The 72,089-nt window shown below is 41.8% G+C and overlaps 1 long non-coding RNA gene across 1 annotated transcript; it reads right to left on the bottom strand.

The window, feature by feature from the left end:
• Positions 1 to 34,707: 34,707 nt before the first annotated feature.
• Positions 34,708 to 57,221, bottom strand: LOC131925227 (uncharacterized). Its single transcript, XR_009383189.1, has 3 exons — positions 57,123 to 57,221; positions 56,574 to 56,901; positions 34,708 to 34,800 (listed from the first exon to the last, which is right to left on the bottom strand). It is a non-coding gene; the product is annotated as an uncharacterized LOC131925227 (long non-coding RNA).
• Positions 57,222 to 72,089: the final 14,868 nt, after the last annotated feature.

Genomic DNA, 72,089 nt, shown 5'->3' with positions numbered 1-72,089 from the left:
CAGGGTGGCATTGTAGGGCTGCCACTGTGGAGAACAGGATCCAGGCTTCCCAGGCAGATATCCAACTTAGATGAAGCTCTTTCTGATTCTTCAAGATCCAGACCCACCATCATGCTATGTGAAGCCCTTGGTGATCTGCAAGGTGAGTGAATCACACCTGTTCCTTTTATGCTATCTATTTTGGAATCCAAAGAAAAGATGTAATAGTCCCCAAATTTCTGAAGCCCTGAGTGTCCACTGGCTCCCAGGTTAGAATTAGGGCCTGGACTTTCCAGTGTGGAGTTAAGAAGAACATTTGTTTGAGGCTTCTGGAGGGAAAACAGACCTTGGAGAAAGAGGGAGGACATCTTCTGTAGGTCACCAGTACACAGAGAACCAGCTAACATCTAGATCCACCCTGGCACGGAAAACTCTAATGCTTAGCATATATTTCTGTCTTTCCTACCAGTGAGGGATGTCCCTGAGGGCAGCAGCTTTCTCCAAGTTTTACCCTGTCACGTATGTAGAGGCTAGAGCAGGGTGGATACAGTGAATGTTTTCTTAAAATAGCATGGCAGCCTGTACCAATCCATGGCACAAGAGGCTCCAGCCCATTATTTCTACTTTCCCTGAAGAGAAAGCAAAGTGGTTTGTTTGGCTCTTAAGCTATTCATAGATGTCACAACACTGTTGCTGATCGGAGCCCAGCTGGGAATGCACAACACTGGACAAAATACCCCCTCAGCCTCAGCCTGTCACTATCACACCTTGCTGGGAGTATGAAGACCCTCAAAATGTCATCCCTGCACGAAGATGATAGCTATGTATTAAATCGAGGCTACATTCTCCTCAAAGGCTCACAGACGAAAGCACTGGATCCACCGAGATGTTTGTACAATATGCTCCATCAGCCCACAGCCAGGCTGTGAGGCACCAGCAGTTAGCTGGGCCAGGAGCCAAGCCAGAGCTGAGTCTCTTGGGTGGCTGAGGTCCTTTGCGCCTCAGCTGTTTATCAATATCTTTTTTGTAGGAAAGGAAAAAGGAGCCAGAACTTGAATATTCAAGTATAATTCTCTTAAGGGCCCCCCTTCCTAATAAAGGTCTAATTGTTCTGCCCTTGCTCCTGCAGGGGAGCTTCATTTATTGTTTGTTTTGTAAATTCCAAACCTAAGAGGATGAGGAAGGAAGGAAGAGACCTCAGAACCCAGACAGTCTTGCTACTGCAAAACTGAGAGTGCATGTCAGTGAGGGCACCACGCAGTTGAGCCTGCTGCCTGTGGCCTGGTCCTGCGAACAATGTAAGGGATGTATCTGTGGGTTTCTCTCTCATCCTAACGGGCAAGGCCAGAAGCTATTTCAATATCAGCAGACTTCCTCTTACAGTAAGGTAATTGAAGCCTTTTATAGAGGTGGGGGAGTAGTGAAAAATCTGAAAGAAGCCAAAACATTGTGATACAGGGAGAAAGTACGCAGACTCTTTCAGCTGTTAAAAACAAAGAAACAAAAGGTTACTTTATTGCAGGAACATTCCCTTGTCCCCCAGTGCGCACGCACACACACAAACACACACACACACACACACACACACACACACACACACACACACACACACCAGCCCCAGCGTCCTCTAGAAGAGACAGTCCGTCTGAGAGTAAATGGAAGCCTAAGCCTGTCCTCTAAGGAGTCGGATGCATTTGAGACTGCCCGCCTTGTTGGGAATCATGGCTGTCTTCTCAGAGAAGGGTCTAAAGTGGTAAGGAGAAGGCAAGGGAGCCACCGCTGTCCCCTTCTCCCAGGCTGGGAAGGCAGTGGCCCTTCTGACGGTTCTGCCTTCACGGGACAATGTCAAATCCTTTTTAATGTCTACTCTGAGATGGCCTTCAGAACAAGCTCTTTCCTGCTTACAGAGCTTCTTCCTCTAGGACTATGGCGAATAATATATACAAAGTCAAATGCTCCTTGAATCATCCACAAGTGTTTTGTCATGTGTTATCACCAAACTCTGAGCAGGAAAAAAAAAAAAAAAGCATTGTTCATTGACATAACAAATGCTTCTGAGAACCTTAACTACACCCATGTACCAGCCTTCTGTGGCTGTGACAAATGCCCAAGTGAGCAGTTCATTTTAATACACAGTTTCAGGGTTCGTGCTGAAACTTGCATGCTTGCCTTCTTCATCACCGTGGGTCAGTGGAGTGGCGGAATATCACAGTGGGGAGGGCATGCAGAGAAAACCTATCCATCTCACCTCATGGGGCTGGGACACAAAGCAAGCCGGGGAGGAATCGGGGGTGACATACAGTCCCCAAGCAGTCCTCCAAGCAACTGAGACTCACCTCCTAAGTTTCCACCAGCTCCCAACAGCCCCCCAAAACTAAGAACCCATCAGTGGATTAATCCAGTGATGACATCAGAAAGCTCTCAGGATCCAACCTCTGTATAGTGCTGGATTGGGAAACAAAATTTCAGCATGGAAGCCTCTGGGGAATTCCAGATCCAAACTGCAATACCCAAGGAAATGCTAGAGTTTATAAACCAACACATACTGCCAGCTACAGATTTTAGTGTGGCTTTACTCCTGAGTGGAGGAAAAGAAGTTTTAGTGTGTATTAAGCACTCAGTCCCTGTAGTTGATCCCCCCCTCTCTCCTCTCTCTCTCTCTCTCTCTCTCTCTCTCTCTCTCTCTCTCTCTCTCTCTCTCTCTCTCTCTCTCTCTGGGGACCCACCATCCAGCTCCCACATAAATATACAGAGACTTATTATTACTTACAAATGCTCAGCCTTAGCTTGGCTGGTTTCTAGCCAGCTTTTCTAATTCAAATTATCCCATTTCTCTTTAGCTATATTTTGCCTCTGGGCTTTTTTTTTAAGCCTTTCTTTATTCTATATATATTTCTTTCCTTCTTACTTTGTGGCTGGCTGGGTGGCAGGGTGGCTGGCCCCTGGCGTCCTCCTCTCCTTCTTCTTTTCTTGCTCCTCACCTCTTACTCGCTTCCCTAGATTTCTCCTCCTATTTATTCTCTCTGCATGCCAGCCCCACCTATCCTTTCTCTTGCCTAGCTATTGACCATGCAGTTCTTTATTAAACCAATCAGGTGTTTTAGACAGGCAAAGTAACACAGCTTTACAAGTTAAACAAATGGAGCATAAAAGAATACAACACATCCTTGCATCACTAAACAAATATGCCACAGCATAAACGAGTGTAGCACATCTTAACCTAATAGTCCACAACAGATCCCACCAAGTTCACTCCTGAACTGTCAGCCTGCTTTGTTTGTTCATCCCAGTGTTCAGCGGCTCTCTGCCGTGTGCCAGCTGTGTGGAAAGTGATTGCATAGTTCTGACAGTCTAACTCTGTCTGGACTCCACTGAAGACTTCCTGGAGCTTGTCTGACTCCAGCACTTGCTGAGTGTAATTTAATCTTCTAACCTTTGGTTTCCCCACTTTTCAAGCAAGCATAAGACCAGTATCTAATTCATCAGGCTGTGTTTAGTAGTTAATGAGAAAATCACACATAATTTACACTAGATGAGCTGGGGCCAGTTAGCTAGATGTAATGGCGCAGATGGCCATTTGGAAGGATGACTCTGAGGTCAGACCTAGGGAAATATGCTGCAAAAAGAAGTGAAACCACAGAAGTCCATGATTGTAGAGAAGCAGAATTGGACTCCAGTGGATATTATAAGCTCTGCTCCATTTGTGTAATAAATATCGAGGGAAACTAAGCCATAGCAGCTGTATCCTTACATCTATGCATGCTCTGCTACCCTTATTGTCATCATCACCATGACTACCAATACCACCATGGCTGCATCTTCTGACTCCATCCAACACATTCACCACTAGTCCTACCATCACCATCAATGTCTTTATCATCATCAGTCATCACTATGTCCATTATCACCACACTTCCATCACTGTCACGGTCACCATCACCGTCACCATCACTGTCTCCATTATCATCACCATCATCATCACCACCAACATCTCCATCACCATCACTGCCTCTACCCCATCTCTGTCATCACCATGCCTCTCTCCCTTATCACCACCATTACCAGCAATATCTGTATTTCTTCTATTACCACCACCACCGCCACCATTAGCATCCCCACTACTATTTCTATTCCACTGATACTCTAAACTTTTCCAGCATCCGATGACAGCAGTAGTTACAACACTGAGCATATCAGTGTTTGTAAGATGGACAGTCACCATCTGTTTCAGAGTCTTCTAGGCTCTCATTCAAATTCTAGCAGTCTGTGCCTCACTCCAAATTTACTGAATCCTGAATTTGTTAAGTATTCTCCAGCAGTCTACTTTTAAACAAGATTCCAGTTGGTTCTCCAGCAGGTAAAACAGGAAATCACTGATCCGAGAACTTGTTTCTAGTGAGCAAAGATTCCTAATTCACATGCTGGGACTCCAGCTTGTGATGCTTCAACTGGGAAAATACTTGATTAGACTCCATTGGGTATCAAAGATGTCAATATTAAAAAATGAGAAAAAACTAATGGAATGCATAAAGACTACATTGCACACAGACATGCACATGTGCTCTCAAGGAAGCTTAATCCATCTCTCTGGCTATGGAATCATTCCCCCCATAAAATGAGGAAAGGCTTACAACTTACATGTCTGCAAATGGCAGAGCCAGGGCTGGAAACCATGTCTTCCAACTCTCCATCTGGTCTGGTTGGTTTACAGAGCAGCTGGTGCAGGGAAAAGAAGGCAAGGAAAACATCAGCAAATGCCCTGAACAGAAAAGCACAGGAGCAGAATAAGTAGACTTCAGACTTCTCATTTTCCTTCCTCATCCTCATTTACTAACCCCTGGCTGCACCAAAGCCCACCTCCCTGTGTGCATCTCCCAGGACAGTTCCTACCTATCTTTCCTGCGGCTACCCTCATCCCTCCACTGCTGTTCTCCAGCCTCCCAGGAACTCTTCATCACTGCCACATACCATGATCACATCAAGAGCTTCTGCCTCTGAGCCTCCATGCTCCCTGGGCATTCTACTCAGAAGGCTGCTATGGCTTTTCTTCATTTCCATTCAACCTCGTTAAAAAAAACTCTGTCCTGATAACTCTGCATAAAAGGGGTCAGCCCCTTTTCTCCCTTTCCCCTTACTATACCATGGTTTCTTTTACACCTCTGAGACATCCTCTTAATACGCATTAGGCGCCTTTGTATTCTCTCCTTTCAATAGAACGTAAATATTTTGAGAGCAAAAAATGCCCAACACATGATAGGTACTCAACAGATATGCCTGATATAAATGAATCACCCGTTTTGTTGGGCATCCAAGCAGTAGCAGCATGAGTGATGGTATTTTACCCTTTTCCAAACAATGCATTTGCATTTCAAAGTGTCTTTCAGGAGAATGTGTTCCAGTACAAAGACGTTATCCCAGTGGTGGTGGTGGATATTATAGCTTTCTCGCTGACCTGCATGAACATGCTCAATCATCATACAATTACCTTGCCATCACTGTGAGCCTAGCACCTTGTCCTAGACTTAGCACATGGTGGTTGTCCAATGGTGGCTTATTGAACTTGACTATGTGGGATGCTCTGTTTTGCCCACATGGACTGCTTCAAGCATCCTAATTCAATGCTCACATCCAGGAGGCTAATTGCTGGCTGCTAACCTCTTTTGCTTCAAAAACTCTCATCTCCCAGCCAGGCACAAATTCAGATCTTACTTTTGTTTCAATGATGACTTCCTGGTCTGCTCTCATGATTTCACAGTGTGTGACAAGCAGACAATATCAAACAGCCTTTTAAAAAAAGTCCAGAATTTTCTTCTAGAGAGCGAACAGTTGTATGAATTCATGGGCAATTAAGAAGTTTGGATCAAATTATATGTTTTACACCAGGCTTTCTTAGAAAGTCATTTCCCTATGAGGAAGCGAAAACAGTTGTGCTAAGCAATTGTGCCTCATCTTACAGCTTAAGGATTCAGTTTTTAATCAGTGCTAAATTTATCAGCTCTCACTTGGATTTGCAAGAGAATGAACAGCTACCAAGCAAACTGTGAGGGAACAGAACACATCAATGTTCTGCTGAACCTGCAAGGAAGCCCTTCCTAATTCAATCCCGCAGTCACTTTGCAATGGGCACACATCGAGTGATGGCCTCTGATGTGGGGAACACCCTAGGTCTGAGGCTCCTGCGGAGACCCTGAGCATGTGTCCACAAGTGAGTTTGCACACAAAGAAGAGTTTTCAGCCTCTGAGCAAAGATGTCAGTGCCAGGAGTCCTGTACTTAGTTATGTCTGTTTGTTTTGTGCGTGCACATTCTTGTGTGTGCATGTGTACATGTGAGCACATACATGTGGAGTCAAGAGCTTGAACCTCAGGTGTTATTAGTCAAGCCACACCATCTTCCTTGTTTTCAGAGACATAGTATCTTACTTGACAAGCAGGTTAAGCTAACTGGCCAGTGAGCCCAGCAATCCACCTCTTCCTGCTGTCTTGGCACTAAGATTATAAGCATGCTCTGTCATACTCAGCTCTTTTATGTGACTTGCAAGAATAAGACCCAGGTCCTCATGCTTGCACTGGCCAAATTGTCCCCCAGCCCAGAGGGAATCCACTAAACTCTTTTTTTTTTTACACGCACTTATTTATTTGGTATGTATTGGGGTGTGGGGGTGGTAGGCACACGTGTACAGGTCAGAAGACAACTTGTAAGAGTTCTCTACTTCCACATGTGGGTTCCAGGGATCAGACTCAGCTCCTCCAACTCAGCAGCAAGTACCTTTACCCACTGAGCCACCTTACCATCTCTGTATATCACTACCACTGTCATAATCCATCTCTTAATGCATCTCAGATCATATTAATAGTTCGCTACTACACACAAGTTCTATCCACTCTATGACTTATTTTCAAGATCGCATTTACCACTTTCCTAATTTAATCATTATCATCTCATGGTTTCTGATTTAACTATATCTTCCTTTATTTAAACTAAGGATATTTTACTCTTCAGATTTATTGGATGTATTACGGCTCACCTCTTCTCTATAAGACTTTTGCCAATGCTAATATATATGTTAACTCTCAATATCCTCTATTGCTCTTTCCATTTGATTACCCTTGAAGCACTTAACATCTAACACACTACTTCTTACTAATGCATCATTCCTGTCCTACCCACCCGCTCCTGCCCCGTTCACCACTAAGGGCTGACTTTTGCTGGCTCTGTTGACACAGACCATGTGTGATCTACAAAAGCTATTCAAATAATATTTGCTGAACGAATCAACAACAGTTAAGAATATTGGCTTCAGGATCAGACTGTGATTTCAATTCAGTCTCTGTCACCCAAAAGAGATGTTAAAAATGTAGAGCTCAGTTTCCTTCTCAGCAGAGTGGGGTGATAATGATGGCCACATTTAGGGCAACTTCTGTCCTTCTAGTGCCAGCCCCCAACCCTTATGCTGTCTTTGAAACTGACTCCCAGGATCATTGTCCATGCTACCTGGAGGATGAAAAGGACTTGACAAGTTGACTGAAGAGAATTGCAGAAGCCAAGTCATGTCATGTATTAGGAGCCATCCCTGGCACAAAGCTGGTACTCAGGAAAATGCAGTTCCTGCCTCTTTGCAGGAATGCAGAAGACAGACATAAATATACATCCAAAGAGGCAGAAAACTGTTACAAGTCCCAGCATCCCTGTGCCACTGATAGAGGCCAGCCCATCACTTTGGACTGTGCATAGAATAGCTCCATGAACAGCAAGGACTAGAAGTCCAGCATTGTAATATCTTGCAAAGCTTTTGTGACATCCAGCCTGATCATCATTTCTATTCGCTTATCTGCACACACCAAAGAACTAGGTGCCTGTGCTCGTCCCAGGAGGAACCCCTTCTTACCTTCTCGACCCTTATAGAGTTCAATTCACTGAAGAGAAGATGCCTGGGATTCTCTCCTAAAAAGTGTTCTGCCAAAAGTAAAGGCCACAAGCATAACAAGACATTACCGCAGGATTCCCTGGCCCTGGCTCAACCCACGGCAGTTCCCGCTTCTGGGTGACTAATGTGGCCACCCTGAGAAACCTTGGCAGGCTTCTGAACGGAATCCTTCCTGTTCGCCTCCTGACTGCCACATGCTGAGTCCCAGGGAAAGGTCTCTCTCAGCTGACCTTTCAGAGTGAGGGATGGGCACAAGGCCATTGTGGTACAGGAAGGCAGGTCTAAGAGACACAGAACTGGGGGAAGAGTGAACCGGGCTTGGAAATGGGCTGATGGGCAGAGTGAGACTGAAGAAATAAGCTAGGCCCCTTAGTGGGTAGCTCAGGAAGGACATGGCGGTAGAGGGGTGCTGGGGAATGGCAAGCGTTACTGTGTCAGTGAAAGGGGCTGGGGGAAGAGGTAGGAGTGAGATATCCTGGGCAAGGAGTGGTCGTAAGAGACGGCTGACCCTGCGTCCTGCAACTTAAATCACAGCGTTTCCCTTTGTCAAGGAAGAGTTGAATCTCTGACTCCAAACCTGCCTCACGTCCAACTTTGACTTCACCCTGAATGTTCACTTTAAACGCTACTCGGCCCAGCCGTAGCCACAGACCACCACAACGGATGCCACCAACATATCTTTTTATTCCTGGACTTGTCATGTTTTATGCCTACCAGGTCTGTTAGCCAGTGTCACGGACACCTGTGAGCAGCTTGCCTCCTCCCACGACCTCGAACCCACCAACGCCAGCCCTGCCCTTTTCAACATAAATGTCCTCGGAGCAGTGGTTCAGGAACTGTGTTAGGTCCTGTGGGTACAGCCACGAATGTGCCTTTCTTCAGTCTAGGGCAGCACCAGCCCTGAGTTGGTGGAGGAGGCCCACAAGGAATCAGAGTATTACAATGCAAAAATGGGAAGTTTTATTCAAAGGTCACAACCACAGAGGAGACATACTCAGTCCACTGAAGGCAAGTAACAGTAATAGGCGTCTGGCACTCCTGCAGAGCCTGGTTCTGATCTACCACCCACTGCCTCCAAGAGGACCCAGGAAGGGGACCGTAGGTGTGATCGGGGCTGGGACACTAAGTAAGAGGAAGGACTGAGAGAGCAAAGAGAGGATTCTCAGGCTACAGTGTCAGCCTGTAGAATGCCAAGAGACAGAGAGCTGGTCCTAAGTGGGAAGGTTCCAAATGGTGGTGGGTGGGGCAGACAGAGCTTCAGCCCTGGGCCACTGGGAAAAGCTGTAGAAGGGACTGAGTGGGTCAGAGGTCAGAAGAACATCCGGCACAGAAGAAAGCAAGACATGTTCCAGCGTTGGAAGTAGTCTGGGACAGATGCTGGTTTTAAAGCAGAGCGAGCACTGTATAATAGGCGAGAGGCTCTTGACAGTAAGGGAGAAAAGATGGAATTCAAAGACGAAGATGCTGCAAAGATTTTCCTCTTTCTGGCCTTCAGATTCCCCCTCAGCCTTCAGGCTCACGAGTGGGGTGGGTACCAGGTGAGTCTGCTGGAAAAGGCAAGGGCAGATGAAAATGACTGTGCCAAGGTCGTCCAGCTGAGTCACAGCAAGGAAGGGACAGAAGGCTGCTGTCCTATGTGTCCTTTGTATTGGTGCCGTTTAACTTGGTACCCACTAGATCTCTGACCATTTCAGTTACAATTTAATTTAGTGTGAATTAAGTTTTGTAAAATCAGCTTCTCAGTCATACTAGCCACAGTTCAAGAGGTCAGAAGAGGCCTGTGGCCAGCGGTCATCAGAGTGGGCATCTTGCCATCCCACTACATTCAGTCCTATTCTGTTACAGGCAGCCTCGTTCGGTCACATCCCAAGTCCTGTATCCATCACAGGTGAAATATCCATGATCTAAAGAGCTGGGGACCAGAAGTACTTCAGATTTCAGGCCTTTGTTTCCACATTCTGGAATATTTATTTCATTTGATGTTTATTTTGTTTAGGGGTGGGGATACAGGCACATAAATGTGCACCCATGTACACTCATACAGAGTCCAGAGCAAAGGGTTCGGTGTCTTTCTGTATCTCTCACCACCTTATTGTCTTGAAATAGGGTCTCTCACAGAACTGCAAGCTCACTGTTTGGGGTAGGCTGGGCAGTAACTCCTAAGCCGCCCCCAGCCCTCATTCCACCCCAATGCAGGGTTACAGTCATGCTTGGGCTTTTATCTGAGTGCTAGGGATCCAAACTTAGGTCTTTATCTGTGCAGAGCCAGCACTTTTACCCACCAAGTAATCTCAATAGGCCCCCCTTCTCCTCTTATTTAAAATATCTTCCAGAAAAAAATGTATGTACAGTGGACCCATTTGCATCCCAGGTACAGTCTAGGGGATATAGGCTTCTCTTTCCTTCTCCCACAGTTAATGAAAATTCAATGATCAACAAAACTCAGGTCACCTTGATTGACTGGGTTTTTAGAGAATAAATAGGCAGACACATTATGGAAGGGGCATTATGAAGCAAGAAACCAAGTCAAGAGCAATGCTGTCTCTGATTACGTGCTCTATGGCTATGGTTTACAACATTCGCTGAAGTTCACTTCAGAGTATGGCCTCACTTAGGTTAGCAAGGAAAGCCTGTGAGGGCTCAGACAGCCTCCTTAAGACGAGTTGCCTCTAGAAAGCTCCTGGGACCACTGGGGACCATGTTCTGACAGTGGGCTTGCCTTTCCATCAAGCCCTAGAGACACATACTGGGCCTGGCCAACAGATGCCACCTAATGAGTTCATTTTATTGGTAGGGAGCCACTGGGGAGAAATGGCTTGTTGAAAGTCACATGTTTGATAATAGCAAGGCAGGGCCCAGAGCTTGGGTCTCTGAAAAATACTTCCCATGGGACTTTCCTAGTCAATATTGCACATTTTTTGCAAAATTACACAAATTTGTAAAGGATATTTCTTTTCTTCATAGTCAGATGACAAAGGGATGAAGAAGAAGCTGGCCAGCTCAAGCAAAGTCCACTTTTCTTGAGTGAGCACCTCTCTGCTCCTGCCACCAACTGTAGACAGCGGACTTCAGCTTTTCCCTGACTCTCCAACATGGACTGATACCTGTGAATCTCCAGACAGCTTCCAGGCCTTCAGGCTTGGACTTGGCTGCATCACTGGTCCTCCTGGTTCTGGCGTTCCAGTGTCTGGGACTAAGCAACTGCCCAGTTGTCTGTCTTCAGCATGCAGGTGGCCATTGTTGGACTGTCCAGCTTCCAACTGTGCAAATCAATCCAATAAGCAATCTCCTTTCTAATTATACCCTCTCTGCAGCTGCACCCATCACTTGCTTTCTCCAGGAAAATGGCATGAGGGCCTTCTAACAAGGTTACATAAATTGCATGCTTACTCTAGAGAACCCTGACTAAGACAAAGTCCAAGCCTATTGATTTGCTAGCTGGGAGCCTTTGAACATAAGAGGTTTGAGAAGAATATGAACTGGTGTGAGAACCAGTAGACACGTGTGTGGTAGAAGGTAAGCAAATTAGATTAGTTGCTTTCTCCACTTTGACCCTTAGCCTTTTCTCGTCAGCATCTCCAGTGAGTGAGCAAATGTGAAGACATGCCTGCTCTGCCTTAAAAAGCTCTGTAAGAATATCGCTAATGCTCCAGGATAGGGCTAGCCTAAGCACCAAACTGAAATGTCCTCTTACCCGCTCCTATTCCTACCACCTGACTATGCTATACATTCATCAGGTGCACTGCCTTGCAGCCAGTATGGTTTGGCCAAGGATTTTGCTGTTTGTATAATAATTAGTACCAGCGTGCACTGGGAGAGTAAACCCTTAACAATTATAATGTGACTGCAACTCTAAACTACAGCAGTGTCTTATTATCTGTGGTTTCATTTTTCTATGTCTTACCAGCCATGATCAAGGAAAAAACTATGACTATGTAAGTAAAGATAGATGGATAGATAGATAGATAGATAGATAGATAGATAGATAGATAGATAGACAGACAAACAGACAGACAGATAGATAGACAGACAGATACACAGTGGTGCCAGTCCTAGGGCTTTGCATGTGTCAGACAAGTGCTCTTGCACTGAGCCCCATCCCAGCTCTTGAAAATATTACTGTTTGCTCTGATGTGTTAAGAATGACCATTCGTGTGTTTTCTCCATATGTCATAACTGTTCTGTTGGATGACCAGCTATTGTTCCTTTCTTACTATGTCTAATCTGTAGGTGATACTTAGTCATAGAACCATAATACAAGAAGCAGCATGGCATATGTAGGGTTCTGTACCACTCAAGGTAGTAGAAGGTCTCCATACCTATCCTGTGGGCATATGTGGTGTATGTGGCTGTGTTCACACAACCGGACCTCTTGTGTCTCTTTGATTGGGATCATAGTGTCACCTGTTTCTAGAAACTGCTTGGCATCCAGGAAGTAGAGCCTGGTAGACCTGTGGTCCTCCCCAGAGGAAGAGGTATGGGTGAAATGCAGTGATGAGTGGCTTTGCTGCTGGGAAGCACTTCTTGTGCCCCAAACCATGCTCCTAACTTCTTTTCTCCCAGAAAATGCCATGAGGACCACCTAAGGAAATTACAAAAGTGCATGTGGATGGCCCCAAGTGCTTCATCATCTTCTGCACAGTGGAAAACCTATCTCTGTCAGCCTTGATAACAGCACCAGATTGCCATGGCTCCTAAAATAAAGAAAATGAAATGAAACACAATCATCTGGTCTCAACAGGCGGGGCACAAAGGAAGATAAGCAGCTTGGGTTCTCCCAGCACATCTGTGCAGTGACTGTGACCACATTACTGCTTATCACTTCCGACTGGGACTCTACTGGTTTATTCTCGAGTGTTCCGTCCAGGTCCCTACCCTGGCTCCAGTGCCTCCATTTATTGCCCAGAGTTTTCTTTCCAACCCATATAGAGTTTCCTGTCATTTTTGAGACATGAAAATGACTTTGGCTTTTTTCCCTCTGCAGTTATTACATGAAGACATGAATAACATTAATGCATTATTTATTTCTGGGGGCTGGTGCCTGTGGCTTCAGCTGAGCCCTGAGAGAGGATGGAGGTGGGGGAGGGAATGCAAAGCTTTTTCCATCCCTGTTTGCCCTAAGGCCCAGATCTAACTGCAGCCAGCCCCCAGTTTCCAGAGACTCCTGTCCTCTGGTCTTCCCTTGGACATGGGAACTTTAACCAACAAAACCAAAGGAGTTTAATGCATTTTTCCAGAATATTCAGGCTCACTGCTGTCTGTGTGACAGTGGAGTCAATGCTTGGCACTCATTGAAACCTTTGGGAGGATCAGCATGCTGTTAAAGGAGGCAATGTTTTGACCTAAGAGTCTATAGACCCATCTACGTATGATCACAATGTAAGCAACTCTCATTTCTTTAGGCTCAAGCTTTCTCCTTGACTCCTTAGGATCTAAAGGCTTACACAGCATCCACTTTAGCAGGGGGTGATTTCCCATCCTAACTATAAAGAGCTCATTGTCCTGTAGAAAGAGTGTACACAGGACTCTGCAGAGTCATGATTCTGACAGGCAAGAAGAGTTATCTCAGAAGTTTGCCTGTTCCATTGAGGAACCCACAATCTTCTCAGACAGGACACTGAGTGTCTCAATTTGCAAGATGCATGATGATGGAGCTGTTGCAGCATGGAGGGATTAGGAGGAGGGTGGGAGCTGGAGGCACATGCATCACTCTGACTATCTCAAACCCACCTCCAACAAAAATGAATCTTTCTGGGCTGGAGAATGTAGCAGTTGGCAAAGTGCTTGCCTAGCATGCACAAAGGCCTGAATTTGATCCCCAGCACGTAGTAATCTCTGCTCTGAGAAGGTGGATGCCAGATCAGAAATTCAGGGTCATTCATGGATCCTTGGGAGGTAGTAGAAGGTGAGATACACATGGGTATGCATGGTTGTCAGCTAGATTTACTGGCTTTAGCAAGAAGTAAAAGAAGAAAAGAAAAACCAAAATAACATCATGGGATATGCGTCTACGAGAAAATCATGCATTGTTTATCTGAGGTTCAAATTCAGCTGGGCATCCTACAACTGTTCCCGCCACTCTGGTCCCCACTTACCTGTACCCTCCTGCTGAAGTAGCTCCAGTACAATCCATTCTGTACAAAATTGTCTTAAAGGGAGTTCTGATGCCTTGGAAGACATTTTAAAAGGAAGGGGCTATTGCAGGATACCTTTACATGGTAGCTGATGACTATTGTGTCTGTGTATGTGACAAGAAAAAGATGTGCCTGTCCTGTATCACTGTCCTGCAGGAGAAGTTGAGAGCTACACTTTGGAAAGTTATGAAATGTATTATTGAGAATTTTAAAAATATTTTATATCATCTGATACATTCCAAAATAATCTACATGTCATCTGTTGAATTTTTGGCTCCAATTCTTTGCTCTCTTCTGTGTCCATATAGTTTTGCCCTGTGGTTTTACAGTTCTTTGTACTATAGCAGTTTAGGGGCTAGAGAGATGGCTCAGTGATTAAGAGTACTTATTGCTGTTGCAGAGGATCTGAGTTCAGTTCCCAGCACCCACAATTGGTGGTGGGGGCGGGAAGTTTCACAACTACTAGTAACTTCAGCTAGAGGGACTCTGTCACTTCTGGCTTCCATGAACACCTGCGTGCACATGCACATACCTCCTCCACCCCCCCCCACACACACACAGACACACAATTCAAAACAAAAAATAAAATTACAAAAGGCAGATTATATTTTTTTACTAGCCATTTTGGTTAATGCACCTGTTTGCCTGAACCAGTAGCTTAATACCCTCTGTATTTTCATGCTCAGGCTTAGCCCCTTGCACCTTGACATCAGTATGAAAAGAACATGCTGAATGGGAGAGAAGTTCTCATTTGTCTCAGAAAAATAAGATCACTATAAACAGATATTTACACTCGTGGTTTGGAACCAAGTCTAGCTGAGGACAAGCCAACTCACATATTAATGCTTTCCACTAAATGGCTATCTTAGTTAGGGTTTTCTGTTGCTGTGAAGAGACACCATGGCGATGGCAACTCTTATAAAGAAAACATTTTATTGGGGTGGCTCGCTTACAGTTTCAGAGGTTCAGTCCATTATCATCATGAAAGGGAGCATGGAGGCTTACAGGCAGACGTGGTGCTGGAGCTTAGAGTGCTACATCTTGCAGGCAACAGGAAGGTGACTGACTGTCACACTGAGTGAAGCTTGAAAAAAAGACCACAAAGCCCGCCCCCACAATGACACACTTCCTCCAACAAGACCACACCTCCTAATAGTGCCACTCCCTTTGGAGGTCATTTTCTTTCAAACCACCACAATGACCCCGAGATTAGGGGTGTTTATTACAATAGCTTCACTGTGGCAAACAATGACTGGTATGCTCTACTTTATGACTCTCAAGGATGCCAGATCCTTCAAGCACACAGTCATATGGGTGTGCATGACACAGACTTAGCAATTTATCTGAGAAATCTGTGAGCAGAAAGCTGAGTAGACAGCAAACTCCCGTGATTCCCCAAGAAGCGCAGAGAAACCATCTATGAAATGAAAGTGAACATCCAGATTGCTAATGGGATTATCAGTGATCTGCTCAACTTAAAAACCAAATGTTCTTCCTGCAAGCTCCAAAAAGCATTTCAAAGATGGAAATGAGAATTAGTGACCATGCTAAACAGTAGCACTAAATGGCTGTGTAGCAATTCATTCACCAGAGTCAACATTTAGCCAGGCAAGAGTTAGTTGATATTTTACGTGCAAAATATATGTTTCATTAAACTTAGTATTTGTGGGCTGAATCCAGTATGTAGCAGATGGGAAAGTTGGAGAATTGGTTTTTAAATTTTAGGTTAGCAGCAATCCCCAGAAACGCCTGCCATGAAACCGCCCTCTCCCTTCTCCCTTGAAAAAATATTTTGAGATTAATTTCTATGTTGTGTGCCTCCTAAATCACCACCTTTCAGTGTGATAAAGCCAAATATTTGGACGAATGTTGCTAAACTACAAAAGAAGGACAGTGTCTTATAGGGTTTCTGCTGCTGCAACAAAATAGCCCGACCAAAAAGCCAGTTAAGGAGGAATGGGTTTATTTGGTTTACACTTCCAGATTATAGTCCATCACTGTAGGAAGTCAGAGCAGGAACTCAAGCAGGGCTGGGACCTGGAGGCAGGAGCTGATGCAGAGGCCATGGATGAGTGCTGCCTACTGGTTTGCTTCCCATGGCTTGCTCAGCCTGCTTTCTTATAGAACCCAGGACTATTAGCCCAGGGATGGTACCACCCACAATGGGCTGGCCCTCCCCCATTGATCACTAATTGAGAAAATGCCTTCCAGCTGGATCTCCTGGAGGCATTTTCTCAACTGAGGCTCCTTACTCTGATGACTCTAGCTTGTGTCAAGTTGACAGACAAAACCAACCAGTACAGATGGGAACTCTGAAAACCATACTGTACATAGTACCATTTGGTTTGTGCACATTTGAAAATCAAAACAGATGCTCCAGTGGGTCTGTATCAGAAGCCACAGTCAAGAAGCTATGGAAATCCAGGAATTCTGATTTTTAAAATCTGAACTGTAAAAATGACTTACCAGGTGTCCCAGTTTACTTCCTTGTTGCTGTGATAAAACACTGACCGAAAACAATTCTGGGAGGAAAGGGTTTACCTGGTTTCCAGCTTCCAGCTCATTATCAAGGGAAGCCCAGGTAGGAGTCTAGAGTCAGGAACTGAAGCAGAGACCGTGCAGGAGCCATGCTTATTGGCTTGCTCCCCCTGGCTTGCTCTACCCTCTCTCTTATGCAGTCTAGACCCATCTGCCTAGGGCTGGGGCTGGGCCCTCTCACAACATCAATTAGCAATTTAAAAAACGCGTGACAGACATTTCCACGGGTCAATTTGATAGAGGCAATTCCTCGGCTGAAATTCTCTTCCCAGATATGTCCAGGGTTGTATCAAGTTGACAAAAATTATGACACTAGGGAAAAGCATCAAGAGGAATCGGAAAAGAAACAAAAACTCAATGTGCAATATGTAATCTGTAAGTGTTAAATTAGACAAGCTTAAAAATCTTCCTAAAATTAACATTTGGCTTTGGCTACGATGTCATGTGACAGATGGAAGGTGACTGAATCCGAATGGTGTTCTCCAAATACTTCTGGCAAAAAAAAAAAAAAAAAAAAAAAAAAAAAAAAAAATTCAGGTAGAGGGAGAAAAGCCCTCAATAGATCCGACACCAGTATGGACTGCAATGGCTTACAGCCAATGAGGTGTCTCCCCTTTGGAGTACACTGTGCTTGTGTTCTGTTTCACAATGTAAATGTGTGGTTTAACATTAAACAGTATTTCTCATCACAGTGCTCCATTCTTTTTTATGGCCAAATTATATTCCACTAGATCAACTGGTGGACATTTGGGTTGTACCCATCATGATCTGAACACTACTGCACAAAGTTCATGTGAAGAAAGGAACAGTTGGGACCCTGTCTGAGGTAACTTCATCTTCAACTTTTTGAAAAAATTTTCTACACGGCATTTTATTTATATTCAGATTGATTTTTGGCTTTTGCTTTCCAACCAACAGTGCTTAAAGCTTCAAGTTTCTCCAGTTTCTCATCCACTCTAATCTGTTCTAGTTCCAGACACCATCATGGTTTGAGGTGTACCGCATAGTGGTTTTGAGTTGTGTTTCCCCAATGACAAATGCTATTGGACATTTTAATGTACTGATTTTCTATTTTGGATGTTGACTCCTAAAGAATTTTCCTTACATTTTAATTGGGTCCCTTATCTTTTTTTTAATTATTGAGATATGAGTTTTTACATAATCTGGATGTAAAACTGTTGTCAGATGATTTTCAAATATGTATGTACATGTACATGCACACACATATTTGAGACAGGGTCTCACTATGTAGCCAATGCCTGGCCTACAAGTCTCTATGAAGACTAGGCTGGCCTCAAAGTCACAAAGATATCACTTCACAAGTTCTGCAATTAAAAGTTTGAGCCACCACACCTGGCTATCTTACTCTTTGAGTTGACTTTTAATTGTAGTAATGACCTTTGAATTTTTGGAAGTACAAAGTACTTGAATTTTGATGAAATCTAAGTTATCTTTTTTCTTTTTTTTTTTTCATTGATTGCTTGTTATTTTATGTCACTTTAAGAAAATGTATTCTAACCAAAGTCACAAAAACTTACATGGTACTTGAGTACCTCAGATTTATATAGTTTTTGGCTTTCAATTTAGACCTTGGGTGTATTTCAAATCATATGTAGTGTAAGAAAGCCCTTCACATTCATTCTCTACTTAAAGGTTTAATTGACCCAACATTATTCATTTGGAAAACAACCACCTCCTTAATCAATTGTCTTGATATTCTTGTTGGTCAGTTATCCATAGACAATGAGTTTATTTTTAATTCTCAATTTCATCACACTAATTTGTATATCTATTGTTATGGCTAGAGGTAGATTTTCTCTGGGTTTTGGCAGCCAATTCCCAAATAACCACTCAGAGGCTTAATATTAATTATAAATGCTCAGTCAGTAGCTCAGGCTTATTCCTCACTAGCTCTTACAACTCAAATTAACCCATATTTTTTAATCTAAGTTCTACCATGTGACTTTTTACCTCATTTCATACATATTCTGCTTCCTCTTCCTCTGTGTCTGGCTAGTAACTCCTAAGACTCCACTCCTCTTCTTCCCAGCATCTTCCTAGTTTGGCTCTCCTGCCCAATCTCTTCCTGCCCAGCAATAAGACAGTCAGCTCTTTATTAACCAATGAGAGTAATACATATTTACAGTGTACAAAGATTGTTCCACAGCATATGGCAGTACTCTTGCCTTGAGCAGAGTATCAATCAAGCTACAATAATAAAAAGTATGTCTTCTAACTTCATCCTTTTTTCTCAACATGATTTTGACTTCTTTTTCAAGGTCTGGTGGGGCTTTTACGTTTTCACTCAAGATCATCTGTCAATTTCTGCAAAAAGCAATAGTTAATTATGATACAGGTCGTATTAGAGCGGTGTATTAATGCAAGGAATGTTGCATTTTTAATCATGTTACTGTTTACTCCATAAATTCAGTGAGCTCTGTCTACTTTAACTTAGGTACTTAATTTCTTTCAATGATGTGTTTTAGTATTTCACTTCTTTTGTTGAAGTTTATTAGTTTTGTTATCTAGTGGAGTGCACATAAAATTTTCTTAACTTTTGTATTATCCATTTCTAGAACATACAACTATTATTGACTCTGTGAGCTGGGGAGATTGAACAGGTAAGGGTGCTTGCTGCACAAGAATGAGGACCTAAGTTTAAAAAATCCTAGAACCTATATAAAAGGCTGGGTGGGGTCCCATGCACATGAAACCAGCACTTGGGATTGGGGTGGGGGAACAGAAGAATCCATCTTAGTGCTTATTCGCTGGCTTACAGCTTAACTACAGGTTCAGTGAGAGACTGTCTCAAGAGAATAAGGCAGAGTGATAGAGTAAGACATCTGACATACTCCTGCCTCCACACAGCATGCATCCTCAAGATACATAACACATGTATATACCACCCCTGACACACACACTACATGCACGCAGACACACACACACACAGACACACACACACACACACACACACACAAATAAATAAATAAATAAATAAATAAATAAATAAATAAATAAAATAAAAAAGAAAAAAAGAAACCCTGACTTTTGTATATCAGTGGTCGTTTCTGCAAGATTGCTGAGTTTACCTATTTGTCCTAACAGGTTTTCCTTAGTATTTCCTATACACGGGATCGTGTCATCTGCAAATAGAGACTTCTTTCTTTTCAGTTTTGAGGTTTTCCAGTCATGTTTTCTTCTGAGATGTGCTGGTTAGACCCTCCAGCAAAGCACTGGTGGGAAGTTGTGATAACCCACACCCTTGTGTTAGGGGAAAGTGTCAGCCCGTCACTGGGAAGTGTGTTCCCTGTGGCTTGTCACAGATGAGACAGTCCCTTCTCTTCCCAGCATTTTGAGCATTTTTAACTTGAAAAGGTGTTGGGCTTTTGTAAACTGTTCTTTCTATGTGTTCTGAGATCCCTGTGTGTGACTTTTTGCCGTTTGCCCTACTGATATCCCATACTATATGTACTGGCTAGTTTTATGTCAACTTGACAGAAGCTAGAATCATCAGAAAGGAGGGACTCTCACTTAAGAAAATGTCTTTATAAGATAGAGCTGGAGGCAAACCTGTAGGGCATTTTCTTAATTAGTGATTGATGGGGGTGGGTGTCTATCCCATTGTGGGTGGTGCCACCCCTGGGCAGGTGGTCCTGAGTTCTATAAGAAAGCAGGCTGAGCAAACCACTAGGAGCAGCCAGTTAAGCATCACCCCTCCATGGCCTCTATATCAGCTCCTGCCTTCAGGTTCCTGCCCAGGTTTGATCCCTCCTGTCCTGGATTCCTTCAATGATTCCTACGTTGTGGAAGTGTTAGCCAACTTGCTTTTTGGTCATGGTGTTTTATCATAGCAGTAGAAACCCTAACTAAGACACTATAGAATGCCTTGGCATCATGGGAACAAATTCCATTTTGCCCTAGTATGTTACTGGTTGTTTTTTCCTTTTTACTCTTTTGGGGGCCCACCACCCAGTTCCCAAATAAATCACACATGGAGGCTTATTCTTTGTTATGAATGCCTAACTTAGCTTGGTTTATTTCTAGCCAGCTTTTCTTAAAGTATCCTGTCTACCTTTTGGCTCTGGACTTTTACCTTTCTCTATTTCTATATATCTTTTCTTTCCTTCTTATCCTGTGTCTGGCTGTATGTCTGGCCCCTTCTTTTCTTGCTCCTTCATCCTCTCTTCCCAGATTTCTCCTCCTATTCATTCTCTCTTCCAGCTAGCCCTTCCTATTCTTTCTCCTGCCTTGCTATTGGCTGTTCAGCTCTTTATTAGACCATTCAGGTGTTTTAGACAGGCACAGTAACACAACTTCACAGAGTTAAATAAATGCAACATAAAGGAATGCAACACATCTTTGCATCATTAAACAAATGTTCCACAGCATAAACAAATATAACACACCTTAAAATAATATTCTATAATACTAGTATAATCTCTTTTATTTATCACTGGCTTTGGCTTGTTGATGACTTTCATGTCTACATTCACATGGAATACTATCTCTTAGTTCTGTTGTAATATCTTTGTCTGTTTTTGTTAGCAAAATAACATTGGGTTGAGAGAATGAGTTGAGACCGTTCTCACTTCTGCTATTTTTCTAAGGAAATCAATTAAGTAACAGAATATGGAGCTGCTATATTTTCATTATTCCTTCATCTGAGTACTTCCACAATCATTGGACACTCTGCTGAGAACAAGCAGGGGGAAGCACTGCAGCACGCAGGTACAGATCTTGCCATCAAAAGAATGGTGTGGTGGTACACTCCACAGGTTTCCTCCTTACTTAGTATATTCTATCCCTGAAGCTAAAAATCACAATGTGTGGGTGCCCATGGGCATAGACAAATAGCCCTGACAGAAACTTGTTTTCTTTGAGAGTAGGGAAGATGCAATGCAGCAAGCCAAAACCTTTTAGACAATAACTATTCTAGGCTGGCCAAAACCACAGGGTGAGGGTGGAGACAAAAATAAATAATAACCTGCATCCTCATCCCTATCCACTCCTGCATGGGCTGAGTGATCTACCTAGAATCTCTCATAATGCTATAATCAGGTCCCCAGTTCTTTCTAGACAGGGTTAGAGATTGCTAAAACTGTGTCTGTGACTTCCATGCTCTCTAGATGGCATCCAGAATGTCAGTAGAATAAAGGCCATGGGTGGGAATGATATGCTGAGCAACTACAGTCATCTCAATGATCAGATGACACCCCCATATACATATATCAGATAAAAGCCCAAAATCCATCCTGTCCCAACCAATAGCAGCAGGAGTGCCATCCTGAGAATGTCCTTAGGGACGAATGAGTGGGGCCCAACTTCTACCCCCATCCAACAGCAACAAGGTGTAACTCTCAATTCCCCACAAGAGTAACTTCAAAAGTAGCCATCTAAATAGAAAGATTAATTAATATCCAGTTTTATTAGGAAAACATTTATCAAACCAAAAGCCAGGAAGCTTTCAATCAGCTACATTTGTTTTTTCCATGCTGGGGGATTATACCAAGAGCCTTCCATATGCTAGGCAAGAACCTCACTACTGAGTCAGAGTCCTACTCTTTTTGTGTTTTTCATTTTGTAACAAGGTCTCATTAAATGGCCCCGACTGGCCTTGACCCTGAAATCCTCCTGGCTCAAACTTCTGAATAGCTAGGATGACAGGACTAGACCACTAGGCCCAGCTTTAATCAAGGTTTTTGTTTTGTTTGGTTTTTGAGACAGGATCTCATTATGTAACCCAGGATGGCCTTGAACACTCAGCAGTGATTCTCTTGCCTGAAACTCCTGAATGTTGGGATTACAAGGATGAACTACCAAGACAATGAGTATATGCTGACATTGGGGTGACAGAAAAATGTCAGGATTATCTTACAGGGGTTGGAGACACACATTACCACACTTGGCTTCAACCAAGTTTTGAAAGATATGCATATGTATGCATTTTATGTATTAATTTTCAAGTTAGAGTACCCCAAAACCTTGGGATGTGGTAGAGGAATCAGGGCAACCAGTTGAAAAAAATACACTGGCAGATGCAAGTTATTAACTTCCATTCTTATATTGGGTGGTGAGTTCATAGGTATCCATCCTATAACTAATAAGAGTTCTTAACTAAGGAACATAAAATTGGTTTATAGTTAAATTAAAGAAGACAGGTTGACGTGAAGTATGGTGACGCTTCACCAATATTACACTCTTGAGATCCATTTAGGGAAAATAAATTCTAATAAACACTTGACTCTGCCTAAGCCAGCTTTCAAAGGCCTTTCAGTGTTTCTGACAATTTTTTCCTTAAAAGATTAAAATTGTAAGGAAGTGTTTTTAGAGAAGCCATGATCTAGGTCCCACACTTCCAAATGAACACACCAAGAATGTGGAAAGCTTTCTTTCCCAGGGGAGGTGTCTTGGTCAAAGGTTTGATGGGGTCTGTCTTGTTACATGTGCTGCCAGTCTGGGAGTGAAATAGCCCAGTTCTCCACTCAGCTCTTTTAAACATGGTGCCATCTGTGTACATGGCCATGCATTTCTCTCATCAATATACACCTGCTAAATGCCCCATGCATCTTGTTAAGCATGTCTTAAGAGTTATTTCGCCAAAAATCCCTTGGAAGGTAACATATTCCCAGACAGCATTGTTGTAAGTACAGCAACCTAAAACAAGCAAGCAAGCATATTTATGCATGCCTGTGCCTTCTACCATTCGTGATGGAAAGAGCCAGGTTAACTCCAGCCTCTCAGCCAGCTGTTTAGATGTGTGTGCTGCATATGTTAATATCTACCCTATACAGGAGTCACTTAGTAATTGTCTGCCATGTTGGTAGGCATGTGATATTCAAAACGGATGCAGGGTTTCACACAGGGTTCTTCTGTTAGAGATCTGCAGGGGCTGGGCTGCCAACTGCTGTTCCTGAGCTTGTGACATACTGTCACAATTGTTTGCTTGCAGATGGTGTTTCTCACTGTATGGTTCTGACCCAGATTCATCTGGCTTTGGTTCGATGTTTACTATTCCAAATTAATATTACTGATTTTTAAATCATAGTTACAAAACAATGCTAAGTGGTTTCTCTCACGCTTTTGATCTCTGTGCATCCTGACCAAGATTCTCAAGCACATCCTCTGCTTTGGGAACAGCTGTCAACCTGGCCCTGATTCATAGTTATCATGGTTTGAGTCTGAAATATCTCCCCAACAAGGTCACCTCTTTGGACACCTACTTCCCCAGACAGTGGCTCTGTTTCTGGAGATTGCAGACCATTTAGGAAGTAGAGCCTGGCTGACTGAAGTGGGTCATTGTGAACTGACCTCTGGAGGTTACAGCCTAGCCTTGTTTCCAGTTCCACTCTTGGTTTCCTGTCTGCTGTAAACAAGCAGCTTCCTGGGGCTTCCAATGTATGCATTCCCCATCATGATGACCTGAACGCCCTGAAACCATGAGCCAACATAAAGCTGCCCTCCTTAAGTTGTTTATGCCACAGCAGCAACACACACAAAAGTAACTAATGTACTAAGTAAGGATCAATTTCTCTGATGCCATTTGACCCAGTATGACCTTGAACCGAGCCTCTGGGGCAAAGTGGGGGGAGCTTCCAACTTTCTGCCTGAACCGTAATGTTGTGTCTTCTTTCAAAGACAGAATTTTGAAAATAATTTACCATTTTAAAATTAGTGACACTAAATTTAATTTTTTTAAGGGGGTGAGGAGATAAGGAGATGACATGCTTCTGGTGAAATCAATGCAATAAGAAATAAAGTTCATTTGAAAGTCTGTCAGTTAAATAGTTTACCATCATTAAGGCAAGACATTTGGGATGATTGATAGTAGCTAAATTTTTCATTTAGCCATATGCTTTAATATCCCCTTGTGTATACAAAATGTGTGAAACCATACAAGCGAGAGCTTGTGGCTGCCCATGTCTCTGAGAAAGCAGGCATGGCACACTCTCCTTGGCAGTCCATACATACTTACATGAGCCAAGCATCATTTGTCATCATAATTCTTCTGTTACATAATTATAACCATTATAAGTATTCCTTTAGAGTTCAAAAACAACTAGATTTTCCCAATTGCTCCCTCCCCACGAGTTGTCTGACATATACAAATTACAGTCTCCTCAACTGCCGCATGCATCTTAAAGATATTTGAGAATCATCAGAATTCAAATCTCCATTTCTACAAATTTTCAGACAAAATTCATTTTCCAGGATTGTGGATCATTTTGGAACTTTTGAGTTGCCTTTGGTTAAACCAGTATAAAATACACAATATTAAAAAATCCAGCTGACAGAACCTCATGACCTCCAACAAGGATAAAACACAAAGCAGAAAAAAAAAATAAAACATACATTTCCAAAGAAAGTGTGTTTTGTAAGCACTACAATCCCTGAAGTGTAGATCTGAAGGGAAACAGACCTCACTGTATATCATATGTGTTATGCTGGTGTGTCCACCACTGAAATATACTGAAGACCTACTCTTCAATAAAACAACAAAATCTCTCAGTGACACAGAACTGCACAGTACAGCCTCTAGACTGGGTATTAATTTATTGCTGTGTAAGGATGCTGCCAGAGACTTAGTGATGATTTATCATCTCCTGGTTCCTGTGCTCGGGAGACTGGGCTTGGCTTAGCTAGGTCTCCTACTGTATGATCCCATAGAGCTTGCCAGGATGATGTCACCAGGCTGAAGTCTCTCAGAGAGCTGGATAGTGGCCAAGATATTATTTATATGTCCCTAAAGCAGCATGGCTGAGATCCAACTCTTGCCTTGCCCCTGGTAAGCTGCCCTCATCCAACTTCCCAATAACACCTCCTCAATCTTTCCAGTTCCTCAGCTCCTCAGACAAAAAAAAAAAAATTATTGGAGTCATCCTATACTGTCAGAGTCTCTGAGACCACCAGGGCCATTAGAGAGTGGATCCACATGAGGCAAGGAGGAAATCCAGTTCAACATGACTCAGTAGCTGGTGTTGGCTCAAACTTCTAGAGTCAGATACTGGGCAGATTATTTTAGGCATATTTAAGCACAGACAATTTAGAGGGAAGTTTCCTTATGATAATTAACTCAGCCCCATATGTACAACAAAGCTTAAGAAACTTCCTTTGAAACTTTACAAAGTAATATGACCTCTTCCATAAAAATGGGTTCTATTGACTGAGAAACAATGCTCAAGATAAAAAGGCTAGGGAGCATGACTGAGATAAACATAAGGGTCTAGAAAAGTCAGATGTGGCCTGGCCTTAAAGATAGCATAGAGGTCACTGGGCTATTAACCACACCCATTCCCAGCCTTCTGGGTGGAAAAGAGGTTAAACACCTCTTTCTTTGAAGAGACAGCCCTGTGTGTTTAACATTACTGGTTTCCCTAATGCCTATCTGTGAGTGCAAGGACCTTGTGCCCTCTACACTCTACCCCTCCCTTCCTCTCCAACCCTACTTTCAATCTGTCAGCAGATCCCCATTCTACCTTCAAAATGTACCAGCAGCCACGGCCTTCCCCATCTCCACTGCTACTACCCTCCAGCTGCCATGGCCTCTCCAGCTAGATTCAGACTCTGTGATAACCTTCTAGTTAGGAGCTCAGCTTTACACCTTTAGGTAATTCTTACCACAGGGTTCCAGAGGGACTGTGTCCAAATGTTAGCCATTTCTACTCCAAACATTCTATCATATCACCTCTCTCTGATTATAAAGTAAAGTTCTCCATGGGTGACAAAGCCTTTCATATCCTATTTCCCACCCTTCCTTTGGTTGGTCACCTCCCAACATTTGCTCCTTGATTTCTGACACAAGAGATTAGTAAGGAAAATCCAGTCCATGCTCTTAGCTGAAACCAGCACATTGGAGCCTCAAGAGGGATTGTAAAGAGGGCAAGAATGATCAATCCTATCAGCCACATCCAGGAGATGTAGAATAAGAAAAAGAGATAGGCCCTCTGGACATGGAAGACGGTTGTTTGGCTCAAACTGTTTGGGGGGCACCCAGGCAGGGGGATCGGGATCTGTCCCTGCTACATAGGCAGGCTTCTGGGAATCTGGTGCCTGTGGTGTGACACTTTGCACATCCTTGGTGCAATGGGAAGGGGTTTGGACCTGCCTAGGCTCAGTGTGCTGGGCTCTGCTGACTCCCCATGGGAGACCTCAATTTGGGGGATGTGGGGATATGGGGTGGCTTAAGAAAGAGAGCTGGAGGGTGGGAGGAGGGAAGAGGGGGGGTCTGTGGATAGCATGAGGAGTGAGCAGAAAATTTCTTAATAAAGAAAAAAAAGAAAAGAAAAAAGAGATAAGCTGTTGCACTGGGTTCTGTTGAGATGAACCTCATTAGAGGCCTTGGTACCTTGATACTTCAGTGATATGTGGCTGGCTGGAATCATCAAGTCTCGAAGAGAAATGAGGTAGGAATCTGAAAAGGTAAAGGAGAAATTCAGTCAAATCTCACAAAAGTTTTGCTCTAAGATGAGTGGAGAAATGGGTTAGTAGCTGGAGAAATTCAAGATAAAGTACATAAATTGTGTAGGGGGCAGTATATGCATGTATTTGTGGGTGTGCTCATACGTATGTGCATTCAAATGTGTAAGCACTGGAGGGCAGATATCAATGAAAAGTGTCTTACCCTCCTCTGCTTCCTTCCTCCCTCCCTGCCCCTTCTCATTTTTGATGCAGGATATCTCACATTCCGTGAGGCAGGCAGATCCAGGGACCCTCCTGTGTCTTCCTTCTTAGCACTGGGATTACAGATGCACACTACCAAGCCAATTTTTTGCATAAGTGCCTGAGAGGGCTATTCTCCACCCATATGAAATCATGATAACAAATTAAATGTGACCTGTGGGCACATTTTGTGATCCAAATTATTCAGCTTTTAAAGTGTAAGTGTCTAGTAGGGAGATGCATAGACAAATGCAGAATTAACATTCTTCTGAGAAGTTTATGTGTAGGGAAAAAGAGACAAATTGGTAGAGAACTCATGTCAGGAGTTGATATTGCCGAGTTCCATAAGCAGGGGGCAAAACAAAGCAAGGACAATTAAAGAGATAGGATTGATAAAAAGAGCAGATGGACTAGAGGCCATTTTGCTTGGAAACTGACTAGTTGGGATTTCAGGGACCCAACTGTAATGGAGAAGACCCAAGTATAAGAGAAAGCAGCAGCCCCAGAGACCAATGGATAGTACTGAGATCCCTCATCCTGAAAGCCTGGTAAAATACAGAGCCTGTGTCAAGCCTTAGTAGCTCTGGGATATGATCAGGGTGGCTGATATTTTTCCTGCATGGCCACTGTGATTCTGATAAAGTCTACCCAAGGAAAGGAACTGGGGACCCTGGGAGATCATACTGATGAGTGTGCCACTCTGAGGGTATGACCTCTGGGGCTCAGGCAGTGAAAAGCCACTCTGAAGAACTGAGATTGAAGACAGTGAGGACATACTACTGGCTGTTTGTCACTCCAGGGAAATCCAGAGTTGACTGACTTCTCTGGAAATAAGCTGCTTGGCTATTGGAGACATACATTTCTGTGGAGATAGAGAGTAAAACATTCACAACAACACATAAGAAAAAAAAAGCAAATGCTCCACCAAGGTTTCCTAATGGAGCCAACAATAACCACATAAACATCATCCCAAATTAGTAGCCTGGAGACAGAGTGTCTCTGTGGCCCATGAAGTTCTGACAGACACTAACCTCTCTAAAGTATCTACCACCATCTGTGGTCAGAGACCATGGAGCCCTTTCCAAGCCTGTGGCTACCTTGCCTTGGTGGTGGAGCTATGCAGGATCTGATGAAAGAGATTACTCTCTGTCAGTGGAACCTAGGGAGTGTGTGTGTGTGTGTGTGTGTGTGTGTGTGTGTGTGTGTGTGTGTGCGTGTGTATTTGGTTTTTCAAAGCAGAGTTTCTTTGTGTAGCCTTGGCTGTCCTGGAATTCACTATATAGACCAGGCTAGCCTCAAACTCACAGAGATCTGCCTGCCTCTGCCTCTCAAGTGCTGGGATTAAAGGTATATGCTACTACTCAGCTGTTTAATAAAATTTTTATTGTTTATTTACATTTATTTACTGGGTGTATATATATGTGAGCACACATGTGCCATGTGATGCCTGTGGAGGTTAGAAGATAGCCTGTGGAAGTCAGTTTTCTCCTTTCATCATGTAGGTTCCAGGACTGAACTCACATCATCAGGCTTAGTGACACACTGGTACCTGCTGAGCTATCTTGCTGACCCCAGATGGGTTTTTTTGTTTTTTTTTTGAGACAGGATCTCTTATTGGGACCTGGGGCTTCACCCTTCTCTCCCATCCCAGCTCTGGAATGACATGTGTCACCATAATGAGGTTTAAACTCAGGTCCACATGCTTGCACACAAGGACTTTACTGACTGAATTAGATCTCTAGCCCCGGGTCATGCTTTTTCTGACTTTATGTACATGTTCAGTAAGGAATTCCAGTTTTTATGAGGGGCCAGGTCAGAGAAGAGTGTTTAGTACAAAACGCTAACTGGAGTACAGAGAATATAAATACATATGAGCATGGTTCAAAAGGATATGTATAAATGTAAACATGCATGAGCATGGTTCAAAAGGAATGTGCTCTAGTTGATGCTGTAGGAAATGCATCAAGTCTGGAATTATCCTCACGGGCCATGGCAGGCTAATATGAATGGGTGGGTAAAATTCTAGAGTGAGAAACAGGAAAGAAAATTAACAGGCCATCCAGAAATAGGTATACATCCACATTTTCCCTCACTGGGACAGGTGCACAGATTTATTCAGCAATACAGGGCAAGTTACTGTGCAGAAGGCAGTAAGTGTGGGAAAGGCCATTTTCTCAGTTCTTCCCAGTCTCTGGAACTTACTAGATTTACAAATCACCTACTCATCATACATCTCAGCTTCACTAGCTACAGAAAGTGGCTAGAAACATCTAGCCCTTAAGAGTGTATTAGACTTGTAATGGAATCATAGAAGACAAGCTCGTAGCGTAGAGCCTGGCTCATTGTAAATACTGAATAAATGCTAGCTATTATGAATTCACAGTCAGTCTAGTAACAGTCTCATAAACTAATCCTAAACACAGCACAGCTGCTGTGCTGTGTATATATATATATATATATATATATATATATGTTAATATAACATGTTATATTAACATGTTATAACATGTTATACTAAGATGAGGAAAACATGGTTTAGATAAATGGTTCACCCAAGGCTAAGAAAGAAAACTTGTTTGTGCTGGAAGCTGGCAGGACCAAGACAGAGTCTTAACAGCATACAGTATAGAACAGGGTTTTTTAATAAGTGAAGTGAGAACACAGTATCCTTCAGACTTTATACCTGGCAAGCATCTGTGTCACTATCTCTATGACGCTGAGTTCCCACCAGACAGACACCCTCCTCATCTAACTCAGTGTGGCAGCCGTTTGCCCACTGTTCCCGGGACTGTGCTAAAGACTGAGGAGTACAACATGATAAAGAGGTGCGTAGGCGGTAGAATGTGATAAGAATACCATCACCAAGAGCAGCCTACGGTGCAGGTCATGTTGAAAACCTGCATCTTAACAAGGCTCCTACAAAAAAGGAGGGAGGTCGTTGTACTTGTCTCTATGCAGTTGCTGTCATGATGGAATGGGTTGAGAAACAGATGGTTTGCTGTGGTGTGGTGATGACTGTTGCTGACGGCAATGCATGAACATTCCCCATCGTTTTTCATTTGTTTGTTACTGTTTTGTTTTTTCCTGATCACCATGCTTCTCCCTCTTTCTCTCTTCTGGGAGAGCTGAGAATGCTTTTCCAACTTCTCAGTCCACTATCTGCCCTGCCTGCTAAATCATCAACAGTGGGTCTTCCCGGCTCTTCTCTTCTCTCCCACACAGAAGCCAGATGCTGTTCTGCCAGGGCATTCCCATGAATGCCACACAAGCACCTTTCCACTGTGTTTGAAAATAATACACACACCTTCTTCCACATCTGTCCTACTTACCCCCATAGTCCAAAAACCTTTTTCTTTCCTCTGTACCTTGTACAAAAGGAAGCACCAAGCAGCATCCTGCACCCAGGGCACCAGCATATGCTGTTTTGTCCACTAGAAACACTTGTCCCCCTTGCCCGTCACTCATCACCATGCATTCAAGCCTCTACCAAAGTGATCCAGCTCAGGTCAGCCTTCTGTTATGTGTATTTCTAAAACAGCAGCTTCCCTTCTCTTCTTGTCACTTGACTCTCTCCTTTTCTTTCTCAGCACCTCCCGCTTCAGCAGATCACGGGTACTTGTCTATTCTATAATGTCCTGTCTCCTTTGTTAATGGTCTGTGGCTGAAGACACTGCAGCATCCATTGTTGTAGCTCCAGGCACACAATATTGCCTGTCTTCTATATGAACACTAAGAAAATATTTTAAATGGGAGTTTATTAAAGCTACTTTAAAGATATAAAATTAGAAACTGCTTAAAAGTTTGGAATCTCTGGCTCTAAGTAAAATAATTGTTAAGAAAAATCCAAATTATAACACAGCTGTGTGTTTTTAAAGACTCCAAACTAGATTAAAAACCAGTGTTAACTGTGGTTGTCTCTGAATAAGAGTATTAAAAACCATTTTCTGTTCTCTTTTCATTATTACTTTTAGTTACTCTTCAGCAAATAATTTATCATTTTAAGGCTTTAAAATAGAAACATGTATCCAATAGTAAATAGCATTATTAAACCATTGAAAGCACAAAATTGGGGCTGGAGAAATGGCTCAGTGGTTAAGAGCACTCGTTCCACAATCATGAGGACCAGAATTTGGATCCAGCACCCAGATAACAGGCCAGGCATCTTCACAAATTCCTGGTACATCAGCTTTGAACATCATGGAGACAGGAGGATCACTGTCTTGCTGGCTTTTAGCTGAGATGAGAGAGAACCTCAGGCTCAGGGAGAGACCTTGCTTAAAAGTATTGTGCACAGAATGAGAGGAAGACACCCAATGTCTTATTCTGTTACACACACACACACACACACACAGAGGTGTGTACATCTGTATACACACACAAGTGGTACACCTGTACACATACACAGGCATACGCATAGGTGTGTACCCTGTATACACACACATGCATATTCACAGGAGTATATGCAGGCACACTTGTTGGGATAATCTTTTTGTACACCGTGTGAAGATGTGTCTCTGTTTAACCTCATCTGCCTAAGGTACCTTCTGATTGATTTAATAAAGAACTGAATGGTCAATAGCTAGGAAGGAGAGGATAGGTAAGACTTTCAGTGAGAAATAGGAACTATGGGAAAGAATCAGAGACTCGAGAGATTCGCCAGCCAGATGTAGAGGAAATCAGACATACAGTACTGAGGAGAGGTAACGAGCCATGTGGCAGAATTTAGATCAATATAAATGGGTTAATTTAAGTTTTAAGAGCTAGTTGGGAACAAGCCTAAGCTAAGGCTAAGCTTTCATAATTAATAAGAAGTCTCCATGTCATTATTCAGGAGCTGGCAGTCCAGAGAAAGACCTGTTACACACACAGTCATACACACACACACACACACACACATACACACACACACACACACACACACACACACACACACACACACAAACAAACACAAACACATACAGAAAGAAACAGACAGATGACAGCCCACTGCTCTCAAGGCTCAGAGACCACTGAAGAAGATGGTTAAATAAAAACACGAAGGTAATATTATGAAAACACCGTAATGAAGCCCATTTTTTGTATACTAACTTAAAAAATAAGTTTACCAAAGAAATGTGGAATAATATTGTTTTCAAGCGTACATACAGCATTAATGAACTTTAGCTGTATGCTAAACTATAAATGAAGTCTCTAGTCTTTTTAAATTGGGGTAATACACTCTGAACTCTCTGACTATAATACTGTCAACTTACAAATGAGGAATAAAAGATAACTTACAATCCTTGCATTTAAAACATATTTTAAAATCACCTAAAGTCAAAGAAGAAATTTGATTGAAATTGGAAGTTAAACCCCAATTTTAGTTTCATATCAAGGCTCTGATCTAGATCAAGCATGAAATACATGGAAATCACAGCTTTATTCACTTAGGAAAAACGAAGAAGAAAAGCTTAAAGCCCAGAGGCAGAGCAACCATCTCAGCCGTGCCAAAGAGTCACCGCGAGAATGTGGAAGGAATCACCAGAATTGGAGCAGATGTTATGAAGTGAAATATAAAAGTACAAAGAAAAATATTGAGAAAATTAATAAACAAATCTCTGGTAAAATGAATACTCTGTGGCAGGGAGGGTGGATAGCGTCTAAAGCCATCTAGGTTAAGTAGGGTCTACAAGCTCAGGAAGAAATAAATGACATGTTCTCTCTCCTTTGTGGAATCTAACTAGTCACAGGTGTGCATACGCAAACAAATGTACATATGGGTATGGGATGACATGAAGAAAAAAAACAGAAAGGCTAAGTATAAAGGGATGAGGAAGGCCGGAAGGACGGTGATGGACATGAGTTATGAATGAAGACATAAAGCTAATTGGTTTCTAGTTCCAAATCTGTCTTGAATTGGTTTTTTGTTTGTTTGTTTGTTTGTTTGTTTGTTTTTTGCTTTGGTCATTGATAAGTGTATAAAATATACTCGATACTGGAGCTGAACAGATGGCTCAGTAGTTAGGAGCACTTTTTGTTCTTGCAGAAGACCCAGGTTCTATTCCCGGCATCCCCATGGTGGCTCACAATCACCTGTAACTCCAGTTCCCGGGGATCTGACCCGCTTCTGAATTCCACAGGCACTAGTTATGCATGTGGTACACAAACACACATGCAAAACATTTGTATGCATAAAATAAATAACTATAACTAAAAATATATTCACTACTGAAAGTACAAACTCAATTTGAAGCTTCGCAGCTTCCATTTTGAGTGCCAAGGCCAACTGTACATAAGTTCATTAAGTTCTGTAGACTTCAGATCTGATCAATTTTGGTGTGTGTTTTTTATTTATTTGCAAGGGTTTTTTTTTCATAGTAAAGTTCATTTTTAAAAAGCCATCCAAGAGTGAAGAGACAAGAATATGAATGACTGAGAAGAACAATAATCAGTATAAATTCCCAGAATAGATAACCTGTCAAAATGAAGGAGACCAAACAGGAAGCTTGTATAAACTTCAGCTGTCACCTAAAATAAATGAAATAAAATGATTTTAAATCTTCCTACAATACAAACTGCCAGGCTCAAAACATTTCACAGAATGCCATGAAGTGGTCTGTAAAGAGGCCATCCCATTATTTCCGTAACTTTCCTTGATAATAATTAACCCACTGCTTCCTTTAGGAGAAAAACAAAACTATCACGACATCTTACGTACTCATCTCTCACACACAGACATCTTTGCAGGGGGAGGGGGATACATCCTTGCACAGCACGCATGTGCAGGTCAGAGCACAGCTTGTGAGAGTCAGTTCTCTCCTGTGACCCTATGGGTCCCAGAGATTGAACTGAGTTCATCAGGCTTGGTGGCAGGTGTCTTTATCTGTGTAGCCATCTTGTTAGTCTGGACTTCAGAACTTTCAAAAGTGGCCTAGGAATTTTGAAGGCTCCAAAAATCAACCAGCTACAAGCAATCTCACTCCTCACTCTAATATGACAGAAGGATTCCAAATTCTTTTAGCACAGGATGGCCGGGGCACGGGTCACAATGGGTGACTATCACATTGAGGGGGAAGGACAAGAAAAGCTGCTGCAGAGTGGAGTGTAGAGTCATTTACATGGGAAATTCACTACGGGTTCAAAATAAATCATGCCGTTTAGCATGACTGCATGTACAGGATAGTTACAGACATGAAGGAGACAGGCATAAAAGTCAGGATATATGCTTCCTGAAGAGGAACAGATGTGTTCAGGAAAAAGAAGGGGCCCTCTGCAGCACGGAGGAGGCTGGCAAATTAGAGGAAGAAGTAGAAATTTCTCTTATCATCTTTGTTTATTATATCCCATATTACTTATAACAGTAGTTAACAACAGTGTGAAACTCTTAGATGTATAGTATGGTAAATTTTCACAGATGTAGATGTATCGATAATATTTTTTTGTAAAAAAAATTACCAAACAGATTTTTAGATTGATCTGCAATTTGGACTTACTTTTTAAAAAAACCTTGTCCATTACAAAAAAATCCATTACCAGTATTTTCTTTGCTTTTGAGGATGTGGTTATTTCAGGAAGAAATCCAACATTTCTGTTAAAATTCACATAAGCACAAGAAAACCTTTTCAACCTAAAATAGTCACTTTTTAAAAACCTGCTTATGAAGTACATGCTTTTGTAAGTGACCATGACTTGTGGTTGATGTGGAATGGAGTGAGAGAAAAGCCCTGTAACAGCCCATTTGAGGGAAAGCACCCAAGTCGCAGACACCAAGAGCTTCTGCAAGACCACTGTGTTTCAGCTTCCCTCTGTAGGAGAACAGTCTCCATTCTTCTCACACCACTGCTCATCAAACACACAAACACTTTTAAATATTTTTCTAGCCCTTTTGGATTCGACATAAACTTAATCCTTTATTTAATATTTTCTGAGGAAGTCAACTAGACTTTACTCCATGTCTTCTGTGCTAGTGAGCTTTCTGCGACAATAGCAAAATACCCAAACCATCAGCTTACGAAGAGGAAACTGTTATCTGGGCTCACAACGTTGGAGGCATCAGCTCATGACTAATTGTCCCATCTCCATGTTTTAGGTCTAAGGAGAGGTATCACGTTGTGGTAGGAGAATAAGATAGTGGATGCTCTTCTTAGCAGCCAGAGAACATAGAGAAATGGAAGAGGAAAAGATCAGGGTCCCATTTGCCCTTCCAAGAGATTATCTTAATGACTAAGGACCTCCACAGGCTCAAATTCTCGGTTTCCAACACCTCTCCCATGATGCCACACTGGAGATCAAGACTTTAACACATGGGGAATGTTCAACATCCAAACAATATCAGTAGCATCCTCCATGCATATTAAACTTGAATCACATGATTATCTTAAGTTTACTAGTTCACTTGAAAACGAAGTCATAATATGAACAATCTGACAGCCAAGGATACTAGAAGCCAGTCATGACAGGACTAGTATGGATGGTTGGGCAGGAACAAGAGGGCATCATAAAATGACAGAGCCAGAAAGAATAACAGTTTCTCTTTTTCCAATGAGATGGCTGTCATTGTCTGTCAGTTACCTCTACTTATGCACAGGCCCATCCAACCCTGGAAATTCTCATCATAGAGAAAAGGATGAGTCTGCTCAAATGCGGAAGCATGCCTATTCTGTCTCCTCATATTGAAATGAAGGCAGTCTACTCAAGGCTTCAAGACCATGTGCTGTTCTCAAAGTTAATTCAGAAAAAAAATATATCACAAAACTACTTAATTTCATAGGAAATGATATATATGTGTATACATACTATATAGTATATACTGGATTATAGTGTTAGTACGTATACTATTCAGTATATACTATATAGTATGTATACTATATAGAAGTATATATGTGTGTATATATATATTAAATATAAATCCTTTTCCTGTGACATTTTGATGTAGTTTTATGTGTTTGAGTTACATAACTTGTAATTATTTTGAATTCACACTCTTTCCTGGTATTTTCTAGGACACACAGAAAAACACGTTTACTGTAATTTCCACTTGATTAATTCATTCTTAATCCTTTGGAAAATCACATTTATTAATGATGTCTGGCAAGGGACAAAACTCTGGTCTTCCATCGCCTCAAGAAGAAAGGCACAGGGCAAGTGAAAAACAAGGAAGCTATGTGGTGGAAAGGAGCACGTGTTGTTTTGAATCCTTGCAATTCATTTCTGCCAATGAAAGAGAAGACAGTGTCACTCCATTCTCTGCCACTGCCATTGGTCTTGTTCTTGTTTTAGCAGATGAATAAACAGGCATGCAGGGACCTTATTAATTATTTGTGACTGCATAGTTGCTAAGTTGGCAACTTAAACCATGAATTCCTGACTCAGACATCACATATTTTTCTTTTTTTCTTTTTCAACACTAAAGTATGGCTCTTTTGCTGTTGTTTTATATCCAAGAATCTGCATCAGACAGCTGAAATGATATTTTGTTTTGCTCTGGTTTCCAAATGGGTTAGGAGCAAGAGGTGGTGAGATTTTATTACTAGCCTTTAGTAATTCTGTAATAGACAGAAGTTTTCCACCCCTAACTAAGTAAGGACCTCTCAAAGCTCCAGTCAGACAAGGATGGTACTTGATAGAAAGGCCCACACTGCCTGGGAGGTTTATCCTGAGAAGCCATGACTAGGTTTGAGATGGAACTTAGTCCCAGATTGGTAGATTTTCCTAAGATAATGAGACCTGCTATTAAAACAGAAGGTTTATTTTATCTGCCTCTTTGGCAGGGAGATCATTAAAACATGAGTCAAAGCAAGGAAAAGACATTAACCTGAGACTACACAATCTCATGCTGGAGGGTTGATCTGTTTAGTGGAACAGCTGGCTTAGATGAAGTTTTCATAGACACTGGGAGGTGCTTGGAAATAATGGGTGGTCTAAAGAATTTGCTCAGAGATTGAACTGTATGGAATTAGACCCAGTGAGAAGAATCAGACTCAGACATATCAGACAGACTCCTTGATTCAAAATCCGAGGACTGCTGAGAAGACCTCCACCCCACCACCATACTGTGGTGTGGAAAAATCCTTCTGTATACTGTGAATATGTATTACTCTCATTGATTAATAAAGAACTGACTGGCCAGTAGCCAGGTAGGAAGTATGTGTGGGAGAGCCAGACTAGGAGAATTCTGGGAAGAAGAAGAGCACAGTCAGAGGAGTGGAAAGCAGTCTCAGAGAAGCAAGATAGACATGCTGTACTGAGAAAAGGTACTGAGGCACATGGCAAAGCTTAGATACTAAATATGGGCTAATTTAAATGTAAGAGATATCTAGTAACAAGCCTGAGCTTTAGGCCGAGCATTTATAATTCATATTAAGTCTCTGAGTCAGTTATTTGGGAAGTGTCTGCCAGTTATTTGGGAGCAGGCTGTTGAGACAGGATAACTCCTCCTACACTACTGCCCTTCCACCTTTCCACCTCTCTACTGCTTTTCTGATACATGAAATAATGCATCTGAGTCTCACATGATTATGCTGGAGTCTGTCTCTTCATAGTCTGCCTATTTTAAAATGGAATTATCTTAGGAGATATTGTTGACTACGTTCCTTATAACAGACATGCATTTGTAATATTTTCTCTGCAGTTGGAGGCATAGCCCTCAGTTCCAGGTCGTGGGGGAGATGATGGGAGGGAATGCCTGCTGGTAGGGTAATGATTTCCCAACTTTCCTGTTTTATTTGAGACATCACCAAATGACAGGTTCTTGGTGGTTGTTGTTATCAGTGGAAGCAGTATCCTAAGAGAGCTATGACTATAGAAGGAACTTCACACTGGAGCAGAGCTGAGAAGAAACACAGTGAACAGCTTTGCAGCAGACCCACCCCCAACCTTGGAGGCAGAACCCGAAGACCTAGAAGGTATCACTGCTTGCAAATGAGAAGTGGTGGTTATGACAGACTTTGAGCTTCTGCTCCAGAGGGTGGTGTGTGCTAGAACATCATCCAGAAAGCCCAGAGGCTCCAAGTCACAAAAGTAAGGTGACAAATTAAATCACCCTTGAATCTCCTTTTGAAAAATTGTGCTTTCCCAATCACAGCCTCTTAGAGAAGCAAAGAACCTCAGAGGTTTCCTGGCCCAGCTGCTTCCACGTCACAAGTGAACTTACCAGCAAAGCATGTTAGACACACACCATTCTCCTGCCTTTCAAGAAAAACCCAGAAGCAAACTTCTCTTCCTCTTGTTTTCAATGTTCAGAGACAAAACAGAAAGGTGGGTGAAGGACCTGGACAGTGTTAAAGGAAAACTACACCAGAAAGATGTCATCTTATCTTCTTTGGCACTGGGAAAACCCACCTAAAATGACTGCTAATGCTAAGTATTATTATTATTCTTAGCCATGGTATGTGCATTGACATGCAGGCCAAAGACTGCACTTCAGAATTTTTATGGGTTATTTCGGCTTAATCTGCTCGCTTATTCAACTTGATTCAAGGTATTGGTAAAGCCTCACTTGTATTCTGTTTAAGAAGCCAGGGTCCTTCACAAAGGCAACAAAAGGATCTGTTTGTTACCTGGTTCTGGGTCCCTAGTCACTGGTCTCAGTTCTTGCTCATCTTTCTGTGTGTGTGTGTGTGTGGAGAGGGGGAATCTCTGCACCTGTCTCTTTATGTCTATACATATATTTGTGAAAATGTACATGCATACCTATACACACATATATACATGAATCTATGGAGAGCTCAGGATCGACAAATAGGAAACATATAATAGGTTTTCCTGTAACTTCCTGTTTAAACACCAAGAGGGATTGAGCTAAGTGCAAAAAGTCACGGTGAAACTGGAAGCAAAATGGAGTCTAACTAAATCATGAAACATTTCACACCAGTCCCACAATATTAACTGGGTGTAACAGGGGAAGGTATAGAAGGTGTATGGCTTCCAAGCTCAGTGACTTCACAGAGCGGAGATTTAATTCTCACTAATCAACATATGTACAGGCAGTTTAACCCAACCCTCTTTTCTCTGTGGCTACAACACATTGAGAAATGTAGCTACTTATCCAAAAGTGCCAACACTGAGTGAGGCATGGCCAGGAGGAGAGACACTCCAGGAAACTTGGCTGATTCCAAAGACATGAGGAAGTAGTCTGGGGTGATGGTTCAGTGGGTAAAGGCGCTGTGTGTGCAAGCCTGGCAACGTTGATCTCAGAACCCATGTTAGTATTTTTTAAAGGTGTATGTGGTGGCACACATCTGTAATGCTGGTCCTCCTACAGCATGATGGGGAGGAAGAAAGGACAGTCCCCCAAAAGCTCATGGGACAGCTAGATAGGAGGATGCAGCACAGCAGCAGAAACAAGAGGGACCCTGCTCCAGCAAAGTGGAAGGAGCAAAATGGCTCCTGAAAGTGAACCTCTGACCCCCACATAGGCATAGTGTTACACCCCTACACACATGTGTGTTCACACACCTCCATACACATGTGCGAACACATATACAGAGAACAAATACACAAAATTTTAAACTCTTTATAAAAACCATGTGCCAAAGAAATCAAAATAACTTTAAAATCAGAAAAACCTCAAAAAAAAAATACAAATAGGTAATCCCATGAGTTGAGAAAATAAGGAACTCGAATAAAAGTTTCTGGTAAAATGAAAAAAAAAATGTCAAGCAGAAATCCTAAAGATGAAAACTGTAACAGAAAAAAAAATGAATAAAAGGCAATGGAATCATCCACCATGGACTTCATCAAGCAGTACATGAAGAGAAAGTGTACACAAGGGAGTTCCAATACGGCTAGCCGCTGAGTTCTCAGCAGAGATGGATTAGGGCCAGAACAGAACAGATGCTGGATTTGAAGTGATGAATTAAGGAAGCCTACTAAAACCCAAACAAAACAGCAAAGCTGCTCTTCAAAATGAAGCAGGGCTGAGGCCATAGCTCAATGGTAGAGCACAAGTCTACCATCCACAAACTCCTTGGGTGGATCCACACCCAGTGTTTCAAGAGGAAGGAAGAGACCGTGGAAAAGGAAAGGGGTGATAGGATTTACCCCCATACAAGCAAAAGATGGAGGATTTTATTGCTACCAGATCTGTTCCACAGTAAATGCTAAAGGAAATACTCAAGCTCAGAGAATGAGATGCTAATGAGTAGCACAATAATGCTCGACATTGTTCATTAATTGTTGAGAAATTTAAAATCAAAATCATAATCATGCTGGGTGCGGTAGTGCACACCTTTAATCCCAGCACTTGGAAGGCAAAAGCAGATGGATCTCTGTGAGTTCAAGTCCAGTCTGGTCTACATAGCAAGTTCTAAGCCAGACAGGTTACATGGTAAGACCCTGTCTAAAAAAACATATGACATTTATATTATCCCCTTCTGTTAGAATGTCTGTTATTAAGAAGAAAAAAGATGCATTGGCAAATGTGTACAGAAAGGGAACCCTTGGTATTTTTGTAAAAATATAAACTAGTGAATGTACTACAGAAAACAAAATAGAGATCCCTCAAGACATTAAAGTTATAGCCACCATACAACCCAGCATTCCCACTACCGGAGATGTAGCTAAGGGAAATGTAATTATCATGTTGACAGAATATATATGCTTCCTTTTTTATTATAACACAACTCACAGGAGCCAAGCTATAAAATAAATTTCAGTGTATATCAACAAGTGAGTGAATTAAAACAAAAAATGTGATATATATGTATGTATGTATATATGTATGTATGTATGTATAATAGGATACTATTTAGCCATTAAAAAGAAACAGGTGAGTGAATTTTAAAAGTAACTGGCATACACAATAGGATACTATTCAGCCATTAAAAAGAGGGGAAATCTGTCATTTGGGATAATGTGAATGAACCCAGAGGACTCTGTGTTAAGTGAAATAAGACAAAGACAGATGCTGCATGATCTCACTCACATATGGAATCTAAAAAAGAGACCCTCAAAGAAATTGTCAGATAGCAGTTTCCAAAGGCTAGGGCAGTTGGTAGTGTGGGGAAAGTGTTCTGGCGACAGGTTAATCAAAGGGGACAAATAATCAGTTAGATAAAAGAATAAATACCAGGAGATCTACCGTAGTACATGATGACTATAATTAATGACATATTGTTTTCTTGACAAGCTGCTAAGAGAATGGAAGCAAAGAATAATCATCCCACAAAAAAAAAAATGAGGACCAGGGATGGCTGAAAACACAGCAGAACATAGTAGAGCAGTTGCCTAGCATAAGCAAGACCCTCTGTTCCATCCTCGGTGCTATGGGTGGGGGGAGGGTAAGCAACATGCTAATTAGCTAGATACAATCATTCCACAATTCTGTGCATTTCAAAGCATCATGCTGCTCATGACAACTACATGCAATTTTGTCTGTTAATTACAGACAATAATAAAACAGAAATACATGCAATGAGATTTGATGTGTGAGCTTCAGTTGCAAATTGCAATGTGTGGAAAGGGCTTGCCACTAAATGTCTGCAGCATCTTGAAGAGTTAACTGAAGAGTGTATGCCCTAGAAAAATTTCAATCATCAGAAAAAAAATTCAAGAAAAGGTATTTCCTATTAGATATGGCAATAAAGCTATCCATAAGCAAAGAGCAGTGGTATTTTTCTTGGCTTCCCTTTCAGCTCCAATTCTTCCTTCCATCTTTTCTTGGCTGAGACAGAAGTTCGAACGAGCCAACCATGGAGTTTTGCTGACCATGGAAGTTACCAGTTGGCAGAGTGGCATATTTCCTGAAAATGATCTTTGCTGGGCCCTGGCCTCACAGATAAAAGAAAACTGAGAACCCTGGTGTTGGGCACAATCCAAACCTACACAATGCAGAGCCTCTTGGCCTTCTGATTATACTAGAGACAGGTTCAAGGTGTTACATCTCAGACCATTCATTATTTCGGCTTCACGGGGATTTTGGCAGGAGAGCACTGGCTCAGACTGAAAAGATTTACTTTGTCTATAAAAATAATTACAGATAAACCAAAGTCTTTACAATTCTTCATTTCTATGTGGGAAGGGTGTGTGTGTGTGTGTGTGTGTGTGTGTGTGTGTGTGTGTGTGTGTGCATGCGCGTGAGCGCGCATACTTGGTGGACAGGGGAGACAGCAAAGCCAGGCACTGCCTCCATTCCTGAGCAAGAACTGTGTAGTCTTTCCTCATTTCTGCATAAATCACTTTACTTGTCTCTTCTCTTGTGACTTTTCACCTAAAATGTCTCATTTGTGGAACCTTTGCCCCAATTTTCCTAATTGCCCATCCTCCAGAATCCTCTGTGTATCTCCCAATAAAGCCATCTCTGAGTCTTTACTGACAATCATACACCTTCCTTAATGCTTCCCAGGACATGGCATGGCCCTACGCCACAGGAGCATTTTCCTTCTGGGATGCGTGGCTTAGTATCTGGCACATCAACAGAAGGTAATTCCAGGAGAGAGAGAAAACATCTATAAGATTTATCACTGAATTCAGATTTCTTTCTACGTACTTTAAACCTTCAGCAGAGGATATAGTCTTAGGCCTTGTGTAGGCTAGACAAGTGCTCTACCACTGAGCTACTTCCCCAGTCACTTTTCTCAAAGTTTTAGTTTGAGACAGGGTCTTGTTAAATTGCCCAGGCTGGCCTTGAACTCACCATACAGTCCAGGCTAGGCTTAACCTTACAATTTTGCCCCAGCCTGCTGAACAGCTGGGACTTCAGATGTACACTACCACACTAGGCTTGAATCCTGACAGCTTGTGCCCTCAAGTCATTTAATATTTGGTAAATACATAAAATCTTGAGTGTGGATCCAGCTCTCAGGGATATGAAGTATTAAATGTAAAACATTTAGTTCATAGACCAGGGTATAGTGAGGGCTTGGAAAACGTTAATTCTTTGCCAGTTGAGTCTTGCAGACAGTACAGGAATCCCATGACATCCTTAATTTTTAAGTAAGGAAATAGACTCAGACATGTTCCTGGTAACAAATGAAAGCCAAACTTCAATGGAAGATTTGGAATGGCGCTTGCTAGGTGAGAGTTCACTTAGCGGCTGGAGGAGCCTGGGCTTCCTGCAGCCGCTACCACGCTGAGAATATTGTTCCTGAGTCCATTCTTGTCTGGTCAGAAGCAGATAGGAAGGCAACATGGTTTCTTCATTGGGTGGCAAAGGCTGCATCTCAGGGGACATCCAATCTCCTCGTCTTCAAGATAAAGCAACAGCTGGGACAGCAGTGGCTGAGATGGGGGAGTCTGTTTTGTTTGGGTTCCCATGCATCAGTGAAACCATTTCATCAAGTTCTAATCAATGAGATCCAACTGACAGCAATACAGGACTGCTTAAAGATGGCAGACACACCACCAGCTATGCTGGCTCATGCCTGTAATCCCAGCAATGAGCTTGAGGCTAGCCTGAGCTACATAGTAAGTTCTAGGCCAGCCTGGGCTACAGAATAAGACCCTGTCTCATAACAAAATAAAATACCATAAACAAGAAGAAAGCTGACTCACATGGAAGGTACAGCCTTTTGTCACAGAAGGACAGTTTGCTGATTGGTGTCCCAGCAGCCATTTGGGAAAACGAAGAGAGGGTAAGGTTGGAAAATGTGCAGAAGATGATGGAACAGCATTATAGGTCACCCCCAGATGATGGTGGAACCAGCATTCTAGCCTGAGCAGGAAATCTCAGGATTTCTTTTGTATAAAGGATAAGCATTCTTCCAACTTATTTAAGCTCCTGTGATTTTTTATTGCAGCCAAATATAACCCTTACTGATACAGCCATTTACTAAACAATGGAAAAAGTGGTGGTGGGGCTGTTTGTTACTGATTCATCCACCAAGTGGGAACCTGTGATAAACCTGTACTTCCCCAGCCGCATTCTGAAGCAAGCCTTTGAGATTCTGAATTGTAAATAGCCCAACAGGTCCATGTGACTGCATCTGTGTGAAGTGTGCCCTTTAGGAACTCATCCGAGTGAGATTTATGAGATAAATCTGGGGTCATGTTGTTCTGCACCAAGCCTTTAATCATCAGCATTTTGAGAGAAGATTCTATGCCAAAGAGGAAGAGAGCGGATTTCAAAGTAGTGTCTTCATTTGTAAGCAGTGGAATACGAAATGTTAAGCAAGACATTGCCTCACTTATAAATGCTTCACCCTTTTGCTTTGTAAACATAAAAATCAAGGGGTGTTTGTTGTAAGGGGCCTAATATTATCCCTTTGCTTTGCTTTGCACACTAATCTGCAGAGAAGGATACGCAGCTAATTTAACTGACTGAGAGCCCAAGTCATTAAGGTGGTCTTTCCCCTATTATGTGGGGTCACAAAGCATTAGAGACCATGTGAGCCATTAGCCTCCGGCATCCTCTGAGTATGTTGATGGGAAAATTAAGCCAGGTCTGCCTCAATGGAGCAGGTCAAGTAGCTACCTCCTCCTTTCTCTGATTTGGAGTTTCTTTTTAAAATGAGAGCATATTAACAAACTTGGAACTTTCCCTTAAGTTTTGGGTAAGATGGTCCAAATGCTTATGCACACACATAAATACACACACACACACACACACACACACACACACACACACACACACACAGTTGATTATGTGTAATAGCTTCCTCTACTACAGTACCAACTTTGGGGGAAAACCCCAAAGTTACCACTTAGAGCAAGGTAAACAGTACTCACTGAGGCTACTCACTTAAACATCATCCCTCACTTAAACATCATCCCTTCACCCAGAGTTTACCACAAGTACTAGAAATCCAGGGTCTGGTACAGTGCCTCTATTTTCCTGGCCTTCTGTGCCCTGAGTGTAACTGATGCAGCAGTTATGGCTATGGCTAAGGTAGGACAGGTAGAGTAAGGGTAGGGCAAAGCCACAATTAGAAGCTAGCCTCACTTTGGGCATTTCATCTTCTCTTACTGTCGTGAAACATTCTCAAATGCTGACATTCCTCATATTATGTTCAGTTCACCTGACTGCGTGATATTCAGTCATTTGAATGAGTCAGTCTAAAAAGGGATAGATTACAACAGAGTCATCAACATTACGTGTTTTCTTCTAGCCCACTCTGACCAGTCCCTTCCTCAAAATGCAGGGGTGATCAGGAATACGCAGCATGTTTCACCTCTCACATTCAAGCCTTTCTTCCTCACCCCACACGTCTCTCCTTCCCACCACTGTTTCTCTCTACTCTTAGCTCTCTCGGTCCATGTTCCAGGCCTAGCAGGGCATGCATGCCAGATAGAGTCCTCTAAGCTTGCTCCGCATTTACTAGACTGTAAGCACGTCCTGGCTTCAGGACACACTACTGTGCAGGTTCTCCCCACTTCCCGGCCCATTCTCCCAATGAAGCAGCTAAGCCTTGCCTATCATGTCGTCACCACCCAGCACAATAACTCAGAACCACTGAAGCCGAAGGGGACATGGTGCCAGGGAGCAGATGGTTATCGGGGGCCCTCCTTCGTATCCTTCCTCATGCAGAAGCTGCTATATCTCAAATTGTGTGTTTGAGGTGGGTCATGAAAAATTCAGCAATAGTAAAAGTTTTCAGAACACATAATGGCAAAAAATTAATGCATCTAGAGTATCTCTGGCAGCTCTCAGCTATGTTGCACCGAGTGACATCACTGCAGTCTTGGTTCTGAACCCACAGCATGCACACTTGCCATTGAGAATGTCATCAAGCCAGACAATGCCTATGCACACTTCTGGAAACAGCCAGGCTCAGGCTCAAGACAATGTGTTCTGAGAATTGCAAGGCTTTTGCTGCACATACAAAACTTGCTGCCTTTATAGAAACATGCTAGCTTAATTGCAGAGAACAAAGCCTGTTGATGCTCCTCCATTACCATTTCTCAGCTTGTTAATAGCAAGGTGGTATATGCCCACCTTGTGCCATGTCAGAATTAAAAATTGTTGTTTGAGCATGGTGGTGGTGACGCATGCCTTTAATCCTAGCACTCGGGAGGCAGAGCCAGGCAGATCTCTGTGAGTTCAAGGCCAGCCAGGTCTACAGAGCAAGATCCAGGACAGGTACCAAAGCTACACAGAGAAACCCTGTCTCAAAAAACAAAAAAATGTTGTTTGAGTGTTTGACTTGAATTTCACTTTAAAAAAATCATTAAATGAATTTTGCTTTGGAATTAGCATATAATTTCTAATAATTTCTGAAATGTCCCTAAACATACTTCTGCTAATTTATACTACATACTTGTGTGCATTATGGTGTGATTATAAAATTAAAACACCAATCAGTTCAGAAAAAACATTACTGATCCACTATACCTTAATGTATCAAATATTAAACCAGAGTTATTTCTTTGTGTAAAAATAAACAACTGTATTCACCTCATTAGAAAATGAACTTCCTTCCATCATTATTAAGTGGTAAAACTATATGTACATCAAATAATTCTTTTACAGCAAAATTCTTTCTGATTCATTATCAATAAATATTTTACTTGCGTACCTGTTTCATACACCTAGATACCTAGATTCACATAAAAGTTTCTCAGGCAAAAAGGATCATGAGTTTAAGACACTCTGATGTACAGCATGGATCACCAATTGTCCATTTGTGTAGAGCTAGGATTCCTGGCACTGTGTGTCATCCAGTCTTAGACCAACTACTTACCTGTAGTGTGTGGCATGAGTATCACAGAGCTGACCCTATACTTTGGGTCCAAATTGTCTTTCAAAAGAACCCATGATTAGAGCATGGCTCTAGCATGGTGTTATTGGGTGTGGTAGAACCTTTAAGACATGGGGACTGGTAGATACTCTTTAGGTAGTTGAGAGCATCCCCTAGGATCATAAGTGGAAACACCATCCTCTTTCTCTTTGCTTTCCAGCTATGACTCAGGATGTTTTGTCTATCATGTGCCAGTTTCAAACCAATGAGGACAACCAATCATGGACTGAAACTTCTGATACTATAATGTAAAACAAACCTCCAAAACCATAACCAAAGTGAACCTCTGAAATGGTGAACCAAAATAGACTTTTCCTTTATGTGCTCAGTTCTTTATCATAATAACTGAAACCTGACTTATATGGGTGAATTGTAAGTTTATGACCATGGTTATTACCCTAATAACATTTTATTGTGGGCTCTAAAACCTAGATTTTTTTTTTTTTTTTTTTTTTTTTTGGTTTTTCGAGACAGGGTCTCTCTGTGTAGCTTTGCGCCTTTCCTGGAACTCACTTGGTAGCCCAGGCTGGCCTCGAACTCACAGAGATCCGCCTGGCTCTGCCTCCCAAGTGCTGGGATTAAAGGCGTGCGCCACCACCGCCCGGCAAAACCTAGATTTTAACAAGATCTTTGCATGTCACAAAATATTCTGATTTTTACCATGTTTTGTTTAAAGCTCTTTCAACATCTAGGGAAATTATTCTTAGCTTGCAGATTATGAGTAAATAGGGCTGGATGTGACCCATGCACTACAGCCTGCTAACCCTGACAGACATACATGAATACATTTTTCCCTGTCTGCCTGTGAAACACACTTGGAGGCAGTTGCCTAGTCATTACTACCTTTAATTTATACTCTATCATCAAACAATTCCACAGCCTCAGAAGCTAGCTCAAGTTAATTTTGGAGCAGAGGGGGATACACAGAAAATAATTCAGTAATCATTTTATTTGGTGAAGAATGGCTGCTACACATCAAATTTCCCTCACATAAATTTCTACACAGATACTCATCTTGAGGATTCCTAACCACAAAATTGAGGCACACATCAATCATGGCACACCACTGGCTTGCTTCCTTAAGTACTAATAATCCCAGTCACATCCCTTATTTTTCTCTGCAGTATTACTTTATTTGATTTTTGGCATGTCAAAATCTTTATGGGTTCCAATATATCTCCTTATTTATATCTTCTTTGTAGTAATAAAGTCTTGCTTAGGCGGTGCTCAGAGCTCCTCAGGAAAACGTCCAGGAGGAAGTGAGCAGATCATTGACATTCATTAGAAATACCTCACAAGGCCTTCAAATAGCCAATGCATAATACCACCAAGGGCATCGATTCTCTCATGAAGTAGAATAAATATAGCTGAAAACTTTAATGGCTCTTTTTGGATCCTTTGTAAACCATAAATTAGGGACAAAAATCATTTATATGGCAGTTTGCTCTTCCCATAGGGGATACTATACACATGAAGAGGAGACAAACATAAAAAAAAGTGAACAGTGACCCTTCTGTAGAGGTCCACATCCAAGTTAAGTGACTCAATTCTATGTGTCAGCCTCACAGAAAGCATTACTCAAGTTAATGTCCCAGAAAGATTACAAGTTAGACCATTTCCCAAGCATTTTAAGACCATAGTGAAATTGCTGATGTTAAATCTATGGCTGGTGAGTGTCCAGGGAAGAGGGATTGCCTGTATTAAGTTATAGCACCGTGGCTGTGGGGTCAGATAAGTGATCCTAAGAGTTGTCTTTATGTGGATGGGGTACCAGGTAAGTTGCCTTCTTCTAAATGGACATTTAAAGTTATGACCCAGGAGCCAGAGGCAAAGGCTTAGGCTAAGAGTTTCCCAGATATGACTAAGAGAGCAAACACTCTTCTTACACAGCTTCCCCAGGGAGTCCAATCCTTATATCAGAGGAATTAAAGCGACAGGACAGGGTGCCCATAAGAGCCAGTCCAACCCTAGGATTTAATGACTGATATGTGGCTATAGCTGAGAATTATGATAAAGTGAATGAAACTAATTCTGGAGAAGCTTGAGATAACTAATTTTCTAACCCATCTCCTGGCCTTGATGTAGAGTAGAAGTATGAAGAAAAATAAGAAAACAGTGGGTCCCTGGAGAAACTAAACCAGGCACCACTTGTGAACTCAGCTACCAGCTTCCACCGGCTTGCTTTTTATTCACAGGGAGATGTAGTGTCAAAGGGCTATCACCAGCATCCCCTCGTGAGATTTAGGGAATGAAGGGGGCTGAGTGGGGGCTGGGGTCCTGTTTTTCCTGCTTTTATTTTTCTTTCTCAGCACAGCTCACTGAACTTTTTTGAAATCCCACCACTGACCGAAAGTAGTGATTCTCTCCCCACCTCAAAAGAGCCCTCATGGCTCTCCCTCAACAATGAAGATGATCTGCAAGCCCAGCAGACAAGGCAGGTGCTTAATGCAACAGACCACGTGGTAATGGAAGCCTCTGAGGATAAAGTACAGGATGCTCTGGTGGCAGAGCAGCCCTCCCCTGTCCTGCCTTTGTCTCGTTCCTCGGCACCACTGGATTTTGTTCCCCAAACCACTCAGCTCTTATTCTGTTTCTTGACATTACTCTCAAGCCCTTCCCACCCACCCTGCTTTTATTTCTAGTCAATGGCTAGTTTCCATTTTTTTGCCATGAGAGAAATTCACAACAGCTCTAGAAAAATAATTTACTTACATGGGTAGATGAGAGGCAAGAAACTATATTCATAGAACCCCAAGCACTTCCTAAAAGTCTATGGTCATTCTTCATTGGAGAAGACAAGGGGTAGAGTGGCATGTGCCTGTAGTCCCAGCTACTCGGGGAGCTCGGGCTTAGAGAGGAGGAATAATTGATCCCAGGATTGGAGACCATCTTAGTAATCTTACAATAGAAGGGGTTTTCTTCAAGTATACAAATATATCACCATGTAATAGCAGAGCATTAGAAGTGATTTCAAAGGGTACTTCTGTGGCAGCTGCATCCTAGCAGCCCTACTATCTAACATCCTGTGGGCCCTGGCCATCCCTCTAAGCCAAGTCCCCAGGACAAGGCAAAACCAAAATTATTTGCAACTGTAACAATGACTTACAGTTTTGTAAGTCATTTAATAAATAAATGATCTTTAAATTTTAACACTCAAATAGAGGTAGAGATGATCTACTATGATAGATGATGGAGATTATAATATGATCTTGCCAAAAGAGAAAAAGTGTGGAGTAATTTTCTGGCTTACAAATATAGTTAGGGTTCTTTTGAGAAGAAAAATATGTAAAACTTTAATGAAGGTTAAGTTTCTTTTTATTTCTGGCCTGGAGTCAGAAAGTGTGCAATGGAGAAAAGCTGGTGAAAATCCTGATTTCACTTATGGTCAGGCAAAGGGAACAATAAATGAATAAAGATAAAATTATGTAGTGTGTTGTACCTATTGTTCCATTTGGAATTTTGGAAGAAATTCAATTTATAAGTGACCTCCATTCCATAATGAGATCAAAGCATATTAAATAAACATATATCAAATAAAATTTTAGATACAGGCAGAGAGAAGCATTTTTAAGATTAGATTACATGAAAACATAAAAATGATACATATTAATGGGGTGCCCCATAAACTTTTGAGGTAAGTATATACTGTATAGTGTTTAAATCATATGAAAGCACAAACAACCCAAAATAGCCAAAGCAATCTTGCAAAAAAGAAAAATCAGAGAGGTTGTGCTACCTGACTTCAAAGGCAGAGTGATTAAATAGCGTGGCATTGGCACAAAGAGGTACACAGACCAGTGAAAGAGAACTGAGTACCCCAAAATAACCTCACTCATCAGCAATCAACTGATTTTCGATGGAAGTACTAAGGGCACATTGGAGAAAGGTCAGTCTCATCAAGAAATGGCTGAGAAAAGGGGGAAGCCACATGCAGAAAAAGGAAATTAGATTTCTACTTCCCATCAACCTCAGAGTGAAGCGTTGATATTTAGCCTTCAGAGGCCACCATCTTACCAGGTGAGGCACGAGGATGAGACTGAAGAACTATTATCTAGATGCAGAGGCTGGGAAAGACCACCAAGCCAGGATACCTGACAGAGAACGAAGCCACGGTTCAAAATTATAGCCAGCAAGAACTGAGAGAAGTTCATGCCAATAGGATGAAGCCCATGGACAGTGCTTAATGTTCATTCCTCTTAGTCAGGAACACATGGAAAATGTGCAGTCTGTCAAGGAAAGGAGTATGAACCCAACTAAAAATGCAGACAGGTTGGGTACAGACAAGGTCTAGAGGATGCCTAGATTGTGACAGCCCCATAAAGGGAGGGATTGAAGACATAGACTCTATTTGTCTGTATTTGAAATGCACACTCAGATCTGAGTTGTTTACCTCTCCATGAGTCAGTCAGTCTCAGGAGAGGGTATTCTATTCAGCCTCTAGATGTCAAAGTAATACAGAAAAGAATAGGCATGGCCGATATATACGGCATTTCATCTCATTGGGATATTTATTGGTCAATAAATTAGGAATCAACCATCGCCCACTTTGCTTTGCTATGAAAATCCCAACTTCTGCAAGCAAAGGAGAAACATTAAAAAGAAAAAGCATCTAATCTACTGCCAGCCTAACTGAGGTGGAGAGCCAGAGTTCCAAGCTGCACTCACATCCAGTGGAAGCTCAGCTAACGAGTGTCCCTGAAGGATTTCAATGTGAACTGCATTTCAGTGATATGTTTAAACACTTGGTCCCCAGCTAATGGCGCTGCCTTGAGTGACTGTGGGAGCTTTCAGACATGGAGCCCAACTGCTTGAGTAAAGGCCATAGAAACAGGGATAAGGTGTTACAGTTCAGTCCCTGTGCCACACCAACCTCTCTGCTTCCCGATCTGCTGCTTTCACACTCAAAGCTCCTGTCATTGTGGGTGAGCCCCAGCCATTATGGCTTCCCAGACATGGAACCATAAGCCAAAACAATCCTTCCTCCGTGAAGCTGTTTTTCATGTCTGTCATTTGACTCAGTGACGAGATGAGCTTCGTTCGTCTGGTTTGGCTTTCCAGTTTTAGACATGGTCCCCAGGATCGCACTTTGAAGCTGGAGGTACTATTCTGTTCTTAAAGCACTTAAGTGGAAATGACATCATTAGCCAGAAAAACAGGCGGCCGCCACACAAAGGGATACAAAAGCTTTAGGTTGGCTCCCCAGCCCCATATTAGTCTTTGCGATTCTCTAAAGCTCCATTCACAATTCTGCCTTTGTTTTGGTAACGACACAGTACCAATCAGAAGTTGAGGCTAATGCACTCAGTGTAAGGATGAATTAGTTTAATAGAAAAACTAACGCAAGCAGCTATGGACTGGGGTCTGAAGAGATACGTCAAGGCAGGCAGGTGCGTAGGCAACTCAGCCATGTCGCTGATGACTGACTTGAGCTGTATCTAAAGTCAGGGCCATAATTCAGTTGAACCACACTGTTGGCAGGGTTCAGGGCACACTGCCCCAAATATGACATCTTGTCATCTGAGAAAACAGCAGAAGCAAGATGGTGTCTCTGACCTCTCTCCCTTCTCGCTTTAAAAACCCTCATGTGACAGGTGTCATGTCCTGTGCCCATAAAAAGGGCAGGAAAACACAGAGACCCTGAGAGGAATCTGTGCATGCAGGCCTTGCATTTTCCTCTCTCCAGTTAATTGCTGTTGAAGCATACCCCCTTCTGCCCATGTTCCATCAAGCACAAGCATAAAACACAGTTCCCCACATTTCTCTGGGTCTCCATTTCTGGAACTGCCTCGACATCACATCAAACCTACATTCACATAATTGTGTGCTTTCCTCCTGCCTCTGTGTTCTGTTGGTTTTATGTTCAGGCCCACCAGCACCCTGGAGATGGTTGGAGGTTTCCTCTACTGTACCTGTTGTCGAGAAGAACGACAAAGCTGAGGTGGACATTGTGGGATGAGATATGCAAAGTAGGGAAATAATTAAAATACAATGAAAAACAGTTGATACATGAGATGAAAGTGAAAAGGACGATGGGCCATTTCAATCTTACAGTCGAATAGCAATAAATCCTCATGCAAAAAATTATTAAGAAAACTCAGAGAAATAAGGAAGTATGCCCCTCCTCTGCTTTTTCCTCTCTTCCTTTGTCTTTTCTCTAAGTCAGCAACTTGGCTTTTGGGAAATTCAACTTAAATATTTTCTTATTCTCACATAGTTCTTAAAATGCTATCTAACCTTTTTCATAACATAGCTTATAGTGGTAGTGGTGGTAGTATGTTTGCATGTGTATGTGTCTGTCTGTGTGTGTGTGTGCATGATGTGTGTCTGTCTATATGTGTATAGACACATGTGTATGTGTCTGTGGGCATACGTGTGTATGTGTGTGCATGTGTGTATTTATGGACATATTCATGTTCCTTTTCTTTTAGTAGAGGTTATTTTGCACAGAAGAGGCATCATGAAATAAACAAACAATATATCCTATTTCCTGCAAGCCACGATATTTTTTTCCCAATTTCTCTTGCTTCCTTTATGATGTTCTTGGCTGTGGGTCTCTCATGTGCTTTTCCAATTATCTTCTCATCTCAAATATGCTGTGAAAGGATGCCCAGTACAAGTTGATTTGGGGTTGGGACACATCCTCTTCTGCTTTCGCCAGCCTGAAAGATGGATTCCTTTTCCCTCGAGATGACCTCAGGCTCTGCTGCGGCTGACAAGTGAACCACACGCTCCCACTGCAAGCCACTCGGCAGCCCACTTGGATTCCAGCTCCCTGGAATCATCCCTCTGCCTCAGTCCTGCCAACACCTAACAGAGCCTGAGAGGTAAACCGATCCTTGTGTCCTCCAGGAAGGACATGTAAGTTCCCCAAGTCTCCATTTCCTCATCTACAAGGTAAGGTCACTGAGGCTGCTAGGTCATTCACAGAGTTTGGTCAAATTCCATGAAGTTCAGTGACTCATCATTTCTCTAGTAGATAATATGAACTAAGTAAACAGCTGTAATGGCTGATGCCACCATTCTTGTTATTACTAATGTTTGGTCAATATTTCAGTCTTGGAAGGGAGAAAGATTTCCTAACAGGAGACCAAAGGCAGAAACTATAAAAATCAAGATATATATATATATATATTTAATTATAAAAAATTAAAATTTTCTCTGAAGCAAACAGCGCCAAGAAACATTAATATGCAAATAGAGAAAAATCTTCTGGCATATACAAAGCGTCAACTGGCAAAGCATATGAACAGGAAATTTACCACAGCCTGATGAAAGGACCAAAATCTGATTTAAAAAAATCAAGTTTATCCCCATGAGAACTCTAAATACAAATAAAAATGGTGGTAAGTTTTCCACATCAATTTAGCCAACATTAAAAAAACGGAACTGAGGATCAATCAGCCTGCTCTTAAAGACTACATTTATGCTTTTGACAATCACTTCTAAGCGTAGTTTTCTTGTTTTTGAGTTTTGCTAGCTCTCCACTGTGACTGGTTCCCAGGGGCAATCCTTTAGCATCTACATTGACATGCATTCTTCAACATCTGGCTAATGGGTGTCACCACTCAGAGTGCTTGAGAACAATCATTCAACAAGAAAACCAGAGATCTCTGGTTTATATTTGAAAAAATTTGATAGATTTTTTTTTCAAATCCAACAGTAATTAAAAAAAATAAAACCAAACCAAACCAAACATGCCCACAATCTTGCCAATAGTGAATTGTGACTATAAAAGCATTTTTTCTATATTATTGATACTATATTTAAATTTTTTTATTTAGGCTTGTTAGAGGAAAGTTTTATCTCTACTGAAATATAAACTTTGCCTACAAAGATGTGATCAGTGAAGACAGATTAGAAACGCAAGAAAGAAATGTTTTGTGCATGGGCAATTCTGAGTCGTGTATGTTGACTGAATGCTAGGGTACTAGTCCAGGAAAATAAGGAGGGGAAATCCACAGGGCACTGCTTGGGCAAAGCATGCCATCATTTTTTTTTTTTTTTGATGAACCTGACTTATTCTTCTACCCATATTTGGAGGACTGTGGTGACTGGCAACTGGTTCCACAAAAAAAAGAGCAAAGGACTGAGAGTCTTTGAGAATCACACTACGAAATCACAGAGAAAGAAGGAGCCAGCAGACCATCAAGGGGGCAGGGCCTATGTGTGGGCAGGTGGGGAATGGGTTGGCTTGGCCTGCCACCTTGGCACTGAGCCCTGAGGACCCGGAAGTGAATGACACTGGTCTACTAGACACCGTAACACATTTAGCTATTGCAGGCAGTTTCCCTAAATAAGGAAGAGAAAATCATCCTGGATTTCAGCTGAGCCTAATCTTTGTCCCTAAAGGCCACGGAAAGCATGACAGTTTGTTATTGACATGAGGCACTGAAGACAACCCAGGACTTTCAAACTCAGATACAAATGCTGTTTGCTGCCCAGCCACCCGAAGATGGGATGCAGTCCAAGCTTGAGCTGAATGGGAGGGAAAGCTGGCCACACACGATTTGTCTTAGACAACTGTCTGATCTGGTTATTTTCCACAGCCCAAAGAATAGAGCCAAGCCTCCTCCAGACCACCATAGCCAAAAAATTAACACACGCATCACTAAGACGGCAGCTCTGTCTCCTCTCCAGGTTAGCTGAGGATGCTCATTAACCCATATCGTCAGGTGTACAGTGAACAGAGAGGGAGAGTGATTTCCCAAGACCTTTATATTTCCAAGTAATCACATTACCATAGGAACACTGCAGAACTAGTGCCTAGAGTCCCATGTTTTCTTCAGCCAACTTCTTCTAATTGCTACGTGGTAAAAAGCTACGGCCTAATTAGAGTTGCCAGATAAAATAGGAGATACTCAGTTAAATTTGAATTTCACACAACAAATAATTTGAGTATAAATATGGCTTAAAATTACTTGCTGCTTCTCTGAAGTTTAAGCAAGAAGATACTTTGTATTTTCATTTGCTGAATTTGTCAAGCATAATTATTGTGTCAAAACCAAGAGGCTTTTGTATTGGTAGCAGATAAGGAGAGGACAATAAAACTACACAACATTCTTCATTTCCCACCACTCATACATGCATCCATTTTTATACGTATGCACAGTTGGGTGTTATTAATTTCAAGAATAAAAACCAAAAGTAGGGGCTGGGGGGAGAGTATAGTCAGTAAACTGTCTATCCAACAAGCGAGAGGACTTTAGTTCATCTCCCAGAACCCACATAAAAGTGGCATATGCTTTTAATCACAGTGCTGTGGAAGTGGAAACAGAATGATCCCCTGGGGCTCTGGCCAGCCTAGGCTCATTATCAAGTTCCAGTCCAAGTGAGAGACCTTGTTCCCCCTAAAGAAGGTGGACAGCATCTGGAGAATGGCACCCAAAGTTGAGCTATGGCCTATAAACACTTATCATACATGCATGTGCACACACATAAACCTACATGAACACCTGCACGTGTGCGCCCACACATGCATGCGTGCGCTCATGCACACACACACACACATGAACACACACACACACACACACAAATACTCTACATACAGGGAGATAGATAGATAGATAGATAGATAGATAGATAGATAGATAGATAGATAGATAGACAGATAGATGGAGAGAGAAAGGGAAGAAGGGAGGGAGGGAGGGAGAGGCAAAATTATCTGGGGACATTCAAAGTCTAATCGTACCTAATAGCAGCCTGCTTTGTCCAGCAAGTGTGGTCTCATGATGCCAAATGAACACTGAGAGGTACCACACTGGTGGAAACCAACAGGTTTGGAGCTTGAGTCACCTAGAGAACTCAGCTTCTGCCTGACTGGTGAAGGTCTTTTGCTTGAATTGTCTGTATTTTTCTTGTCCCTAGGCTGTGATTTCCTGTGTCAATAGGCACCTTCATGCTTTATTACAAGAGGAAAAGTTGAATTCTCTCTCTGGATCCATAATTTATATTCTGCACCCTGTGATTCTCAATTCGATATTCAATCTCTTGGATGATTATCTTCGTGAAGAATGTTGCTAAAAATAAGAAAAGAAAGCAATGAATGTGCAGAAAACAAATCCCGCTCCACCTGTTTGAGCCAGGCTGATACCACAGCTCTCAATGAAGACCACTGGGCTAAGGCTGGCAGAGACACTAGAGTGGCAGCAGCCAGAAGCTCCAGGAGGAAAGGGAACTACCCACTCCCGTCAGAGGTAACCCATCCCCTGGCATGATCCACCTGGCCATGACAACCCACCTCGGCTCTCGGAGATAATGGTTCAAGTACAAGTGGTGCTGCTTGCTCCTGATTTAAAAAAGAGAATGTCATGAAGCATGTGGTCTACCCAAAGGGCATTGTGAGACACAAGGAAAAGATATATGAAAGAATTGATTCACATGCGCCACCAGCACCCTGACACTCCCTCCAGTGGAGCACATAATCCCAGATGGCTGCAAGCCAGTGATGAACTTTCTAGTATAACAAGAAAAGCAAGCCAAATTAGAATTCTGATTTGTTTGTTTGTTTGTTTGTTTTAAGACAGGGTTTCTCTGTGTAGCTTTGGTGCCTGTCCTGGATCTCGCTCCATAGACCAGGCTGGCCTCGAATTCACAGAGATCTGCCTGGCTCTGCCTCCCGAGTGCTGGGATTAAAGGCGTGCACTACCGCTGCCCGGCCTAGAATTCTGATTTTTGTAGTCAAATATTTGAATTAAATGAATAGCCTTTACTATAAATCAGATACTTGGGGGGTGAAATAAGACATCATTCTTATTATTGAATGGTTATAATAAAAGGGTTTTTTATACTTTGCTGTGTGTGTGTAGGTGTGGGGGTGTGGGGGTGTGTCTGTCTGTGTCATGTCTGTGTTCATGCACATGTATCTACAGGCATGTGAAGATCAGAGAGCAATCTCATTTTTTGCATTCCTTAAGTGCATTCTACCTTTGGCTTGAGACAGGATCTCCCACTGGCCTGAAGTTCACCAAATAGGCAAAGTAAGCGAGCTGGCCAGTAAGCTTTGGACCTCAACTCAAGTCCTCACACTTGCAAGGAAGCAAGCACTTACTGGCTGAGCCGTTTCCCCAGCCCTGATGCTAGATTCAGCAAACTCAGCACCACATGAAAACAAATACACATTCCATGGTGGCCATGGATGGACTTGGGCAGCTTTGATCCACTGGCTTCTCCTGCATCTGCGTCCTCTGTGCTATCTGGGGTGTGTACTCCCCACCACAATGGCAGAAAAACAAGAGCAAATCCATATCTCCCTTTGTTAAAAGCAAAGTGTGTGGTTGTCCCCAAAAAGCAGGGGCAAGAACTATTCCCCAACCCTCCACAAGGCTCACGCTGTGGAGGTACAACCAGACAACTGGGGCAGGAGCATTGGGGCTCAGGGTTCCTTCTACAAAATGTCTTGGCAACTGTGTGTACCCCGACTTTCTCCCTGTGTTAGCTAAGCCGAGGAAGGAATACATTAGGTTGAGAATCATAACCTCAGAGGGCACCTCTGACCAGGAAACCATAATGAACTGAGAAAGAAGCAAGCAATGAAAACCCAGCACCATTACCGGAGGCTCTCCTTAGGGGTCTCCTTAGGCTGACTCTGCCAGCTGCCAGCATTCTGATCATGCGTTTCTCATTCTGTGAAATACGACACTACCACAGCAATTTACGATGACCTCCCTGTATCTGTCACATTCGTAAGATATCTTTGATAAAGTGCTGAAGTGTTTACTTTGGGTTGTTGGAGAGAAGTTTGCTACCCAGAATTCTTAGCGAGAATGTAGATTAAAGAATTAATTCACCTGCTTACCTTTCTCCGCACATATACAGTGGATGAAATTTCCATCTAAGGAAACTAATATCATTACTTAGTCCTCATCCAAGTCCCCTTGGGAACAGACGGCATGCTAACGTTTAAGCTTATGCAGGATCAGCTTTGTCAGTAAAATACTTAGTGACTTCATGTGTGTAGGAGCATACATGTGGGCATATGTATGTATGCATGTGTGCATGTGCAAGTGTGTGCATGTGCATGCATGTGTGTGCACATGTGTGGAAATGTGCCAACATGCATATATGGGGGCCAGAGAGGACAACCTGGAGTGTCTGTCCTCACCCACCATTTTGTTTGAGACAGCATCTGTCTTGCTCACTGCTCCTGCATACACCAAGCAAGATGGTCCTAGAGTTCCCAGTGGTTCTCCTGTTTCTGTCTCCCAATTCCTCTAGGAGAAGTATCCTTGGATTACATACACATGTATTACTGCATCCAGCTTTTTGTGTGGATTCTGGGGATTTGAACTCAGGTCTTCAGCAATTGCTTTACCCACAGAGCCATCTTCCTATTCATTCATCAATGCCTTCTTAACTCTTTAATGATTTTAATGATTTAGAAACATTCACCTAAGAGTTTTAAAAAGGACACAAGTTGGGTGTGTAGGGAAGAGATGGGCAGTGAAAAGAATCAAAACATATTGGAGAAAACTCTCCAAGAACTAATTTAAAAAAAAAAAAACCAATCCATTGTCATCTCAAGACTGACAGTTAATAAACAAACACTAGAAAATCCTAAGCAATAGAACATTTTTAACATTATTCATTCGCTCACTAGAACTAGAGTCTCTGGAAAATTCAACAAGGAACAAAGTGATCTAAATGCCACTCTAGGACCAGGGTCTGAACTGCAAGATGGGGATGGGTTTGTTCGCTCAATAGTTCTGGCTGCCTGGCTCCGTATTCACAAACTAGGGTGTGAAGGGGGATTTAAAAATATGTCTGTATGTGCTTTGAAGCTCGTTTTTATTTTATTAAAAAGTCAATTTTTTCTCACATAATATATCCTGAGTATGGTTTCCCTGCTTCTGCTCCTCCCAGCTCCTCCTCATCTTCCTCCTCATCCTGATTTATCCTCATTATTTCTTATTAGAAAACAAATAGGCTTCTAAGGGATAATAATATAATTAATATAATATAATATAAGACAAAAACTAACACATAGGAATAGGACAAAACAAATAGAAAGAGTCCAAGAAAAGACACAAGAAACAGATATAGATATAGAGATTCACTTTTTCCTATACTCAGAAATCACATAAAAATACTAAACTGGAAGCCATAATATATACCCAATGACCTATAGGATAAAAAGATAGAGAGTCTATAAATAAAAGAAAATAAAAATTAAAAAATAAGTTAACCCATTGTGGTCATACAGGTTTGTAGTCCAACCAGAAATGGAGGAGTGTGCCCCTTACTCCACATCATTGCCAGCATGAGCTGTCACTTGTGTTATTGATCTTGGCCATTCTAACAGGAGGGTGGGTAAGATGAAACCTCACAATAATTTTTATTTGCATTTCCTTGATGGCTGAGGATGTTGAACATTTATTTAAGTATTTCTCGGCCATTTGAGTTTCCTCTTTTGAGAATTATCTGCTTACATTTGTATCCCATTTTTAATTGGGTTATTTGATTTCTTGATATCTAGTGTTTTTAGTTCTTTATTTATTTTGGATATTAATCTTCTATCAGATGTGTAGCTTGTAAATATTTTTCCTATTCTGTAATTTGTGTGAAGTCAACATTGAAAATCAACCAGTACACACTCCAGGAGCAAAAAGGAGAGCTGGGGGGAAGTAAGTGGACTGCAAAGATTGGAAGCAATTCTTTATCACCAAACCAATGGGGAGAGGGTGGGCTGGGAAGATTCCACTGGAAAGCCTGCATCCCATTTTAAGAATTGAGTTTGGATCACTACTTGATGCTACAGACTAAGGAAGGCATTAATTTGAGAATTAAAGTCCCAACTTTCAAAGGTAAAGCCATGAAGCTTGAAAGAACAAAAGCCAAGATTTTTCTTATGAACTAGGTGCAGGGAAATACTTCTTTAAATAGAGAGTTGAGTACTACAAAGAAATATTAATTAACTAGGTGACATCAACAATAAGGATCTCCAGTGAGTGAATACTCCTAAAGAGAGTTCACAAGCTGGGAGAAGTATCTTCAACACTTAAAACCAATGACAGGCTGGAGAGATGGCTCGGTAGTTAAGAGCACTTCCTGCTCTTGTAGAGGAATGGGACTTAGTTTGTAGAAGTCATCTCAGGCAGCTCACAAACACCTGTAACTCCAGCTCCAGGGGATCTGATACCTTCTGTCCTCTCCAGGCATTTGTATGTACCTGCATACACTGAGGCACACACATGTAAAATAAAAAGCAGCATCTTGGGCTGGGAGTGTGGCTCAGTGGCAGAATACTTGCCAGGCATGCAATAACAAAATAACCCAAAGTCTTCTTAGCCCCTCACGCACACTTCAGCTCACATTCCTATTCATTTTCCTTCACAATCCTCATCTCATTCTGGTACACTCGATCTTCTTGTCTCACTACTCCTGGTTGTGCATTATTCATCCTGCTGGCTCTGCCAATGCCTGTAAAACACTAGGTCCAGCAAACATTATTAAATGAATAAGTACACGAATGAATGAATTTCAACAGTTTTCTCTAGTGAGGCACGGCGGTACGTGTTCGTGCTTGTAAAGTCCCAGCTACTTGGAAGGCTGAGGCAGACACGAGCCCCTGAGTTTGAGACCAGCCTGGCAACATTTTAGCATTTACGGATATCTCATCCCCAAGTGCATATCCCACTGTATTTGACCTCTTCCTAACCAAATTCTAGACCAAGTAAAACCGACAGTTATCACAGTTATCATACAGCCCTGGCGATTTCTAGCTGCTTCCTGGTGATGCTGCAGGAAGTATGCAGCAAGTGTCTGCCCCTCCTCCATTGACTCCTGAGGGCTGTGTGGTTGTCCTGGAAGCTAGAAGTGTGTGTTTGGAACTTGAAGGCAAGATGCTGTCTCTGAATTTATTTCCTATTTGCCTCCCATCCCTGGCATAAGCCCATTGCCAGTTGTGAGGATATTAAAGGCTAAGAGCCAAGGTCCATGGGTGAAACACTCATTTTTCAGTTGTATTTTTATCTTTAAGAGTTTGAGAGACATGTGTCATTAATATTCCACTTAGAAAAATAATTAAAAGGCCAAAGGTCAGATTCCACACACTGTGCATTCTTCTTCATATTGGGAAAAAAAATCTCCCCTTACCTGAGAAAACCTTAAATGATATGAAACTTACAAAATTAATTACTTTATCAGTAAATGGATGTGCTTTCCAGGAAACTAAGACACAGATTTTGTTATTCAGTATCCTTGGGAGAAAAATGTTTGCAATGTGGCATGAAATAGTCTCAGCCTGCTTCACTAAAATGAAGGGGATCAAAAGGAGTGTTTACACGTTGACATGAAGTGTTTAGCAAGAGACCTGACAGCAAGGTGGGAGAGGGGAGGACTGTGACTTTTATTGCTGATAATTCCCATTAAATCTGTGCTTTGTGGTCATGTTTACTGTAACAGGCTTGGAAACTTTACCACAGACTCTGAGAGCTACATTTAAAGATTTCATAAACTATCCACTCAAAAGAAGAGAATTTTCTAGATGCTTTTAATGATGAGGAAAATGTGACAAAAAATGTTTAAAGGCAATTGATTTCGTTATGTACTTTGTTCAATCATTGAAGTTCAAGGTTTTCTATAGCCCGTGAGTATTTAACAAACGCAGTGGGTAAGAGGTATAGTTTTCAGTTTTTAATCATCTTCCCTGGGCATACTTCTTGATTTCTTTTTGAGTTCTATTCATAGCCTCCCCTTGAATCTGTTTAGGATGCTCTGTTTTATCAAGTTCAAATGCCATAAGTGAGGTGTCTTCAGCATTTCCAATGACTGTTAGGTTCTTAAAGGCAGTGTGCTAAAAAGCTAGATGGGGGAGAATCTTAGAATAACTGAATCTTTTAGTGGGAAAAAATCTTAGAATTGTAAAGTTAACAACTTCATTTTATTTATTAGTGTGTATGTGTGTACACTTACGTGTGTGTAAACATGGATATGAATGTGCATACGTGTGGTGGACAGAAGTTGTTATCAGCTGTCTTCCTCAATCGCCTTCTCTCTTACTTTTGGAAACAAGGTTTCTCACTGAATCTAGAGGTGTCTAGATGGAGCCTGTGACTCCCAGGTCTCTGTCTCTTGTCTCCCCAGTGCTGAGATTATGAGTTCACACTACTGGACACAGCTGCTTCGAAGAACACTGGGGAGCTAAGCCCAGCCCTTCCTGCCAGCACAGTAAACATGTTCCCATCATCTCCCCAGCACAGTAAACACTTTCCCATCATCTCCCCAGCACAGTAAACACTTTCCCATCATCTCCCCAGCACAGTAAACACTTAGCCATCCTGTAGAGTTCACTCTTCCTTATGTGTAACAACCATTAAAGAAAAATAGACCATGGATTTGAGAGAGATCAAGGTTGGGGTATATGGAAGGGGCTGGAGGAAGGACTGGGAAAGGGGGAAATGTTGTAATAATTTTAAAAGATTTAAGTTATTAAAAATTTACCCAGGGAAGTGAAGCTGTTTCTTGGTGTCAATCAGCCAGTCACGATTATACTGTAATTGGTGCTGAGTTCTTTGAGGCCCCACTTAGGTTTGTATCATTATCTCTCAAAGTCATGATCTGAAATCTTCAACATGGAATCTTCAACATTGGTGATGCAGTTGTTTCCTGGCCTCCTGTCCCCTCTGTGAGTGTCATTGCCTGGCTTCAGGCCCTCACTGTCTCCCCCTGGGACAGCAGGATCATCTGTCCAGCTGTTCTACCACTAGACTCTCCTCATGCCAGCTTGCTCTCTATGAGGCAGGAAAAAAAAACTTCATCTAACAATAACTCTCATCACTCATGTCCTGCTTCAGAACTTCGTGTGCTCTCCTTTTAGTATTGACACCAAGTCTTGGCTCTTCATCCTCATGTACAAAGTTCTTCACAATTGTCTGCAATCCCAGTCTCTCCTCAGCCCTTCCACCATCACCAAATCACCTCCAAGAATTCTGCTTTAGTCCCAGGAAATGATTCATGTTGCTTTGCTCACAAAGTTGACCTTGCTAATCCACCAGGCAATAAATTCCTTTAACTATTGGGAAATATCTATTCATCCTTTAACAGGAATCCAAATGTAAATTCTTCTATGCTTTTCAAACACTTGGGGGAAAGGTCAACACACTTTGATCCTTGAAATAATGACTGCTGGTTCTTTGTCCTGCTCTCCAGTGTAGATGATGGGGCCATAAATAACGTGTCTTGACCATCACATCAGCTAAGGCCTGACAAACCCTCCCAGATACTCATGTGGCTCCCATTTCCCTGGGAAGGAAGAACAGCACAATTCAGAGTTGGTTAGTCAATATAAAAGGACAAATAAGAACAGCATGTTTCTTGGATTACCTAGTGTTAGGTTTTGCATTGCATTATAGGTTTTCATTAAGCATCACTTTTTTGAGGTACAATTCAGTAAATAATGAGGTGTTAATTAGGGATAGAGATAGCCCAAGGAGTGGGTTGCCATCTCCTCATTATCCAGTGTACACTGTCCTATGGCAGTAAGTCATCAACCCCAACACATCATTAGCTTCATCGTTTTAGCAAATAAGTTCTGGCTAATGGCTAAAAATTGGTTAAATAGGATGTTCTCTGACAGCAGCCCTGGGAATGATAAGAAAATAATGGGTCTCTTCCTTAGGCAAGAAATAAATAGCAATAAGGGGTTGTCCAAGTTCAATTAAGTACTGATTTGCCAACACAGTGAGCAATACATCAGAATACAGAGTGTACAAGTCAGGATAGATCTGAAGTATAATGAAGACAGAAGCCTAAACAAAAGGACACCTAGCAGCTTGTTTCTTTTTCTTCTGTTCAGTTCAACATCAAAGCATTTGTCAATCAAAATCTTACCTTCCTGAAAGAATAGGAAGTGAAATGTTCAGAAAAGAAACAGAAAGAACAACAGTGAAAATGTCCCTCTTTCTTAAGAGGTAAGTCATTAGAACTATAAAGAGATTGCAAATTCATAGGTTTATTCCTGATTCTAAAAATATTTTATCACTGGTACCCATCCTATAAAGACTGGATCAGGAGGCATCCTAAAGAACTGGAAATTGCTGTGTAGTAAAGACAAGACACTGCCTTTCATATATGCATCCCCAGTTAAGAGACCTATTGTGGTCTCTAACTCACTTCATAGCCAAAGCTGGCCTTGAACTTATGACCCTCTTACCGCCGCTTTCCAACTATTGATATCATAGATATGAGCTACCAAATCTGGCTTTCAACTAAGATTGTAAGAATAATAAAGGTGACAAGAGGCAATAACTGCTGTAGATAGCTTATAGCAAAACATTAATACAGAGAACTTATAAAGAACTCATAAGAAAATTACCTAGAAAGCTAGTTTAAGAACAGGTAACTCATCTAAGAAAACACTAAATTAATTATTGTATTAGCCAGTTTTCTGTCACTGTAATAAAATACCTGACATAAGCTACTTGTGAAGGAAAGTGAGATTTAGTTTGGCTCATGAGTTCTGAAAATGCAAGTTGTAGACCTGGTGACAATATTGCCCTCGGCTTTGGGTATAGTTAACACATTGTTTCAAGAGTTCAAGTCATGGCAAGTACTCTCCTCTCAATCAAGGAAGGAGACAGAGGTAAATCAAGAAAGAGAATAAGAGCAATGGGGAGAGAGACACACTGGGGTCCTGCAATTCCTGTGAGAGCATATCTTCAGTAACCCAGGGCTTTCCATCAGGCCAGGCCTCTGTGAGGTCCACAGCACCTATCTGCCAACACTGACCCCTAGGGACTAAGCCTTTATATATGGACCTTGCCAAAGAAGCGTCCAAATCACAGCTCTGAGAAATAGCTGAGGCAATCAAACAGGAACTGGGAAAATCTGAGTTAAAATGTGAAGTTCATACCCCTTAGAGTAACAAAACCACAGGCCTCACATAGTTCTAATAATAATAACTCCACTAATGGGGCCCCTATAACTTGAGAAGGGACTGTGCAGTTTCTGGAAAAGACACTCCCCCTTCTGTGATCCTTCTCCAACTTGGGAAGGCTTGGAATGAACATTCATTGCAAGATCATTTATATGAATAGATAATGACCACTAGACTAGTCACTAATTTATTGACTTGCCTGATAAGAGAAATTCACAAACCAAGATTCTCACTGATTTTTTTCTCAAAGGAAATAAAAGAGAAGAATCACAGAGGCTGAGTTATGATTAGCCCTTCTGCTCTGGGTAGGACAAAATGACTATATATCTAAAATATGATTTAATAATGTTAAAAGAGAAAATTGTCTGAAACCAAGATGGGCCTGTTGTTCCTTAAGCAAGGGACCAGGTGTGACCAGGTACTTTATTAAGTAAAGCCAGCCACTCATCTTATACAAAATGTATTTGGGGAAAAGGCTCCTGTCCAGCGATAGCATACTACATGGCAGGATGGCGTTCTTCTAGGAAGCATGGTTTCTTATAGAGAATATCAGGTTGACATCAGCCTTAGAAATACATTATTTAGAATGAGCCTGATTGGACTGGCTGCCATTCCAAAGATGACGTTGTCACTGATTGGCAGCTACCAGGGGGTCGTTTACTGAAATGAGTTGCCATTGATTTAGTCAAGGCATGTACAATCAATTCTGATGTTTGCTTGTTTTCTCAGCTACACACCTATCATTTTTTGATTAAGCAGATTTAAACCTGTTCTGGTGTTTATGTGTTCCTTCTAAGAACAGAAAGTAAATCACTAACATCTTGATGTTGTAGGATTCCTATCCAAGTTCCCAGCCCCTGGTTAGCTTTGGAAAGGTATAACCAGGGGTGGTGGGAAAGTGAGTCCTTCTATACCTGTGATAGGAAAAACTAGGGAGCAACTATGTGTTTATCATCAGAAAAGCAGAAAAATGTGGAACATATGCATCATGAAATACTCTACAGCTGTTAAGATGAATTAGATCCAAATACATCCACATAAATAAATATTAAAAATAGAATGTTTGGTCAATAAAAAAACAGAATTGTATCTGTAATGTGATACTTATGTCATATAATGTGTTTATTTGTATATGTTTGCACTTAGTATGAGGAGAAAATCATAGATCAGACAACTAAATTCTGGAGATGGCAAATGCGAAGAATAAGAGAAAGCAACTTGAACTTTGAAGCCAATGTTAATACTTAATATTGGAGTAATGTATTTTATATGTTTTTATATGGCTAAAATAAAATTAACATATGGTCTGAGTAACTGCTATACTTCTAAAACAATTGCACAGAAAATCTAAGGAAAAATCTTCTAAAAACATGAATTGTTTTTCCTCTAACAACGGGGGGGGGGGGAGAAGGCAGTTTTAAGTGGAAGTCTATCTCCCATCCATCACTACTCTATTTGAGCTTCACTCTCCTCTGTGTCTGTGACCTCCGACTTAACAGACAAGCACAACTGTTGTGGTGTGAGTATTAATATGAAATGCACCCTTACTGGGCTTGTATGTTGAATTCCTGGTCTAACACAGCTAACAGTGATATTTGGAGGATGGTGGAAGGTCTAGAAGCCAGGGCCTAACTGGAGGAAGTAGGTCACTGTGAATGTGACTTTGGAGGTAGTAAGTGGCCACCAGTCCCTAGTTCTTGATCTGCTTTCTGTTACCCTGAGGAAAGCAGCGTTCTTCTGGGACACAATCCCAGTGCCATGGCCGTGACATTTTGCTTCAGCACATGGGGCCAAGTGATGATAGAGTAAGTCCTCTGAAATGGAGCCAAACTAAATCTTTTCTCAAGTTGTTTCTGTCAGGTGTTTTCTCATGAGGATGAGAAAAGTAACTAAAATTACAACAGTTTTCTCTGAGAATTTCTGTGGAAGATTTTCTCTTTAGAACAAGAGGTAGCTAGAGGAAAGGGGGCCAAGAAGATAATCTCCTTCCCAGCTTTATGGTAAACTTTACCTAGATAATTATGTATGGAACACATTCAAAAGAAGTTATAAATACATATTCAGATTCTATATAAGCTTTATCCAGTTTACCCTTGTTCTAGTCACTGTTCCACTGTTCTGAAGAGATGCCATGACCAAGGCAACTTTTACAAAAGATTTAATGGTAGACTTGCCTCTAGTTTTAGAGGTTAGTCCATGAACATCACAGTGGGATGCAGGTAGGCATGAAGCTGGAGCAGTAGCTGAGAGTTTTACATCCTGATTCATAGGCAGCAGGCAGAAAGAGAGAGATTGAGACAGGAATGGGCTTTGGAAACCTCAAAGCCTACTCCCAATGACATATGTCCTCCAACAAGATGACACCTACTCCAATGAGGTTACATATCCTAATCCTCCCCAAACAGTTCCACTAACTGCAGACCAAGCATTCAAACATCTGAGCCTATGGGGGCATTCTCATTCAAACCACCATACCTCTAATAGAAAATTTTGTAGTTAGATAATAGAGTACCATAAATACATTGAGATAACTTGCTGATCTTAGTCAAATTTATATAATTTTCCTTATATTAGTGAGGTGACTGTGTATGAGAGAGGATCAGAGGCACAGAGACAGAAAGACAGAGGCGACAAGACAACAGAGAAGAGAAACAGGTACTATCCCCTTCCTATATGTGCAGTCTCATGTCCACCATAACAATGCAAGGATCCCCCATGATGCTCTTTTACAACTAAACTCATCTCCCTTGATCTATGTTCCCCATACCTAATCCTTTGCAATGACCAATCTCTTCTCCATTGGTATAGATAGAATGGAGAGGAATGTTTAGTCATTTCAAGAATGTTCTACAAATGGAGTCATATAGTATCTAACTTCAAAAGTCTGTTATTTTTCCCATTCATCATAATTTTCTGGAGATTCCTAAAAGTTGCAGACATCAAATCGTTGCTTTTTTTAATTGCTGGATTTTATTGCTGAGTTTTCCAGGTATTTATTACAGTTTGGTTAATCCATCTTCCTGCTTGGAGGAGCTCTTTCTAATTCCTATGTTTAATAAAGCTGATTTCAACATATGTTTACTGGTTTTTGTGTGAACGTAATTTTTATTTCTCTGAGATAGTTGAACAAAAATGAAGCAAGAGATGGCACTGAGTTTCTATTGTTCCTTTAAAAAATTGTTAGATCCAAGAGCAAAGATGTTGGATCAGCTGGTAAAATGCTTGCCACTCAAAAATGAGTACTTTTGGGTTCCAACATCCACACAAAAAGCCCAATGTGCTGGTGTGTTCTATAATCCCAATACTGAGGAACTAGAGACATGAAGGTTCCTGGGGCTTTCTGACCAGCTCATCTGGCAGAAATGATGAGCTCCAGGTTCAGTGAGAAATGCCTCCTCAAAAAAAGAAGGAGGAGATCAAGTGAGAAAGGCACCCGATGTTGATCTCTGGTCTCAATGAATACACAAACACATATGCACACATAGCTACACACATACACACACACACACACACACACACACACACACACACACACACACACGCAAGCACATGCACATGCACATACACACAAAAAAATTCAAGTGGAGACAAACAAAATAGTGAAGAATATGAGAGAAGAAATAATAAATTTGGATTTGAAGCCCTTTCCCTGTGCTGGAGTTTCTGTGCTTTTACTGAGTCCTTCCTGCATCTGGGCACTAGTCATGGTGGTCTGCAGACTTATTAAATCCCTATGATACATATGAGGGCAAATAGGAAACAGAGATGATGGTGATATTTTATTTGTACTGAAATGTGATTTTATTTGTATGTTAATAAATAAAGTTGCGTGGGGGTCAGAGCTGATAGCAAGCCATAGCAGAAGTCTGGCAGTGGTAGCACATGCCTTTAATCCTGATCATATGACAGGCAGATTTCTGTGTGTTCAAGGATACCACCAGCATGGAGACACACGCCTTTAATCTCAATACCAACCATAGAAGACCTGGAGGTCTGTATAGATGGGCAGCAACGAGGAGATCATGTGGTTGGGTTTACAACCAATGAGAAGGCAGAACAGAAAGTCTATAAAAAGGCAGATACACAGGAAGTAGGTCTCTTGCTGAGAGGAAGGACAGCAGTGGCAGCAAAGGGTAAGCTCAGCTCTCAGCTACTGCTCTGACCTCTTGGGCTTTTAACTCTGCAATTGGCTCTGTGTTTCTTATTTAATAAGACTGTTCATCTATAAGAGATTTTATTTCTTGCCTATAATTACCACCAAATGTCCAAGTAAGGGTTGAAATCCAGAAGGACCAAGTCCAGAACCATTCCTCTTAATCATGCCACCTTCCTACCAAGCTCCCTTGATACTTCAGAAGGCATATGCTCTTCAAGCCTCCCCTCCTCATCTCTAGTGAACCCACTTATATTCTTACAAAAATAAACACAAATGAAGTAAGATGCATGGAGTAATAAGTATTGCCTGGAATTCTGTAAGACCTCAACAGCTCAAAGCTGCTCAAGTTACTGTCCTTTTTCCTGTCACTGGAGTTCATTCAGTATTAAGAAGACAAGGGTGAAGTGAGTGATATAAAAATAGAACAAACTCTGTCCCAATCCTGGTAAGGACAAGTGTGCTTGGTGTCTGACATCTCAATACCTCAAGGTTTTAGATTTATAGGTGTTCATGTTCCCTTCTCCAGAACACTTCGCCTGATCCATCAAAACCGGTGGCAGATTAACTGAGTGTGAATGATCTACAACAAACAGAATATGAGTTATGAACCAGAAGCAAAGACAAGGTATAAATAGCTAAACTGTGAAGAACATTCAGGTGGCCTAATGTGCTTCTCAGTGCAGCCCTGTGGGAGAATAATGCACCCCTACCTGCTCATCGCTCTCTCATTTCTGAGACAGAATGTTTGACCTATTGCAATTCAGTGTCCATCTCTGTGTGGACAGCTATCACAGGTCAACTTATTAAGCTTCAGTTTTAGATGCAACGACATTGGAAGCACATAAACATAGCCCCCAAACTGTTTCCTCCTGACTCATAAAATATTGGGGTGGAATTTTCTGATTTACGGACATATCAAAGCCAGTCATGGACAAGAATGTAAGGGAATGGAAGTGTTTGGCCTCTTGCTCTGAGTGAGGCAAGAAGCCCTGGAGGAATTGTGGGCATATGAGTGGCATGCTGCAACTAGGTTTGAACAGATCATTATAGCTGCTGGCTGTGAATACACCGTAAGAGACCGTAAGGAAACCAAAGGTAGTATATAGGACCTTTTACAATTACCTAAGTGAAAGCCGGGCGGTGGTGGCGCACGCCTTTAATCCCAGCACTTGAGAGGCAGAGCCTTTTACAATTACCTAAGTGAAAGCTGGGCGGTGGTGGCGCACACCTTTAATCCCAGCACTTGAGAGGCAGAGCCAGGCGGATCTCTGTGAGTTCGAGGCCAGCCTGGTCTCCAAAGCGAGTTCCAGGAAAGGCGCAAAGCTACACAGAGAAACCCTGTCTCAAAAAACCAAAAAGAAAAAAAAAAAAAAAAAAACCAATTACCTAAGTGAGAAAGGATTGTCCTTTGTAGAAGCCCAATAACAAAAACAGTGATAAGTTGGTGGATTCTTTCTAATTCTGAAGTAGGACCACAAGATTCATTGATTAATTTAGGGGTGGCAAATGGGGAGACAGACCTTCGAAGGAGGTTGGAGTGATGAACACAAGTCCAGAGTTACTATTGACTACAATTACACTGACCACGGGAGGCACAAACTTATGGGACACACTTGGAAATTTGACTTTCAACTTGTTAAATCTGAGATGTTCTTATGTATATAAGGAGATGTGTCTAATGTGCAAATGAATATGTGATTCTGGAGTTCAAGGAGTGGTCTGAACTAGAGATGGAAATTGAGGTGTCCTCACTATGTAGATGTCATTTAAAGTCATGAGGCTGGATGAGGCCATTCAGATAATTAGTTTAGACAAAAAAGAAAAAGGAATAGAAAGCCTGACTTGAGCCCTTGAAACAGATATGTATGAAACAGACATGCAAATGTATTTGACATATATAATACTCAGGTCATATATATTAGAAAAGCAACAATATGTAACTATTTTTAGTAATTGTGTTATTATTACTCAGGACATTGAGTGTCTATTGATTAAGCACTTGATAAATTAATGGACATACAAATGAATTATTGAATGAGTATTGTCTTCTACATGAATTTTCACCTGAAAATTTTCAAATACTTTTTCTTTTTATAAAAGTTTGTAAACTACTATATACATTTATGTAGACTTAAACTAATATAGAAGGAAACCAGTTTTATCAGAAGTATTCTGAT

The sequence above is a fragment of the Peromyscus eremicus genome, chromosome 15 (genome assembly GCF_949786415.1).
Source record: "Peromyscus eremicus chromosome 15, PerEre_H2_v1, whole genome shotgun sequence".
Taxonomy (NCBI): Eukaryota; Metazoa; Chordata; class Mammalia; order Rodentia; family Cricetidae; genus Peromyscus; species Peromyscus eremicus.
Note: the sequence above shows the minus strand (reverse complement) of the source record. Positions and strands in the feature narration are given on the sequence as shown.